Here is a 64,317-nt window from a genome sequence, read left to right as displayed (position 1 = left end):
TATGGACTGTCATAGAATGTCAATTTTGTAAGAAGACAAGGCCCCTAATTTTTAAGGAAAATTTAAATATAACTAATTAAAATAATAACAAGAATGAAATACTTCATGGGACTTTCAATATCCCTAACTCACTCTATTAAAGTACCTTATTAATTTTAATTACTAAATTTTATAATTTTAATTTTAGTAATTTAAATTTAGTAATTTTAATTACTAAAGTTTATACTAAAAAGTATAAAATTATTCAAATTACAGTCCTGATGTTTATAGCGACATTATGGACAATAGCGAAATTATGGAAAGACCCCAAATGTCCACCGACTGATGAATGGATAAAGAATATTACTCAGTCATCAAAAAGAATGAAATATTGCCATTCACTATGATGTTGATAGAGCTAGAGTATATTATGCTAAGTGAAGTAGAAAAAGAAAAATAGCCATATGATTTCACTTTTATGTGGAATTTAAGAAACAAAACAGATGAACATGGGGAAGGGGGAAAGGAAAAGAAGGAAGCAAACCATAAGAGACTCTTAACTATAGTGAACACCCTGAGGGTTCACAGAGGGAGAGGTGTGGGGGATGGGCTAAGTGGGTGATGGGGTAGTAAGTAGGGCACTTGTGATGAGCACTGGATGTTATATGTAAGTGATGAATCACTTAATTCTATTCCTGAAACCAATATTACACTATATGCTAACTACTTAGAATTTAAATAAAAACTTGAAACCAAACAAAAGACAAACAAACAAAAAAACAAATTACCTTTCTAAAAAGTCAAAAGAATTTTGTATCAAGTGGGTGTATATAGTCAGTAAAGACAGGTGGTACTTAGAAGGTAGAAAACTGTTTCTTGGGTGCCTGGGTGGCTCAGTCGGTTATGTGTTTGCCTTCGGCTCCGATTGTGATCTTGCGGTCCTGGGATCAAGTCCCTCATCTGGCTCCCCACTCCCTCCCTCTCTCTACTCTACCCCACCTCTCATGCTCGAGATCTCTCTCTGTCTCTCTCTCTAAAATAAGAAAATAGAACTGTTTCTTTTTGTTGTTGTTTTATTTTTATTTTTTAAAGATTATATGTATTTATTTGACAGAGAGAGACACAGAGAAAGAGAGAGAGGGAACACAGCAGGGGTAGAGGGAGAAGCAAGCTTCCTGCCTGATATGGGCATCGATCCCAGGTGCCAGAGATCATGACCTGAGCCGAAGGCAGCTGCTTATCGACTGAGCCACCCAGCCACCCAATGAAACTGTTTCTTATCACTGAGACCTCGCCAACTCCTGACCTTTATCCAACAGGATCAGCTCAAGTTAGCCCTCTCAGGCTAATTATTGACAATTATAGTTGTAAAAATGTGGCATACTGTGCGCTTTCACCTATGGCTAACAGCAGTGAGTATTCAGATGGTCGCATTATGTACATAAACACAAAGGGCTTGGAGATGGTCCACTATAATCCACAGCAGTACTACAGGAGAGTAGTTTCCTGGGACAATATAGTTTCTTTTCAATTTCTTTCTTCGAGCAATTAGCCTTTATTGTCAAATTGGGTCTTTGAAATTATTACAATGAGACGTTACACTAGTCAGACTAATTAGGGGACAGGCCATTACAAGTAAAAGTGTTCGAACAATGCCTTGACCTCAAATTTTTAGGTTGGTCAATCAGAGATTTACAGTTGCAGGGTTAATTTGCATGATATTATAAATGTGCTGAAAGAACTTCCAAAAGTTAGTGTTCTAAAAAAGACTTAAGCAAGACCAATGTTTTAGCAAGAAATGGGCCTTGCTTTTTTAAATTTAGTATCTGTAATAATTAACATTTATTTAACATTTATTTTGTGCCAAGAACTGTTCTAAGTGGTTTCTGTATATTTACTAATTTATTACTATTTAAAAAAAATATTTTACTTCTATGGTGAGTGCTGTGAAGTGTGTAAACCTGGCGATTCACAGACCTGTACCCCTGGGGATAAAAATATATGTTTATAAAAAATAAAATTAAAAAAAATATTTTACTTATTTATTTGACAGAGAGATCACAAGTAGGCAGAGGGGCAGGCAGACAGAGGGGGGGAAGCAGGCTCCCCGCTGAGGAGAGAACCCCATGCGGGGCTCGATCCCAGGATCCCAAGATCACGAGATCATGACCCAAGCTGAAGGCAGAGGCTCAACCCACTGAGCCACCCAGGCACCCTAATTTGATACTTCTTCAAACTCTATCAGGGAGACAGGAAGTCTTTACCACTGCATTTTACAGATGAGAGAACTAAAACACAAAAGGAACTTGTCCACATTCACACAGTTAATAAGGGGTTATTATAATTCATATGGTTTCATAATAAGTTCATATGTTGAAATATTAATTCATAAATCCATATGTTGAAACTCCAACTGTCCAGTACCTTAGAATGTGAGTTTATTTGGAAATAGGTTCATTACAGCTGCAATTAGCTAAATTAAGATGAGGTCATATTAGAGTAGGGTGGGCCCCTGGTCCACTAATGACTAGTGTCCTTATAAAGAGGGGAAATTTGGGCACAGATGTGCACAGAGGGAGGATGCCATGTGAAGGTGAAGGCAGAGATGGGGTGATGCTTCTACAAGCCTAGGATGCCAGAGATTGCCAGTGTAGCCACTAGAAGCAAGGGGAGAGGCATGGGACAGATCCTCCTTCAGAGGCTTGATCTCAGACTTCTGGCCTCCAGACTGTGATCATAGATCTCTGTTGCGGATTTGTGATACTTTGTTAACCTAACCTCTGCAAATTAATACAGTGGTAGAGTCAGGATCAAACCCAGGCAGGAAGGCTGCAAGATGCGTGCGCTTATCACCTCATTCTCTGCCTTTCCCATAACAGAACTAATCAAAATAAAAACAGACACCAGTGCAAATCAATGGCACAGAAGTTACTGACTGGCTTTCCAAATCTAGGCAGAGGAGCAAAACACTGACTATCCTTTTCCTGTGTCTGTACCTTGTGCCCTGGAGCCTTTTCTCTACCCCCTTCAGTTAAGGGACTGTTTCAGCAGTGGCTCTAGCCAAACACTTTTCATATAGATCTACAGTCTAAATGCACTGAGCTTGCGGGACTCTGAGCCTGTGTCCCTATTCGGCTTCAAAATCCAAACCTAACAGATTTTTGAAAGTGGCACTATCATTCTGTTAGTAATAGCCACATTTGTGCAGTTTTCTTTGGGTTAAAATTAAAAGGATGTGTCCTATTGGTGACAGAAGGAACAATGCCCCCCCCCCCCAGTAGTCATACTAAGCTGATATTGCCAAGGAAAGGAAAAAGCCGTGCAGATGGCTGGGCGACCTGGCACCGGGCAATGGACAGGTATCTTTGCAGAGTAAGTTCTGAACTGTGAGCGAGCTCTGGGCCCGGGGTTCCAAGCCCTGAAGTCAGGGGCGCTTTGCGGCGGAAGGAGAACGGCAACCAGGGGGGTGCCACGTGAGAGCAGCGGCTGCGGGGAGGATCAGAGTCTGGGTGAGGCTGAGGGTTGGACCCGCCTGGAGGCCAGCGGGAAGACCACCATCCTTCTGGGAGGGGGAATGGCCTGGGTGCCGAGCTTGTCCTGAGCCTCTCTGGAGCTTCTCCTGCGCCTCTGGACGTGGGCGCCTCTCTCGGCCGGCACAGCACACTCTGGTACGAGCACCAGCCGCGGTGTTCTAGCGCCAGCGAGGCAAAACCGGGGCTGCGGGGCCGGAGGTGGGCGCGTAGGGTGGGCGTCTCAGCGGCGATTTCCCTGCAGGCCCTCGGCCCCAGGGGCGGCGCGTCCCTCCTTGCAGACAGCGGCAAAGGGAGCCTGGGCGCGGCGGCCAAGGCCGCCCACGGGAGTTGCCGCGCGCCGGTTTTTTCTTTAAGCGCCCGGGCCGACGCGGGGCTGGGGTACACAGTCCTCCCCGAGATGACCGCGGACCGCCGCAGGCACTTGGGAGAGGAGGAGGGCAGGAAGACACGACGGAGGGAGGGGCGACCCACTTCCTGAATCGCCTGCAAACCCGGAGCGTGAGATCCGTCTGTGCTGCGCCGCGATGTCGGGAGGGTCGGCCCGGAGCCTCGCGAAGGGTGAGGCCGGCCGGGCGCGAGAGGCGGGGGGAAGCTCGGCGACTCACAGTCGTGTGTCCTGGTGTGGCTGCTCCGGAGCCACGGGGGAGGGGGGGGGTCCCCCACCCACGGGGATCGGGCCGTAGCGCGCGCGACCTCTCGGCGGCCTGGTCCTGGGATGGCGGGAGGTTGGGGGTCCCCGTCGCTTTCCCGGCGGTGAGCGCCTCAGCGTCTCCCCCGCAGGAAGCGCGCCCCCGGGACCCGTCCCCGAGGGTCTGATCCGCGTGTACAGCATGAGGTTCTGCCCGTACGCCCAGAGGACACTCCTGGTTCTGAAGGCCAAGGGAATCAGGTGAGGACCCGGCAGCTGCTGCGGGGGCGGCCGGGTGGGTCTCTCCGGTAGGGCCCCAGGGGCTTCCTTTCCTGCAAAATAAACCATTCTCAGACGTTCGGGGTGTGTGTGGGGGGGGGGGGGGGAACAAAGCAAATTTTGAACCCACTTCCCGGGGTGAGGGGTGGGAGGAATGCCACAGATGACAACAGTTAAGAACACCCCATTTCGATCAGTCTGATCATTTTTATGGATTTGGAAAGCTGAGGCTCTTGTAAGGTTGGTGGTTAGCGGAGAGCACAGGTAATGACCAGCAGGGGCTCTTTCAACTCTGGTCGATCTCTGATTCCTGGTCCGCTGCCCTTTGGCTTTACCCGCACCTTCTACGTTCACGCCTGTTTTATGTGATCCTGTTTGCTGTTACTCTGATTATACAGCCCCTTCCCTAATGGTTGGTAGTTTATTTCAGTACCGAGTCCAGGCCTTACCCCTCCTGGCAGAGTCCTGAGTCAGCTGTACTGTGCATATTTCTGTAGGTTGGGTTGTTGAGTCAAAGTGTGCATGCCTAAAAATTCAGTCTTCTGCGAAGCCTCTTTGAAATTAAAAACCAAATGTTTTTTGGCGTATTGGTTATCCATGGGAATATGCAATAGTCACTTGGTTCCTGACACCAAATATCCATCTGCATTGGCTCCCTTCGAATGATCTTTGGACTCTGTTGAGCAGACATTAGATACTTGTGGTATGGAAGTTTAAAACATAGCTCCCATTCCTAAGAAATTTCCCATCCGTGTGCTTAGGGTTTATAAACTAACTTTAGTCTTCTAGGGGGAGAATTTGGCAGACAATTTTCCTCAAAAGAATGTGAGATGCATTCTAAAGGGGAAAAAAAAAAAATCTTCAGATTAGCCATCATTTCACTAAGATTTGCATCTTATTTGGATGAAATTGATTCTGAACACATAGCAAAATGCTCAGCATTTAGTACCATTTATCCAGAACATTGTATTTTATCCAAATACTGCAGTATCTGCAGTATTAGGATTCCTTTATTGCAAGTAAGAGTAATCTTACTCAAATTGGATTGAAAAAAGATGTATCCTTTGCAGGAGGAAGGCACAGCTGGATTGGGGGATATAGAGTCCTGGTTTCTGGGCCCTTCTGAAACTCCAATTGAAAACAACCCCACCTTATTTACTGGGATAGTTTTCCAAGAAAAACTGAACTGGTCTTACCAAAATAGTGTGTGTATGGGGATGAAGAATGGTAACAGCCCCAGGTCCTGCAAACAACAGAGATCTATGTTCCTGGATCCGGTTTTAGCTGGCCACCCAGAAGACTTTCATTAGAGAGGTGCTAGATTTTTGCTACATGTATCACCTAACAAAGCACGGTTTTCTCTAAAAAGTACATTTTCCAGCTTGTTGTGGCAGGTATATTGACTTGTTGGCTCCTATTGTCAGGTTACCACATGCATGTGTGTTCTAAGAACCTTCTTTATTACAAAAGCCCAGGATCTACCTTTTGTTTTCATGGTATAAAATTTCAGAAATGTTGATAATTCCTTGGCAGGGAGCCGGCCTTGTATTTCTTTTGATGGCTGGTACCCGAGTGTCCAATAATCTGTCAACACATGAACCACTTGATACAGAAATATCTTCTAGTGTTCAGTGTAGCCCTTCCTGTTTCCATCAGGGATTATACATTTAAATCCTCAAACTAAACACTGTTCTAACTATGGAGGTGGATGGGGGAATGGGTTTGCATATACTATTTTTGAGTAACTAACCTGTTCTATTGAACAATTTAACCAGCTTTACAATCATATGGACCTGGCTTTAACAATTCTGTGAAACTTCCTGTCTCTTATTTCTTCTACAATCTCTCAGGCAAGAAACAAGTTAGATCTAATTATAATTTGAATATAGCTTGGACTTCATCTGTTTTCTTCCTTTTGGGTTTGCTTAGTGTGATTTACCTATGTAACATTTTAAAAAATACCAGTGCATGGACATTTAATCTGCAACTTTATTTTATGGGTAGATTTTTTTGGATTCCTTAATAATCTTGTAAAAATGAGGAACTTTCTTTTCAATTTAGCAAAAGGAATTGAATTTTTTCATGTTAATTCTCATATACTAGGTAGTGAATACAATTGGTTACCTCAGATAATTTACAATTAGAATAAGCCCAAAATAGAGTATCTTTATCTTATTCACAATCATGAGGCATTTGCACTTATTTATTCATTCATTCAACAAATATTTACTGAGTGCCCTGAAACCATTTTTATTGTCTTCATAGCATTTATATCTGTTTTTAAAATTTCGCTCATTTACATTTATTAATATGAACAAGGCACACAGAATCCCTGCTTTCATGGAGCTTACAATCTAGAGAGGTGACATAATGAACATGTAAATAAACGAGCGGTGTAATTTCAGATACATATCATCAGGTCAATGAAGAAAGTAAAACAAGGTGATCATCTAGTAGAAGCTCTAAGCAACTTCAGAGAGCATAGTCAGGGAGGGCCTCTTGGAGGAGGTGACATTTGACCTGAGAAGACCGGCAGAGATCAGAGGAACAAAAAATGTAAATGCTTTAAGGTGAGAACCTGTTTGGCAAATTCAAGGAGTATAAAAACACCAGTGTGGCCAGCTTGTAATGACCAGAGGGTAAATCCTGGGAACAGGTGTGACAGGTAAGAAAGGTCCAGATCACATGCTATGGAGGGCTTGAAGTTTTATCCTCATTGCAATGAGGAGCAATCACAGGGTTGCAGGCAGGAGGATGGCCTGATCCAGTTCACTTCTGTTGTGCAACACACAGGTAGGGAGGGCAGAGTGGAAGCAGAGAGGCGGCTGGGAGACCACTGTGGAGGTCGAGCTTAAAAAGGCTGGTGTTTTGGACGAGGAGGCAGGGGTAAGGCTGAGAAAAGGCTCTGATCTGGAGATCTAGCTGACAGATCTTGTGATCCATTGGACTTGAGGAAGAGGGAGCAAGGGAAAAGGAACCAAGCTGAATCAAATCCTACATTTGGGGTCTGGTCAGCTGGGTAGATGGTAGGGCCAGTGAGGATTTGCTCAGAAGTACCCCCGCCCCCCCCCAAAAGTTCCACTGTCTTCATTGTCTTCTGTGTCTCTTTCAGGCATGAAATCATCAACATCAACCTGAAAAGTAAGCCTGAGTGGTTCTTTAAGAAGAATCCCTTTGGCCTGGTGCCAGTTCTGGAAAACAGTCAGGGTCAACTGATCTACGAATCTGCCATCACCTGTGAGTACCTGGATGATGTATATCCAGGAAAGAAGCTATTGCCAGACGACCCCTATGAGAAAGCTCGTCAGAAGATGGTGTTTGAGTTATTTTCTAAGGTGTGTGTATAAGAAATTTCAGCTCCTGTTTGAAAAAAAAACTTTGTTTTTTAAGCTAAATCAGTGCTGTCATTTATGATTCAATGAGGTGGGAAAGGAAAACACAGCTGTGTTCTTATCTGCAAGCCCTTCGCCATCTGGTGTCTGCTTCTTGGCTCTCCAAAGTCAGCCCTCTTCACTCTTCAGGCACTGTTCCTCCCACACTGAATGTTTTGTTTTCCCACGCTCACCGCCTACTCCTGAATGCTTGCTGGAAGGCTCTTCCCCTTTCTCACTTTGCCTGGTTATCTCTAAGTCCTCTTTCATTTATCTCCTTAGCTTCTGCTGCCTTCCAGAAGCTTGTCCAGGCGGGGTCAGTGCCCAGCTCTGTGTGGTCCCTCAGGTGCTAACTTCTCCTGGTCAGTGAGTGCCCACCTTCTTGCCTGTGTGTTATACCCAGTCTCTGAGCTCCTTTGGGGTGAGGCAGTGTTCCCATCACTGCTGGCTCACTGTCCAGGTCTGTGACCAGCTCTGCACGACCTAGTGGTGTGACTCTGAGGAAGTTACTCATTTACCTCTGTGCCTCAGCTTATCATTTGAGGAGTCAGAGGAGTATAATAATTTCTCTCTTCTTGTAGATAAAAACCAGTTTATATAAAACACCTAGAGCAGAGTCTGACTCATGGTAAATGCAATGTTGGCTCTCTGGCCAAGGAGTCTAGCAGCAGGCATCTACTTTGTGTTGGCCGTAGCTATTAGGTGACAATGTCAATGGCATTCCTGTAGAAGAACTCTTTGTATCTCAATCAGTGTCAGGGTTGTAGATAATCAAACAATTGCTACTAACAAAGAAATGCCCAACAGTGAACAACCAGAATGGCGTGTCTGGTTATCTCTGTAGCCCTGTTATTTGTCAGGATATGTATCAGCATATCTTGTCTTCTTTAAATGGTTAAAGAAATACCTAGAAGGTGAAGCTTACAGAGAGAGCACATTGTGTAAGGAGACATTGCAAAGGGAAACCAGTGGGGGAAGAAAGAGGGAGTTATCTAGCTTAGCACACAAGAGGGAAGAATAGCACAGATGCCATGGTTGAAGTGATGGAGAGGGAATGTGACAATTACAAGAAAGATTTTGGAGGATTTAAAAAAAAAAAAAAAGGAACAAAGATTCATTATGGGGAACATCTGGCTAGCCCAAGCGGTAGAGCATATTACTCTGGACCTCGGGGTTGTGAGTTCAAGCCCCACATTGGGTGTAGAGAGTACTTTAAATAAAAAAGAATGAGAGAGAGATTCATTGTAGTGTTTCAAAAGAAAATAAGCTAAAAGCTGGAGATGCCCACCATTACTTCCCAGCTCACATTCAGGGAAGAGGTAGCTTTGGGTACCGTATGACCCCACTCTCCTGGCTATAGCTCAGCAAACCAGAAATGCCCCCACCTGCGTCCCCAGCCCAATCATCTTCTGAGAAGCTGACACTGAGACACGTAGACTAACAGTAAAGGTCCTGAAGCTTTGGAGATGTGTGTGTGTGTATATATAGATGTGTGTGTGTATATACACATAACATTGGAGACTTAAAGCCATACAAAAAATAAGTTTTGTCTCTTGATTTTGTCAGCCTCTCAATAATTCTGTGAGTCTTTTTAAGACACATTTGGCCCAAACTCACCAAAGTGGGTTCTGTTAATCGCAACTTATCAAATTCTGACCAAAACAGCACCTTATGCCCCAAAACTGTTTCTAAGATCAGTACCCGACTTCTGTGAACACAGGAATTGGTGCACCTTTCAGGTTTCTTGAGCACCATGATCTGGGACTCTGAGGGCTCAATCATGCTTTTCTGTGAGGGGGCCGGTGTAGTTTGCCTCACTGGTAACTAAGAATTTTTTCTCTGTGTAGGTCCCATCTTTGGTAACAAGCGTTTTGAGAAAACAGAATGAGGAAGACTGCTCTGGCCAAAAAGAAGAATTGCGGAAAGAACTCAGCAAGCTAGAGGAGGTAATCTCTTCTCCAAGGTTCTGTCAGAGTAAATGATATACTATATCCCAGCCTCCTCTTCTTTCTACACTGTTCTTTATACTCCCCTTTCCCAAAGCAGTTTGTGGCCATTAGTAATAACACCAAATAAGGAATTTTAGGTTAGGACAGATTGCTGTAAGCTGTCATGTTTAGGATAGAAACCAAAACACCTAAAAATATTTTGTCATGGCTTGCTTTTAAAATATTTTGTCACATTGACAGTAAAATAACAAGGAAAAAAAATGCACTAACATTTCCACAGTTTGTCACCTGTTTTCATTTTTGTATGCCTGTGTCTAGTCCTTGTCCGTATATTAAAACAAAATGGGAGGGAGGGAGGAAGGAAGGAAAAAGTTAACATAACTGTAATCAGAGCATACATACCATGCTGTGTTCTTTTTTCTACATATTAAACATTTCTCACCAGAGTTTGTCATGACTCATAAAGACACTTGGAGAAGACTGGATGAGTTTTTACCTCCTTTGGGGCACAGCTACCCTTTGGGCCTATAGATCAAGTCTTTCTCTTGGTTTTGAGACATTACATGCACTCTCAGCCTTGGGTTTTTACTGAGGGAAGACATAGTTCCTGCCTTGTATGGGAATGCATCCTAATATTTTATCAGTATTTAGCTTGTTGTGGATTTTTTTGGAATTTTTTTTTCATTAAGAAAGTTAACTAGTTTGCTAATTTTTTTTTAAAAGATTATTTATTTGAAACACAGAGCTAGAGATCACAAGTAGGCAGAGAGGCAGGCAGAGAGAGAGAGGGAAGCAGGCTCCCTGCTGAACAGAGAGCCCAATGTGGGGCTCGATCCCAGGACCCTGAGACCACGACCTGAGTCAAAGGCAGAGGCTTAACCCACTGAGCCACCCAGGCGCCCCACTAGTTTTCTGATTTTAACAAAAATCATGAATGTGATTTTGTTGAATGTTTTATCTGTATCACATCTATTGAGATGTTCATGGAATTTTTTTCTCTTTAATCTGATGAATATGGTGTTGATTTTTCTAGTGTTGAACCATCCTAGCATTACGGAGATAAAAACTTGAGAACTAGTTAATATTTAAATAATTTGCATATTATTAATGAGGTTGTATTATTTTGTTTTCATAATGTTTTTGTTTTTTATATTAAGGATAGTCTAATTTGATAAAATGAGTTGGGTTACTTTCCCTGTTTTTTTTTTCTTAATTTTTTTATTCATTATTAACATGTAATGTATTATTTGCCCCAGGGGTACAGGTTTGTGAATCCTCCGGCTTACATGCTTCACAGCACTCACCATATCACATACCGTCCCCAGTGTCCATATTCCCTGCATTTCTAATCTCTGAAATCATTTGATAGGTTTGGCTGTTTCTTTTACTGACTAGTTGAGGAGTTCAGTAGGTAATGCACTTACTTTCAGTTTTTCTTGATTGTATAATGCATTAATGACCAATATATTACTTCTAAATAATATCTTAGTTATGCCCAATTAAGGTTGTTTCTTTTTTTTTTTTAAAGACAGATTTTTTTTTTTTTAAGATTTTATTTACTTATTTGACAGAGACACAGTGAGAGAGGGGACACAAGCAAGGGGAGTGGGAGAGGGAGAAGCAGTCTTCCTGCCGAGCAGAGAGCCCGATATGGGGCTCGATCCCAGGACCCTGGGATCATGACCTCAGCCGAAGGCAGAGACTTAGTGACTGGGCCACCCAGGCACCCCCCAATTAAGTTTTAATAGGCAAGTTTTCATTGTTCTGTTCTAAATTGGCTTTTTATGCTGTTTCCAGTGTGATTTTCTCATTGCCTAGCTATTATTTATCAGTGTACTTGTAAGTTTCCTAAACCTTTTGCTATTTTCTAATTTAATTACATTATAGTCAGAGAATACATGTGGGATACTGTTTCTTTGAAGATTAAGACTTCTTTTGTGTTTGGCAACCTACTAGAGCCTATGGACCCCTTCTCAGCATTTTTAAATGCTTAAGTTAAAATATATAAGATTAATTCTACTGTGGTTTATTTCATTATGGAAATACCTGCTAAATTTGGTGTTGGTAGGGAAGGAGGGCAGTATATTATACCTTTTCCCCATCTGCCTTCATAGACTCCAGATTAAGAACTCATGCCTTATAGTGAGTAGTGCCATTTCCATGTTTTAGCCTGTTGAGCAGATTATTTCGTCCTGACTGAAACTGCCATACTTAATTTTATTTATACACAATATAATAACCAGACATTACAGTTGAAGGACAGACCCAGTTAACATTGATTTGTTGTACAATTCTGAGTGCCTAATAATTGCAAGGCACTCTCCTGGATAGTGTGAGAGGTAGAAAATAAGATACGGTCTATACTCTTCGATGATTAGCTTGGTTGTGGACAAAAGACAAATATACCAGTAGGTATAAGCCATCAGTCTACAATGCAGAATGTTATATGGGCCCTGAGGAAAACTATGAAAGTTTTATAAAAAGTTAAGTTGGTTAGGTGTTAATTAGTTCCTCTACTTTGGCAAAACCATTAACACCAGTGCACATTCTTGAATTTCAGAAACATACTCTTTGTGTTTGGTTTTCAAATAATTTTATTTGACATTGGTCTAACGGTTAACCCAGTTATTTCCAGTGTATTTTGAGTCCGTTTTTTATTGAAGTGTTATATACAGAGAAGTACCCAAAGCATGAGTACACCTTGATGAATTTTTACCAAGTGAACATAGTCATGGAACTAGCACCCATATCAAGAAACATTAGTTTGGGCTGTTTTTATACTTTATACATATGGAATTCTATAATATGCACTCTTTTGGGTCTGGCTTCTTTCATACAGTATCAGCTTTGTCAGATTCATCTCTTTTGTATGCAGTTCTTTCCTATCCTTTCAATATATGACTGTAGCACAGTTTATCCATTTTACTCCTGATAGACAGTAAATGTTTCCACTTTGGGGCTATTACAAATTGTGCTGCAGTTGACATTCTTCCACCTATCTTTTGTTGAACATGTGTTCACATTTCCAAAGAGTAGAATTACTGGGTTAGAGAATGCATGCACTTGGCTCTAGTACATACTGTTAAAACACGGTTGTACCAGCTTAGACTCCGACCAGCAGTGGTTCCACACCCTTGTTAACTTTGTCTTGTTCATTTTAGTTATTACAATGGATGTGTAGTATGACATTTTGGCTCTGAGTTGCATTTCCCTGATGACTAATGTAGTTGAATACCTTTTCACATGGTTTTTGGCCATTAGAATATCCTTTTTTTCTGAAGATCAAGTCTGCCCCATTTTCTATTGAGTTGTTTGCCTTTTTTCTTATTGATTCCCAGGAGTTCTCTCTATATTCTGAATACCAGTCCTTTGTTGGATATATGTATCACAAAGATCTCATATTCTGTTGCTTGCTTTATTTTTCTCTACTTTCCAGTTTATTTTATTGGTTGTTGCCTTCATCCCAAACCAGGAGATGCTAAAGTTCAAACAAAATGCCAGCTTGAATATGTCAGAGTAAAAGCTGCTGCTCTCACTTGCTCTACTTAAACTTGCTTTCATCATTTCTGATGATGAGTCTTATTAAATGCACCAATAACAAGTACTCTTCTGCTGTTTAACGTTCAGGTTCTTACCAATAAGAAGACAACCTTCTTTGGTGGCAATTCTCTTTCTATGATTGATTACCTCATCTGGCCCTGGTTTGAACGAATGGAAATTCTGGAGTTAAATGAGTAAGACATTTGAATATTTTGTGCATAAGTTAGGATAATGCTAATTGGAAGAGGATATATTGACCTTTTTTCTGAACAAAAATTAGAATATTTTATATAACTGGTATGAATGGGAACAGGCAGACAGGAGGAGAGTCTTGGACTATCCAGGGCATGTACTCACCACCCTTCTTCACTCCTGGAGTGTGTGGGGGTGGGGTGGACAGAGAGTTCCAGAACATGTAGTAAAATCTTTTAAAAGTAACTTACTCCTTCCCTTCTGGTTAAAGATCCATAAGGAGGTATATTTTTTATAGCATGTCATGCAGGATTGTCTGACCAGTGTTACCTCCCATTTACCGGCAGGATTCCCACACTCTTTCAAACTCACGTTCTGAATTTTGGCAGCCAAATCAGCTTACTGTCAATTCTTAGAGCTTGGAGTTATTCAGGGTTATTTTTAGTCACAGTCTGGCTATAGAATAAATATGTAACATTCATGGCTGTCTTTCATGTTCTCCCTTTAAAAAGTTACTAGTCTGCCTGGACAAATTCTCATGCTAACTGAGCAAGTCACTTCACTCTCTAAGATTCCTTGTCCATAAAACAAAGACCTTTACAATATCTTCCAAATCTAATATCCTAATTATGTGCATTTTAAAGAAGTATTTAAAAGATTAGAGGAAAACAAAAACTGCAGAGTGCTAATGATAATAGGAGCCTTTGTAATGCCTTCTACCTTTTCCCTTCCCACAGTTGTATAGACCACACTCCAAAACTTAAGCTCTGGGTGGCAGCCATGAGGAAAGATCCCGCGGTATCAGCCCTTCTCATCGAGCCTAAGGCCCTTCAAGGTTTCCTCAAACTCTACTTGCAGAACAGCCCCGAGGCCTGTGACTTTGGGCTCTGATGGGGGCAAGAATTGGCAGGGAAGAAATGTCTGACATTTTCCTTCATTAATATGAATAAAATAAGCTTTAATTTTATCAAGGGCTCTCACGTCTCACTGGATCACCTTCTCTGATTTGACATCATGGCTAAACTGTGGGGTTTCCTTAAGGCCCTCCTGCGGAAGTGTAAGCACATTTCCTGTCTCAGGATACTTCTGTGATTCTAAGGGTTTTATCGTAGTCTATGCTAAAAACCTCTAAGTCATCATCTCTGGTGAGAACTGGACTTCAACCTAGATTTCTTATTGCCTATAGGACACTCCACTTAGATAACTTGTTTCAAGAGCTACCCGCTCCAGTTTTCAGTTCCTCATTCTTTCCTTTCCATCAGCATCACCGTCTTTTATATTCCCATTGTCACTAGTGAGGACCAGACTCGTATCACCTCAAAGTCAGGTGACTAGGTGGCCTCCTATTTGGTCTCCCAGTCTCCAATCTCAATCCCCTTCAGACTTTTCCTACCAACTCCAGTGCTGGGTACCTAGCAGGCGGACCCCATCGATGTAATTAAATACTGTGAAAACCCCATCCATCAGTTCAGCACAAGTCTGGATGAGTAATTCAGAAATACTCATCCCATCTTCCCGACGCGTCCGTGGCCCACTGGGCTTCTATTTAATTTTGATCATCACCTCACCTCCATGAGAAGAAGGTAGGTCGGAGAGCATCATTTCATTCTACAGATGATTTCACCCAGATCCCGAGGTTGTGAGTCCTTAAGAGGCGGTAAGATCTGGAGAACACAGCCAGCCCACGGCTCTTACTGTCAAAATCAGGGAGCCGTCGACCCGCCCCATCGCGCTCTCCTGTACTTATTCTTAAACGTAAGAGCGCATAACAATCACCTCCCGGCTCGCCGCGGGATTTCCGACACAGTGGGTCCAGGGTGAGCTGCGAAGTCCGTCTTTGAAATGAGTTCCTCCCCCCCGGCCCCGGCCCCCGCCCCCACCCCCACCCCACAGTGATGCGGGCGGTCTAGGGGCCGCACCCTGAGAGGCAGTGAGAACCGGTTGACTTCACAAACGGCTTCCCGCAGGCTACCCTCGGCCGCCACCAACGCCCAGGCTCCCGGCGGCCCCATCTTTGCCGCCGTCCGCCTGCCCCACCCTCCAGGCCCGGGTCGGCTGCGGGCGGATTTCAGTCGGATGTAGACCCGGGCGCAGAGGTACCACGACCAGCCACTACCTGGCTTCCACTTTGGCCAGCCACAGACACCGGGAGGACTCGCGACTTTGGTGTCCAGCAGCGTGTAACGCGGCCGCCCATTGGCTCAGCTTCATACGGCTTGGCCGTAGGGCATCCAAAGGCTTTCAGAATTGGCCGGAGCTGCAAGCGCCGGGGCCGGTTTACGGGTAGGATCGCGTTCTAAGGGGCGGGATCCGCCTGGGCCCCGCCTCCCTCGGCTGCCACCGCCCTCTGCTGCGGCCTCGACTCCGCGTCCGGTTCTGTCCGCTGGGCGCGCGGAGGCCCCTCCGGGGCGACTGTCTTTATCACCTCCCCCGCGTGGGTCTGTCCGGTCTGAGAGGCTCCGAAAGGGAGAAGGGCTTTGAGGTCAATTCTGGATTTGGGGATTATTTTTAGGAATTTCGGGTTTGCCAACACTTCTAAAAGAAAAATACAATGACTTATCTTCATCAAAGTTTCATCAAAGAGTTTAACACCAAGAAAATCACACAGTCTATCATTTAAACACCAGGTCTTTAATGAGAATCCCTTTAGCTTAAAAAAAAAAAAAAAAAAAAAACCACACACCTCACTAAATTGTTCTTATTTTTCTGCTTTGGCTGGAGACAGGTAAAGATGACCTCAAATCAGGAATTCTCAGCCTTGCATTGGGCACCGCTAGGTTAGCTACATTGCGGGTCACTGGCAGGCAGGGGAATTCGGTCCACGGGAAAGTCCTCACTTTGTGAGTACGCATGGGACTTTCCTGCTACATTCAAATACTAATAAAAATAATGGCTAAGGTTACATGCTTACTAGATAGAAAATGCCTCTCAACCAGCATCTGAAGTAATCCTCCCCAAACCGCAGAATGTATTGGTACTATTAGCTCTAAATTGTGGACGGAACATCAGGGCATAGAAAATGGTGTATTTCCCAAGGTCACCAAGCTAATAAATACTGAAAAGATCATTCACATCCAGCCTGAACTCTTACAGTCATTTAGAGATGAGTTTACACTTGCTTCCGCCAGGGTCTGTCTGTCTTTACTAGCATTTAGAGGTTGAGTCAGGAGAGGATAGTACCCACCTTTATGACACACCACTATTATGGCTGAGATTTAACAGGAAGTGTTGGTGTTCCTTTTACAAACTTAGTGTGTTTTGTTTAGACTTTACAAACATTTGACTTGGGCTGATTTCAGGGTCTTGAAAATCTGCCTTTTGCTCATTCAAATGTTACCATATTAAAATGTTTTAATTTTTTTTCTTTGATCCCCAAGCTGTAAAGAGAAATCAGAATAGGAATAGGAAAGCAGAATCCAGTACTTAAAAACAGAGTCTCCTTTGACTCAGTTTTCCCTCATGGGAAGATGAAGTTCCGCTTCTGATAACTTTAGTAATCTTATTTGATATATTGCAGATGTTGGGGGGGGCATGAGGGGTGGGATAAAGGTGGCCAGAAGGTACACACTTTCAGTTAATAAGTCCTGGCGATGTAATGTACAACAAGATGGCTATATTAAATGCTCCTGTATGGTATATTTTGAAAGTTGCTAAGAAGTATCTTAAAAGATCTCATGGGGAGAATTTTTTTTTTATATCTTTATGAGGAGATGGATATTAACTAAACTTATTGTGGTAATCATTAAACATTTTCGGTAAATCAAGTCATTATGCTATGTAACTTAAACTCATCCAGAGTTGTATGTCAATTATATCTCAATAAAAATGGAGCAAAAAAGTCCCAAAGGCATTAGAACACAAGATTCCCTATGATCCTAACTTCCTGGAAACAATCCTGAGTTTGGGCCTGTTTGAAAACAGAGCCTTTTCCCTTACATATCTCACTCTTTAAACTTGGTGAACAATTTTTGAACACGCGGTAACATAATTTTTCATGTAAATTAGCTTCTGAAATATTAAGAGGAATGTCCTCCAGTTTCTGCTACCGCCAGAGATTGGTGTGGCAAAAAAAATTTTTTTAAAAACTGCAAAATGTAAATTCCACTTTCTCTCCTTTTCTCAAAGCAGAGACTTGTGTAATTAAAGAAATTATTTCTGCAGTAACGTTCTTTTCCTGGAAGGCTCGAGTCATTGTCACCCATGACTGAAGTTTCCCATATTTTCAAAACAGATCTGATTATATCTCAGGTAGCTAGAAATAGATTTAGAGTAGGTTTCATATGGTGCTATTACTATTTGTTGTGTGTGGTGGTTTTTCTTTTCTTTTTTTTTTTTTTTTTTGCTTGAGTGAATCAGTATAATAGAGGTATCAACATGATATAATAACATGAAAGAAAGTTTGCTTATAGGATTTCAAAAAGGTACATATTGGTTCCTAAAAAGGAAGTAGGGATAAGTTTAAAGGTTGTAATTAAAATCTTTCCAGGGAAACCCTAGCATTCAGTGGTAAGATTAAAAACCACATTACTGAAATGTAGCCTGCAGCATTCAACCCATTCAACTGGCATTAAATTGGTAACTGGCGAAATAAGTATTCTGAGTTGAATTTCAATTCCAATGTGCTTGGCAAAGCAGAATTGCAGTGTATTTGATCTTTATAGATACAAAATTGGAGTGCATTATGCTATTAAACATGTTCTTATTCACTAATATTAGTCATTAATTTTCAAGTACACTGAGCTTTTACTATACTGAGGATGTGCACAATTTCATTCAATATTCAAAACCTATCCGGTAGGTACTATTCGTGTTCTCTTTTTTACAGATGAGGAAGATGAAGGTCCAAGAGAGAGCTTGCCTAAGTGCCAAAGCCAGAGTTTAGATATAGTGCCAAGTAAGAATCTTGACACTGTATTGCTTTCCTTCAGAGGAAGGAATATTTCCATTGTTCTATCTATTCTTTTCTAACTACACCAGATATTTTAGAATGTGACTTCCCATACACAGATATACTTTTAATACAAATCTTCCAAATCTTAGAGTTGGTTTCCCTTAGCGGAAGAAAGTTGGAAATATGTTCTCTTCTGGCATAGTAAAAAGGTGATCCAGTAACCTTCTACTTTACAAATGGAATTCCCAGTTTGTCCATAGCTAATTCAGTCATTGTCACTGTAGACCCGGGGTGGGCAAACTAAGGCCATCAGGCCAATGCCAGTCCCCGGCTGGTTTTTGTACAGCCCAAGAGTGAAGAATGGTTTTTACATTTTTAAATGGTTTTTAAAAAATCAAGAGAAGAATCATAATTTGTGCCACATGAAAATTATATGAAATTTACCACGAGTGAGCCCTCATGAAAATTATGGACTTTGGGCAATATTGTATCAGTGCAAGGTTGTCAGTTGTAAAAATGTACCTCTCTGATGGGGGATGTTGATGGTGCAGGAGGCTGTGTTTGTGTAGGGGTAGTGAGTAAGTATATGGGATAACTCCATATATTCTCGGTTTTGTGGTGAACCTGAAACTACTCTAAAAAAAAAGGCCTTTTAAAAATATATATAAAATTTAAATTCAGCATCCACAAATAATGTTTTATTGGAACACAGCCACCCCTGTTCATTAATATATTATCTATGGCTGTTTTCACTCTAAAATGTAGAGGTAAGCAGTTGAGACAAGATGGCTGGGAAAAGCTTCACGTATTTACTATCTCGACTTTTACAGAAAAGTTTGGCTATCTCTGGTAATAGATAAGATTCTGGTTGCAGTCCTCCCCTAGGAGTTGAACTTCCAGGCTTCACAGTCCTCCCTCTTTTTCTTAAACTCGTTATAAGGTTTTTGACAGGTGACTTGACCTTGCCAACGTCAGCTTAGTCATCTGTTAAAAATGAAATTATAGGGGCACCTGGGTGGCTCCGTGGGTTAAAGCCTATGCCTTTGGCTCAGGTCATGATCTCAGGGTCCTGGGATGGAGCCCCCACATCGGGCTCTCTGCTCAGCAGGGAGCCTGCTTCTCCCTCTCTCTCTGCCTGCCTCTCTGCCTACTTGTGATCTCTGTCTGTCAAATAAATAAATAAAGTCTTTTTAAAAAAATGAAATTATAGAATTCTAATAAGACTATTTTAAGGATTAAATGAGTGAATACACATAAAGCACCAAATACATGTAAGTAATCATTTATTTTTATTTTAACAATTTCACAATCCTCTTATGGCCGTCCGCTTTAGAATCTGGATATATTTTCTCAACTCTTTGAAATCTGCTTTCTTTCTTTTTTAAAAAAGATTTTTATTTATTTATTTGACAGAGACATCACAAGTAGGCAGAGAGGCAGGCAGAGAGAGAGGGGAAGCAGGCTCCCTGGTGAGCAGAGAGCCCAATGCGGGGGGCTTGATCCCAGGACCCTGAGATCATGACCTGAGCCCAAGGCAGAAGCTTTAACCCACTGAGCCACCCAGGCATCCCTGAAATCTGCTTTCTTTATGTGGGGATACATTTGTCTGCCTGGGAGTCATCTGCTTGTCTACCAGAAAATCTCCCATGACATGGTTATGTTTATTGCTTTAATTTTACCACCCAGTTTGTTCCTCTTGATCAAAATTAGCTCCAGAACAGTAATCATCCTATTACTTTATCTGTCTCCCAAAGCACAAAATTGTTAGCATAGCAAGTCAGTTTGTCTTTTCCAATACCAGATGTCTTGCTGACATACATGCATTTTATTTTCAGAGAACACTTATTCAAACATTTTTGCCATTCTCCTATTCTTACAAGGTGACAGCTCCTCAAAATCACATGAAGTCACTCTGACTTAGCAAAAAATGTAACCGAGTCACTATCCTGAAGATTTTAAAAGATTCTTATTCAGTAGAAAAAAAAAATGTTAACCTATTAACCAAGAATTTCTAATTATATTGGAATTCCAAAGGCCAACAGTGACCCATTCATAATTACATAATTAGGTTCTGTTGTTTTAACAAAGCTATTTGGATTTGGCTAACATTTGAGCAGCTATTATGGGCTACCACTTTTCCAGGACTTACATTCTTTCCTATTCATACTGTTACCACCTTTAGAGGTCAAGACGGTAAGTCAGGCTTTAGGCTTTTAAAGTTCTTTGACCCCACTAGCTGATCACGTTGGAGAAATAATTTCATTTTTTCTGAGGCTGTTTTCTATTTTGTAAAATAGGAATAATACTACCTGCCTAACTGAGTAGTCATGGGAATCAAAGAAGGTAGTCAGTGGAAATCGATTAGTGTGAGTGGGACATAATCATAATTTTCTTTCCTTCTTTACCTGTCAATCTCATACAGTCCATCAACAAGCAATTCCCATTTCCACTAAGTTGTGTAAAATTAAAGGAACTATTTTATCACCTGATGAATTCAAGATCTCAGCCTATCAGGGTCTGAGCAAAGGCCAGCTACCTCTTTTATCCAAGGTGGATGGAAGAGCTCTCCAAGTGGCACATGGCTGGGCTGTTGGTCATGTTTTCCCTAGCAATCAGAAAGAGTTTTCTCTGAAATGTATGCTGCAGGTGGAAAGAGTTCACAAATTTGTTTCTGCCTCTAGGTGAAGAATGTTTACATTCATCACCTGTTTTCCATAGCTGGGGCAAAGTCTCACAAATAGGGCCAGAACTAAAGGTGAAGCAAGTGTGGGGTCTAGGGCACCAAATTTAAGGAGGCACTCACTGCCAAGGTTATGCAAGATCGCAACGCTAACAAGGTTTTTTCCTTATCTGCTATATCCGGAGGAAATTTGGTTTTATATAAAGCAAACAAACAAATCTTACTCATTATAGAGAGGTTGTGTCCAGTTGTCTTAGAGAGGCAGGAGGGAGGGCTTAGGATGGGAACGAAAACATATTACCCTGGTCAAGTTTTATTAAACTCCCTTGAAAGATATGCTGGAGTTCAAATGCCCATTCTTCAGGGATTTTTTGATGTGGAGGAGAGACCCCACTGAATGCGCTGCCCACGTGTTCAAGGCAAGGGGTACTTTTCAGGGGTTTCTTGCCCACTCTCAACTCTGGGGCCTCTAGATCGGGGGAAGTGTCTCTTGGTTAAGTTATCCTAGCTCCTATCCCAGATCACTTTCCCCTCTGTCCCCTTACCCTCACCCCCATCCCCACCCCTGAGCTCAGTCACTCAAAAATTGAATTTGGGGCAGGAGGGGCGCGCTGGAGCGCGGCTGTTCTCGGAACCTGCGGCCTCGGCGAGCGTTCTACGTCTCGCTCACGCTCGGAGATCATGGAGGATGCGACTAGGTCCTTTGGGAAAGGTGAGCCCCCTCGACCGCGGTCCCCGGACTGGGGTCGCCGCGTAGCTGGGAAAGTTGGCTCTGGAGAGGGGGTTGCTCGGCCTTGGCCCCCAGGCCAGCGCGGCGGGGAGGGATTTGAAGGGATCCTTTGCGCAAAAGACACATACAAATGTGTCTTCTCGGTCGCACGAGGTGGGGCGGGAGCACTTCTCCTGGGGTCCCGGGGGGAAGCGAGAGAGCCCCTCTCCCCGTGGGCTTACGGGCCCCTGCCTCCTCGTCTCCCCCCACAGGAAGCCTCCCCCCCGGGCCGGTCCCAGACGGCCTGATCCGCGTCTACAGCATGAGGTTCTGCCCCTACGCGCACAGGACGCGCCTCGTCCTCCGGGCCAAAGGCATCAGGTGAGAAGCCGGAGGCCTGAGCCGCGCAAGCGCGCGGGGTGTTCAAAATCTGGGGCGCCCTGCTCAGACTTCAGAGGGGCTCCTAAAAGGTTAGTCCTGGGCGGGTTCTGTAGCGGGCGGTCCGCAACGGCCCAGCTTGCTTCCGAGCGGAGCCGAGTCTGTGCGTGAAACTTTCAGGAGAGCTCAGTGCAGACCTAACGGGGCCTCTGGTGAGAAGGATCCCTCCCGTCTCGAGGCTGAAGGCAGGGCACTGCGGGGGCTCCCCAGGCCTTCCGGGACAGCTCCAGCCAGCCAGCCAGCCCCCCGCTTCCATTCACACCCCCACCCCCGCCCCTCCCCGCCTCACCCCGCCCCCGCGCCTTCTGTGCGCTCGCTTTCCTTTTAGCGCTTCCCGCTTCCGACAGTTTTGTTTGTCCTTTCTTCCACTCTGCCCAGCCCCACTTCCACCGCTACCTCCCCTCCCCCGCCATCCCCCTAAGGCTAAACATCAGTTCTTGAGGGTAGGGCTTTTGTCTCTCTTATTCATGAGCTAGCAGAGAGCCTGGTGCAAGGTAGGTGTTCAAAAATATTTTTTTGAATGAATGGACAAATAGTTCCAAACAGTGACATAGAAAAAACTTCAGTCAAGAGGCCTCTTTAAGGTTCTGGCATACTTGAAAAATAGATCCATTTTCTTCCAGAAGGGATTCTGTAAAACCAGCACCTGCCTGGGAGGTCTGGATGTGGGAGGCAGAGCCACTTTGCTGGAGTAGGGACTGGGTTGGGGGGAGGCAGCTGGCCTCAAAGCCAAAGTGAGGCTTTTGACTCTCGAAGAGTCCATCCTTTTAAGGAATGACTTCAGAGTTTCAGATTCATGTCAGAGAAATACTAGTATAGAGACAGTTTAAACAAAATTACATAATTCTGCTTTGTTGAGTGTATATGGAATGTATTTCCAGATTCTTCCTTATTATTCAAGTCTCCTTGGCCCCAAGGTTACCTATTTAAAATAAGTTACCTATTTCAAATAAAATTTAGAGAACAGTAGCCCGATGTTTTGCCCTTAGTGACAAAATGGTAGCTTAGGAACCAATGTAAATATTTCTTTAGGGCAGGGTTTCTCGGCCTTGGCACTGTTGACATTTTGGGGCAGGTAGTTTAGTTTTGTATGTACATGTGTTTGGGTTGGGATGGGGTGCTATCCTGTGCACTGCTGGACTTTTAGGAGCACCCTGGCCTCTCTGCATTAGCTGTGACAGCCAAAAAATGTCTCCAGACATTGACTTGTGTCCCTGCAGAATGGGCCAAGATCACTCCCTGTTGAAAACCACTGCTTTACGATTTAAGACCATCTCCTTGATGGAGCAAAGAATATACTCATTTGTTTCCTTTAATCTTTTAAACATAAGTGAGCGCATTCTGGTAGGCTTGAGCCTCTAATGATAATAATGAGAATAAGAAGAAGGTTATTGATGCTTATGTACCTAGGCACTGTCCTGACATTCTGGTAGGCTTGAGCCTCTAATGATAATAATGAGAATAAGAAGAAGGTTATTGATGCTTATGTACCTAGGCACTGTCCTGAGCATTTCAGACATACTCACTTACTCAGTCCTCACAGCAGTGCCAAGAGATGGGTACCATTATTACCCCCATTTTCCAATTAAGGACATTGAGCACAGAGAGGCTAAGGAATTTGGCCCGCATCACAAGCTAGACTGTCCAGACCCCAGGCGGTCTGATGCCAGAATTCAAGCTCTTAACTGCGGACATATACCATATTCTGTTGTGACCTGTTAATATCAGATGTGCATTTGCAAGTGTTAAGATGTTGGAAACTCTGGAATGCTGTGGTTAAGTGCGTGCTCTCTGAGTCAGACTCCCTGGCTCTCAGCACGGTTCTGATGTTTCCTCACAGTGATAATGGGCAGGAGGTTGAAACTCCTGGAGCCAGGAGTCACAAGGAGCACGTGAGACAAGGCAGAGAAAACATTTAGCACATCTTAACTACAGGCATGAAGACAACGACCTTGCTATGTATTTTTCTCTGGAAAAACCCAAACTTTGGAAAACTTATGGCAAACTTAAATTTTATAAATTGATTGCTTCTGCTTTTGGGGATTAGTGTCAGCCTGCCTAAGCCTCTCTTTCTTTCTTTCTTTCTTTTTTTTTTTTTTTAAGATTTTATTTGTTTATTTGACAGACAGAGATCACAAGTAGGCAAAGAGGCAGGCAGAGAAAGAGGGAGAAGCAGGCTCCCCGCTGAGTGGGGAGCCTGATGTGGGGCTCTATCCCAGGACCCTGAGATCATGATGTGAGCTGAAGGCAGAGGCTTTAACCCACTGAGCCACTCAGGTGCCCCTAAGCCTCTCTTTCTAGTTCTGTCTTGTTTTCCCTTTGCTTTTTAAGACATGAAGTTGTCAACATTAACCTGAGAAACAAGCCTGAGTGGTACTATACAAAGCACCCTTTTGGCCAGATTCCTGTCCTAGAGAACAGCAAATGTCAGTTGATCTACGAATCTGTCATCGCTTGTGAGTACCTGGATGACGCTTACCCGGGAAGAAAGCTGTATCCATATGACCCTTATGAGCGGGCTCGCCAGAAGATGTTATTGGAGTTATTCTATAAGGTATACCCAGTTTTTAAAAAAAGTCACTTACATACAGTCCATTTTACTTTGTATGTGTTTCCCAAACTTGAGTTCATTTTTGAAGCTAAGCTTCATTTTGTTGCAACATTACCTGCCCCTTAGGAGGGTAACTAGTATGGAATAATAGTAAGGCTGTCCCCTCTGATATTAAAGATGGAAGGCTTAACTGATAGGCTCTTTTCTATTTTGACCAGCAGTCTCAAGAGGTATGGTTATAGCATGGTTAGGACCATGTGACTCCAGGTAAGAATGTTGGAAGAGCTGAAAACTGGTAGTGTGTTAAAGGAAATATTTCTAAAGTTTCAAGTAGAAAAATTGTTGGGGTGTGAAGAAGGGAATGCATGAAAGGGAATTGCCCTTTATTCGGAGCAGCAGTCCCAACTGTGCAGGAAATGTGAAAAAGAGAGAAAAGGGGGTACCTGTTGATAATCCAGGAAAAAATGATGGGGAAATTTTATGATAGTTCTCTTTGAAAAGAGGTAAAAGGAACTCAGGGACATCAATGGCTGACATAGCTTGAGCATTTATGCTGTACCAAGCACTGTCCTACCTGCTTTATAAAGGTTAACTCATTTAATGCTCACAAGTGCCCTTTAGGGTAGGTACTGTTACTGTATCCATTTTTCAGATGACAACACTGAGGCTTAGAGAGGTTAAATGCCCCGCCTAAGATTGTACAGCACGGAGTAGCTGAGCAAGTAAGGAGCACTGGAGAACCCCTTTTAAAGCACCCTGTTTTACCATGGTGCGGTGACCATGGATTTCTGGAACCACAGGGATGACCCTCCGAGGAGGTGGGGAGCCTGGATGTGGGCGTTGGCTTGTTAAGTTGGAGTGATAAAGCTCTGGCTACATTTTTAGAAAGAGCAGGAGCCCAGAGTTTCCTCAGACTGCTCTACTAAGAACCTGTGTTCTCTGATTAGGTCCCACACTTGACCAAGGAGTGTCTGGTAGCATTGAGATGCGGGAGAGAATGTGCTGATCTGAAGCTAGCCCTGCGTCAGGAATTCTGCAACCTTGAAGAGGTACGAAAAGGGGCCCCTCTCCTGCTTAGATACAGTGCAAGAAGCAATGCAGGGTCCCTAGCCTGGGCCCCCTGACACCCCCTGCTTTCACAGACTTATTCTTTCTGTCAGTCTTTGGTAAGTTCAGCTACTAGTCATCTAATTTTAACCTGTGGGTGCTTCCCCTCCACTCACCTGCTATAGAATTATTCTTGAAAATGTGGCAAGAATACAATAGCCACAGTAGGGAAAGAGCCCAGATGTCCATCGACAGATGAATGGATAAAGAAGACGTGGTACATATATATAATGGAATACTACTCAGCCATCAGAAAAATGAAATCTTGCCATTTGCAACAATGTGGATGGACCTAGAGGGTATTATGCTAAGTGAAATAACCCAATCAGAGAAAGACAGCTATCATTTGATTTCACTTATATGTGGAATTTAAGAAAAAACAGAGGGGCTTAGGGGAAAGGAGGGGAAAATAAAACAAGATGAAATCAGAGAGGGAGATAAACCATAAGATACCCTTAATCATAGGAAACAAACCAAGGGTTCCTGGAGGGGAAGGGGGTGAGAGGATAGAGTACTGGCTGATGCACATTAAGGAGGGCACATGATGTGATGAGCTCTGGGTTTTATAAGACTGATGAGTCACTGAACTCTACCTCTGAAACTAATAATACATGAAATGTTAAGTAATTGAAAAATTTTTTTAATTTAAATGAAAATTTAAAGTTATTTAATGTAAATGAAAAAAAACAGTGAAAAAAAACCATACATACCAAATTTTCTTCATCCATTCATCCATCACAGAACATTTAGGTTGTTCCAATATCTTGGCCATTGTGAATAATGATGCAATAAACATGAGTGTGCAGATGTCTCTTTGAGATAATGATTTCATTATCCAGAAGTGGAGTTGCAGGTTCATATGGTAGTTCAAGTCTTAATTTTTTGACAAATCTCCGTAATGTTTTCCGTTGTGGCTATACTAATTTATATTCCTGGCACAAATTCATTGTATAAATATATGTCTGGGCTCTCTATTCTGTTCCACTAACCTACGTGTCTGACTTTGTGCCATTCCCATACTGTTTTGGTTCCATTTATTTTTATCCTCTCTAGTTAAATTTTTTTAAAGATTTATTTATTTATTTATTTGACAGACAGAGATCCCAAATTAGCAGAGAGACAGGCAGAGAGAGAGAGGGGGAAACAGGCTCCCTGCTGAGCAGATAGCCCGATGTGGGGGCTCCATCCCAGGACCCTGGAATCATGACCTGAGCTGAAGGCAGAGGCTTTAACCCACTGAGCCACCCAAGCGCCCCCTCTCTAGTTAATTTTAAAACTGTATTTTCAGTGTAAAAATCTTGCATTTTTTATTAAATCATTCCTAGATATTTTTTTATATTATTGCACATGGAATTGATTTCTTAGTTTTTTTCAGATTTTTCATTGATAGGGTATGGACTGCAACTGGATTTCCACATATTGATTCTGTATCCTGCTCTGATATTTATTGTATATTCTTTGAGGGTTTTTTTTCCCCCCCAATATATAAAATCGTGTCATTTCCAGGAAAAAAAAGAAAAAAGAAAGAAAGAAAGAAAATCTCGCAAGGAAGGGGGAAGAGCATGTGATGAGTTTCTCCCTTTCCCTGAATCACCACATTCCTTAGGTGGTAGCTCTGTATGGCTTCTGTCTGTACCTCCTGCCAATGAAGCTAAGATTTAGATTTGTTAGGGATTTTGTTTAGCTGCTAGTAAAAGGGACCTACCTGCTGTGAACTTATTTTATAAGGGTTTATTCTCTTACACAAAAAAGCCAGAGGTAGTGCAGTTCAGGGCTGTTTTGATGGCTTTCTTATAGTTACTAGGGACTGAGGATCTTTCTCTCGATCTGTTCTGTCATCCTGAGTACAAGTCTTTCATTCTCAAAATGACAAAATGGCTGCTGAAACTGCAGCCATTACATCCATGCTCCAGGTTGCAGAAAGGAGGACAGAGGGGGAAAATGGCAAAGGGCCATGCCCCTTTATTCACAGGCTTTTGGGGTGCCTGGGTGGCTCAGTTGGTTAAGCATCTGCCTTCGACTGGGGTCATGATTTGGGGTGCGAGGATGGAGCCCCACATTGGGCTCCCTGCTCAGTGGGGAGTCTGCTTCTCCCTCTGCCCCTCCCCCACTCATGCTCCTGCGCCCACTCTCTCTCTCTCTCTCAAGTAAATTAAAAAAAAAAAAGGCTTTCCCAGAATTCCTACTCAAGGACTACTTAAATCTCATTGGCCAGAACTTAGTTGTAGCATAACTATGTTCAGGAGAGGCTGGAAAATGTAGTTTTTTCGAGGGGGACACCCTGGATAAAATCAGGGTCCTGTAAGAAAGAGGGGAAAGTGACTATGGGTAGGTTAGTCAAGGAGCAATCTGGCAGTAATATGGCTCCTTACCCCTTACCTCTAGAATAATCTGGAAGGTGGTTCTATGACTTCCTTTATTTTTGTTCTAGAAACTGATAATTTCCCTTTATGGGTGGGTTGTAACTCTGTTGGCAGCCATCAGAATGCTATTTTTATCCTCTTAAGGGAAAACTGGTTATTAATATTCTTCCATTTGACCTTTGTCAAGTGGAAGCAGATTAAATTTATTTACACTTCCAGCTGCCTATCTTAGATTTGTACAGTTGCAGTATTTATGGATGATAAATAATCGTCTATAAGAAATGACTTTCATGGGGTGCCTGGGTGGCTCGGTGGGTTGAAGCCTCTGCCTTCCGCTTGGGTCGTGATCCCAGGGTCCTGGGATCAAGCCCCGCTTCGGGCTCTCTGCTCGGCGGGGAGGCTGCTCCTCCCCACCCCGCCCACCTGCCTCTTTGCCTACTTGTGATCTCTGTCTGTCAGGTGAATAAATAAAATCTTAAAAAGAAATAAAAAGAAATGACTCTCAGAAGAAAAAGACGCTCTGATTTATAGTGTTTTCTGTTTCAGGGATGTAAATACTCCCACCAGAGGCTGATTTTGACCTACCAATGTTGTGTCTCCAAGGTCAGGGTTGAGAAGAGATGTCATCGGTGGTTGGTCAGCTCTGGCACATCCCTGAAGAACACATTTCCACTTTATCTTCAGTAGCTGAGTTCTAGAAATAACCCGTTAACTAGCCCAAGTGTAGGTAGCTTTCATGGATGGTACTTAAGGACCTTTGAGCGAGTATTCAGCATTGTTCTAGCAGATTTGAATGTGGTTTTGTCCCATCATTACCAAGAATTATAAATACTATGCAGGCAATATCAGAATCTGAACCCTGCCCAGTTAGCTGAATTATTTGATCCAATCCTCTAAATACAGTATATCAATTCGAGGAGATTCTAGTGAAATAGAAACTTGTCAGAATAATTTTGGTAGAGAATGTTCCCTGACTTATGCAGCTCTTTTGCATGGTTGTGTGTAATCAGGATTTTATTAGAGCTGAAAGTGTGTTACATATATATGGTCTTTCTGAGGGATAAGCAAGTTGAGATACCACTATATGTGATCTTCTGCCATGTTATTCCCAAGCAAAAGGCTCAGTTTACCTTTACAGCCTTAAACTCTGACAGTTTGTTTTGCCGTAAATGCCCCTGACTTTAGAAATTTTTCTTAAAAAATAGTTTCATCGAAATGAAAGGTCAATTGTGCTTCTTCTATAATGGCATTTTTCTGTAATAGGTTCACAGTTGTTTGAGATGCACGACTGCTGTTTTCATGATCAAACCGGCATCCTCCCTGCTCGCTTTCCCGTTTTGAACATTTTCGGGAGTTTTTTAAAATGGCAGGGAGGCCATTCTGTAACCATGCTTTCTGTTTTTAAGCCAAGTTTCTCGTCTTTACTGAATCAGTGTCAGCGGTACTCATCTTTTTAGTTTAATTCTTTTTTTTTTTAATGTTTGTGATTGATTTCACCATATCAGAATAGCACTTTGAGCCCACTTCCATTTTATCCTTGTGGGTTGGAATGTGCCAGACCTTCCAGCCCTGCTGCTGCTGTTCTTCATCCTCTTTCTCCTCCTCCTCTTTGCCAGTGTCCTCATTCTGAATGTTTGCCTTGTGGAAGCACTAGGCTCAAGTACAAGGGCAGTGAAAGACAGGATTCGGCCCGATTTCTTTGATGCTTCAGAATTTTGCTCTAGTTCAGGGTTTCTGTGCATAATGGATTCTGTCTTCTGGCTGGCTATTCCTTGATCTCCTGCTAGTCATCAGCGGAAGTCCATCCAAGGAGAAGAGAAGGGCGGTGACATAGAGCATTCTGGAAAAACACTGAGGGAATGACAACCTGCCTGAGGCCTTTGGCTCCTGGGGGCCACGGGACACTTGATGTTGTTAATTCTTGGCATTCCCCAAACTGCCTTGTGGTATCTCCATGCCAGGTTTCCCACGTCTCCAAATTTGATTCTGTGCCTTGTGTACGCAGCTGTTTGCCTGAGGTCAGTTTGTAGAAGTTGTCTTTACAACATCCAGGAGTGTCTCTAGTGAAATATTTTCTTGATTTAAAATTTCTCCTTAATTAAACCTTAATTAAAAATTAAGGTTATAGCCTTAATTTTTAATCTGTCCTTTCTCCTCTCCAGAAAGAACACATTTGTACGCAGTTAGATCATATTGTCTTGGTTAAGTTTTGCTATTTTTCTTTCTTAATTCTTACTAACTTCAATGATGAAATTACTTATGCATTGCTTAATTGTTTCTCTTTGGATGTCACTAGGACAGGAGGGAAAGAAAGTTTATATCTGGCTAATTGTTCACTGAAAATAATTTTCTATAGCCTTTTGTGTATGGCAGACTATTTATAAGCTAAGTTTATCTTGTTATCAACTAACTTACCATGTCTACAAACTAAATTCATTGTTGCTACCTATTTTTTATAACAGCTTTATTGACATAATTCACAGACCACAAATTCACCCTTTTCAAGCGTACAGTTCAGTGGTTTAATATTTACATAGCTATGCAACCATCACCTCTAGTTAATTCTAGAACATTTCTAGAACATTTATTTGTCTTAAAAAGAAATCCCTTAGTCATTAGCATTGGCTTCCCATTTCTTCAGAACCTTCCCAGCTGCAGGCAACCCCTAATTTACTTTTTGTCTTTATGAATTTACCTGTTCTGGACATTTCATATAAACGGGAACATACAATGTTAGCCTTGCATGAGCTTCTTTTATTTAACATCATGGTTTCAAGGTCCATCTTTTATTCCTTTTTATGGCTGAATGATACTGTGCTGTATGGATATGTCATATTTTGTTTATCCCTCAGTTGATGGATACTGGGGTTGTTTCCACTTTTTGACTGCTACAGGTAATGCTGCTGTGAGCATTTATGTACATGTTCTTGTGTTGGACATATGTGGCCAATTCTCTTGGGTTTGCTAACTGATTTAGCATGTCTACTAATATGCCATTTTTTAAAAAAGATTTTATTTATTTGACAGAGAGAGAGATCACAGTAGGCAGAGAGGCAGGCAGTGAGACAGGAAGGGAAGCAGGCTCCCTGCTGAGCAGAGAGCCCGATGTGGGGCTCCATCCGAGGACCCTGGAATCATGACCTGAGCTGAAGGCAGAGGCTTTAACCCACTGAGCCACCCAGGCACCCCTAATACGCCATTTTTAGTGGTAACTACCATCCTTCTACACCGAGGAACTGATGACCCTTTATAGACAGTGGCTAATTGAGTGGTTTTAGTGCTGTTGTGACTTTGACAACTTCATCCATTGTCCAATTCTGACAGCTGCTTTCTAGGTAAACTAATATTTGCTATATTTGTTAAGAGCCTTCTGCTAAACCATGTGCCACCATGTAAATAATAGACTAATAATTATTCCTATTATTTAGAGATTAGTTTTACTCTTCTCCAATTGTGAAGAAATACTTGTTCATTAGAGAGAATTTGGAAAGTACAGAAAAATATAGAAACTCAGACCAAAAAAAATCATAATCCCATTACCCAGAAACAGCTACGGGTATCATTTTGGACTTTTTATTTCCTGTACTTTTCTGCTATGTATATTTTTATGTAGTAAAAATTGTAGAGTATAGATCGGGAGGGAGACAAACCATAAGAGACTCTTAATCTCACAAAACAAACTGAGGGTTTCGGGGGGATGTGGAGGTAGGGAGAGGGTGGTTGGGTTATGGACATTGGGGAACGTATGTGCTATGGTGAGTGCTATGGAGTGTAAACCTGGCGATTCACAGACCTGTACCCCTGGAGCTAATAATACATTATATGTTAATAAAAAATTTTAAAAATTAAAAAAAAATTGTAGTGTATATAGAACTGGGCAACCATGATATAAAGATCGTCCCATATTTTTATAAACCCTGTAAATGCTTATTCATATGTATTAAGAGCATTGATTAAAGAAGCATTATTTATGAGGTTGGAAAATGATAAACCTTAATGTACATTAGACAGGGAATGGTTAGATAAATTATGTTTCTCTTGATGAAGTTTTAGAATATAAGTGAGGTTCGGTGGGATGAGGCCCGGAGCCCGGAGCCAATGACCAAGAAAGAATTCTTGAGACATCTTTGGTGCAAAATGGTGGTTTATGAAAGCACGGGGACAGGACCTGTGGGCAGAAAGAGCTGCTGCCCCGGGGTTGTGAGGAGTGACCCATTACATACTTGCAAGTTGGGAGGGGATCAGGGATAGCTGTCAGTCTCTAAGGAATTTTGGAAGCAAGGTTTCCGGGACCTTGAGGGGCTAGCTCTTGTTGGGAAAAGTCATTTATTACTGTCTAATTAAACCCTCGTCTTGAGACCCATCAGATATGTATTGGTGGGCCGTATGCTTGGGGATGATTGCCAACACGTTATCTTGGAGGGTTTAGAGATAAAGGAAGTTTCCAAAGGAATTTTTATATGTTAAAGTAGACCCACAGGATCCTAGTGTATGTGGGGTGGTCAGGCTAGGATTGCCTTTTGCCCTTAGCAAAGTGTTAAGGTGGAAGCAGTTGAGTCCGTAGGGGAATGTCACTCTGCCTGTTTCAGGGGCTTGGCAGTGGGTAAGGAAATTTAATAACTTTTCTTTTGCCTCTTTCCCATATCACTCTTGTAGAATTTTATACAGCAGTTAAAAATGAAAGAGGTAGAGCCGTGTGCACTGACATGAAAAGATTGCCTAGAAATATTTCAGTGAATTACACAGTAATACAGATGGCGCGATCCCACTTTTGTAGAAGAAAACAAATGTACATATGTGTATATATACATGTAAATAAATGTCCAGAGAAATGCCTAGAGAGGTACACATCATACTCCTAACAGAGACTGCTACTGAGATAGGAAAGAAAAGTGGGCAAAAGCAGGGATGGGAAAGAGCAGGTCTTTGCCATTTAAACTACTTTCTAGTAGTCTGGGTGGCTCAGTGGGTTAAGCCTCTGCCTTCGGCTCGGGTCATGATCTCAGGGTCCTGGGATCGAGCCCCGCATCGGGTTCTCTGCTTAGCGGGGAGCCTGCTTCCCCCTCTCTCTCTGCCTGCCTCTCTGCCTACTTGTGATCTCTCTCTCTGTCCAATAAATAAATAAAATATTTTAAAAAAAACTACTTTCTATCATTTGAGCTTTTTTAAATAATGAGAATGTATTTCTGTATTATGGGGGCAATCTTTAAAAATAGAAAAAATCACTTTCATTCTATGTAATTCGCATGTGTATAAACTGGAGTTATTTATCCTGCACCCCCCCCCCACCAGGAATATTTAGGTTGTTTCTAGTCGTTTGCCATTGTGAATGGTGCTGCAAAAAACAGCAGTCTGTTTCTCTATTTGAGAATGTTTTGGGGTCAGTCTTCTAGGAGTGGGTCAGACTTCTAGGACTTCTAGTCAGACTTCCAGATCAAAGGGTATGAACATTTAGAGGCTTGAGCTGTGTGTTGCTAAATTGCTTCCCCAAAGACTTGTGCAGTTTGCCCCCCACCAGCAGTGTATAAAAATTCTCTTTGCACTTCCCCTTTTCACTGTGGGGAGATTTCATTAAAGAAGATATTTGCCTGCTTTGGAGAGAAGCAGTAGTTATTTTTATTGTGGACTTTATTTGTATTTTTTTTATTATTAGTGAAGTAGAAGCTTTTCCCCCCAAAGTATGCCATTCCTTTTGTGTGTGTGTGTGTGTGTGTGTGTGTGTTTTTAAAGATTTTATTTGTTTATTTGACAGAGAGAGAGAGATCAGTAGGCAGAGAGGCAGGCAGAGAGAAAGGGGGAAGCAGGCTCCCTGTTGAGCAGAGAGCCCGATTCGGGGCTCGATCCCAGGACCCTGAGATCATGACCTGAGCTGAAGGCAGAGGCTTAACCCACTGAGCCACCCAGGCGCCTCCCCTTTGTGTTTTGTTTGTGAAAATGGGCTGTTACCCATCTCTGTCTATTAAGATCTTCCTAATTTCCCTTGTTGATTTGTAAAAGTTCCCCTTAAAGAGCTCCTTATATATAAAGGATATTTGGCTATTTTTCAAAAATGAGCATTTTTGGTTTTCTTTTGTTTTTACCTTTTAGTCTGGCTTATCTTTCTTGTACATAATAGAAATACAACGTTTAACAATATTGTGCTATGTAGTTCTTTCCTGTTGTGATTTCTTCCACAGCTTTTTTCAGGTAAGAAGTCATCTTCCCCTGTAGGGGAAATTGAAGACATTCCTTTATATTTTCCTCCACCATCCGTCACTTTATAGGTATTTGACCCGTCAAGCATTGGCCTCCTGGCTTCTCCTGCTACTGTTGTACACATACATGTTGACAAAAGGAGTAGGTCCATTAAAAGGATTCCAGCATAGAACTTTCAGGAAGGTCCTTGAATCCCCAAATGTGGACAAATTGCATTCTGAATCTTCATAAGGGACTCCAGGTCATACCTGAAGAGCAGCAGGAGGGGCGTGTTCTGTCCTAAACCCTATGTCGGAGGCTTCTTTCCAGAGGAAAAATGGTTTTATATGTCCTCCAAGTTTGTTTCTGTACCATTAGTTCATTTTACAGGTAATCACTTCATTCTCATTAGCTCAACCTCAGCCTCATCAGTGTAACAGGCACCTGAAATATGAAATGTGGAGAGCCTTCTCTTATCTTTCATGGACTCGGGGTTTCTGCCCTGGAGTTGGGTACTTTTCTGCTGCTTCTGGAGAAGGGCCTGCCTTGCTCATGTGTTGGCAGATGGTTTTGTGTCCTGTGCGGGTTGGGGGGTGGATTCTGCTTCTTAGGAACCGTTTCCAACAAGAAAAAAAAAACACTTTTTTGTTCTCTCCCAGCAAGGACAGCAGCGCCTCTGCAAGCCACCGGGCTGTCTGTCCTCCTTGGGAGGCAATGGCAAGGGGCGTGCTTGGGACAGCAGCCTCTCAAGGTTAAGCAGTTAGTGAACTGATCCCGAGCTTCACTACCCAAGACTGTAGAAGAAAGCTTTTTAGAATGCCTCATGTGAGAAAGTCTGGGTTTGGCTTCTCTTTATGATGTTGCTGCTTCTCTCTCCAAAATCTTACAGATTTCTCTTACCTTCTTCCTTGGTGAACTTCCTGGGGGAGCCAGCCAGGGCGCCTCACCATCGATGGCCACAAGGGGGAGCCCGACGCGCTTCTTCCTTCCATCTGCTCTCTCTCTCGAACCTCTTTTAGGTCCTCCTGGGGGAGCCCGAGAGGCCCTCCAAGAAGACTAGGGGTTCTTCCATCCGGGCTTTTTCACGCTTAGAGGAAGGCGCGGGTGGGGGGAGGGTGAAATCTTACTGTCTTATTTTACTATTTATCCTAAAATCTGTCAGAGGAGCTAATGGACTGTAAGCAAGCGACTGAGTTTAAACTGAGAACGCAGGAGAACTATTTCATTAAAGTTGCCTGAAGACGTTCTTATCAATGGAATAGAACAGGAAGGAAGGAGAGAATTTTGTAAAAATTTGAGTTTTTGTAGAGCACAAAGTGGGGCTTGAACTCACAACCGCCGAGATGGAGAGTTGCATGCTCTACAGACTGAGCTGGCCAGGCATCTCCCAGGAGAGAATTTGGTAAGGGTTCTTTTCTCTTCTCTTCTCTTCTCTTCTCTTCTCTTCTCTTCTCTTCTCTTTTTTCTTTCTTCTTCTTCCTCTCCCCCTCCCCTTTTTTTTAATCGTGATTGTGTCTTGTCTCCCAGTGGGGCAGGTGCTCTGGCAAAGCCAGAGAGAGAGAAAACAAGGGACTGGGGAAGGAGTTCTCACAGAGGAGCCAGAGGCTTTCAGAGTTTGCTGATTCTAAGCTTTTTGCTGATACTTAAATGGAAAGAACAAACAAAGAATTCACAAGAGACTTGGCGAAGCTGCTGTGATTTGTGTTCTGTACTTAACCTATTTGAAGTTCAGTGACACAGAGCTGGCTGTGGTCTGGGAATGGGGAGAATGCTGATTTTGTCTTCACTCTGGGCTACTGGAGAGCTCCTTTAACTCCCTGGGACTGTTTCCTCTCCTGAAAAGTGAGAGTCCTTTTGTGCTTCCATGGGAGAGGCAAGAATCAGTCTCAGCTGACCAGTGCAGTTTCCTCTCCCCCTTGGCTCAGGAAACTCAAGTCAAACTCGAAGCTTTATTTAAGGAACTCTGCAGGACCCCAGGTTTGATATCTTGATGTTGTTTTCCTTCCTTGTTTTGACCTTCTGTTCTAACTTTTGTTTTCTCTGATCTTAGTGTTTTATTATTTTCCATGTTTTATATATTATGGTATACATTTTTTTTTTAAACACTGCGTCTCTTAATTCCTTGGTACTGAGCGTGGTGTAAATACACGGTAAAATGGGAGGGGAGTCCCACTAGAAGAGGTCCAGTGACCCCTCCCATACTGATGTTATGTGATTCTCAATGGAAAGGCCACTGCCTATGTCTGGAAGATACCAGGTTTGCATGGAAGGGAGCGATCCCACTGAGGGTCTTAAAGATTTTAAGAGGGGCGCTTGGGTGGCTCAGTGGGTTAAGCATCTGCCTTTGGCGCAGGTCATGATCCTGGGGTCCTGGAATCAAGCACCGCATCGGGCTCCCTGCTCAGTGGGGGAGTCTGCTTGTCCCTCTCCTTTTGCCTCTCCCCCTCTGCTCCCGCTCTGTCTCTCACTTTTTGTCTCTCAAATAAATAATTAAATCTTTGAAAAAAGATGACAGTCCGAGGGCATGTGAATATGTATTTTGGGGGTGGGAAAGGCTGGAAGAGGATAAGTGATGCCTCATCTATTCCATCCATGTGCTCATCTTGACTCTTTTTTTTAAGATTTTTTGTTTATTTGACAGAAGACACAGTGAGAGAGGAACACAAGCAGGGGGAGTGGGAGAGGGAAAAGCAGGCCTCCCACTGAGTAGGGAGCCCGACGCAGGGCTCGATCCCAGGACCCTGGGATCATGACCTGAGCCGAAGGCAAATGCTTAACAACTGAGCCACCTAGGCACCCCTCATCCTGACTTTTTATTGTACCGTGTACTTTGATGGGCTTGAATTCCTTTGAGTGTTTATGTAAGAACTAATTGTATCTGTAACATGTATATTAAAGACATACTCCTACTTTGAGTAAATTAAAAGCTTTAAACATATATACTAATACATACCAATTACTAAGCAGTTATTCATTTTCAAAATATCTCTTAACCAAAGGACCTAGCATGGGTTCCAGTAAACGTCTATGTGTAATATGTTTTGACAAGGACTTTCCCAAGAGCACCGCTCATCTGTAAACAGAAGAGCTATACTTGTTCCAGGGTCAGTCGATTTAGATTTCGTTCTGATTTGTGCCATGAAGGCCAATAATAAGCTGGAGGTATATGTTTTGAAGCCAGTGGTAAAAGTTTGCATAATTATTATCCATTTGTGAACATAAAGATTTGATGCTCTCTGGAATCCATAAATACTGAACGATTTGTTCCTTTCTGCTGTAAGTCAGATCTATTTTCCTTATGCCTTAAAATAGCCTGTTTTGAGTTTTCATTGGCCAGATTCCACTGGTTTAGTCCATCCTGTTAGTTTTCTTGAACAAAGTGATGCTACCTAACATTTTTTCAGACTTCCAGGACGTTCATCACGGGAACTCTTCCATGCTATGTCAGGGGATAATGAAAACTTGGACTTGAGGGCAGCAAGATTTGGTTTCTCCTCTGAGAAGGGTGGCAGGTGGGGGATCCCATTGATTTTTTTCTGTCAGAGATGCATCTGCTATCTGTAGATGTAAGGTTTGGATGTCTCTGTGTTTTCTCATCATAAGAGCTTTTGTTTATTCGTGCATGATTATGTCACTCCCCACCATAACATCTGAGGTGGGCACTAACTTACCACCATTTTACAGATGAGAAAACTGAGGCTTGGAGGAGGTGGTACATAGGTAAGTTGCCTAGGATTCCATATTGAATAGGAGGCCTAAGCCTAGCCTAAGATCAGGTCTGCCTGCTCCTGAGCTGATGTTCTTTTTTTTTTTTTTTTTTAATTTTATTTATTTGTTTGACAGAGATCACAAGTAGGCAGGGAGGCAGGCAGAGAGAGAGGGGGAAGCAGGCTCCCCACTGATCAGAGAGCCCCATGCAGGGTTCGATCCCAGGACCCTGAGATCATGACCTGAGCTGAAGGCAGAGGCTTTAACCCACTGAGCCACCCTGGCACCCCTGAGCTAAGGTTCTTAACTACAGCTGTAGACTACATCAGAGCCCATAAGCTGGAGAAGGAGCAGTCAAGCCTGGTGATAGAGATAGGAATAGAGAAATCCAGATAAAGGATATAGAAATCTGGTTCTGTAACTATAGGGAAGTATGTAGTAGATGAGTTCTGTGGGTCCAAGAGTTTGCTTGACTGAATTGGGGGGTTGGCACCATACTTTTCTCTTTGGAAAGACCTGGCTTGACAATGACCTCTACTAAGCATTTTTGCTTTTAAAATTTTCCACTACTTTTTTTTTTTTAACTGTATTTTGGCTATGAAGAGTTTATCTGTTTGCTTTACGGTCTATCTGTGTAAATTTGTCCCATTTGGAAATGAGAAATTCTGTTTTAATGCAAAGAGTTGACAGTGTTAAATGGCCCAAAAGTGTGAAGTTCGAAGAGCTCAAATAAAACAAGAAAATAGGATATACAGTGTTGAAATTTGAGGGAATCCACTAAATAGCACTTGCTCTTTCCTGCGTTCGTTTTGAATCAAGAAATAAGTCTACAAAGAGGAAGACATATGGAAACCATGGTATCCCCTTACTTAGGGATAAAGTGGATCTTGGAGAATGGGGATCACGACTGCAGCAGGCAGGGTTTCTAATGAGGTCCCCTCCCTGTCTCCTGAGCTCCTCCACGGAAAGCTTAGGACTCTGAGGAAACTGTTCCAGGCCAAGAGGTCGGGGCTTCGCTCCCTGTCTGGGTTTTCCTCCAGATTCCCCAGTCAGATGAGCCACCTCGTTGTTCCAGTGTTGAAAGGGGGGAAGGGCTGAGCGTGGCTGGGAGTTTGGCCCTGAAGGAAATGGAAGAAACCTCAGGAAAAGGGCAGATGCATTGTGTAACAGATTGGAAGGAGAAGCAGAGCCTTGGTTCTCCCTCTTCGGGAAGCAATTCGATAATTGTATTCAGCATCTATAAATATGTCAGCAGGTAAGTAAATTAATTTGCTTTTGTTCTGTTTAAACTTTTAGATTCTTGGCTATCAGAATACCATCTTCTTTGGTGGAGACTGTATATCCATGATTGATTACCTCTTTTGGCCCTGGTTTGAGCGGCTGGATGTGTATGGAATTGCCGAGTAAGACCTTTGACTATGGGGTTGCATTGGGTAGCAAACAGAATGGCCAGCCATTCACCATGGAAACGTAGGGATGTTTAAAATAGAAGAAATTCCCTGGTGGACTCGGGGAGACCATGTAGGGTCCCCAGGCAGAACACGTGCTTTGTTCCCATGATGCTCTGAGACATTGAACTTGGGTGGGCACCTGCTGGGCTCCCAGACAGTCACAGGGTGGGTGCCGGACAATTCTGGCATTGGGGAACTGGTTGGGGAACTGGGTCCGGCTGAGGCAGAACTACATCTGTACCCTCACAATGCGTGGGCTCGAACCCACCCACCTTCCACTTTAACTATCTCCGATGAAAGGTCAGATAGAACATATTTATTTGTTTATTTTTAAGATTTTATTTATTTATTTGTCAGCGAGAGAGAGCACACAAGCAGAGGGAGAAGCAGGCTCCCTTCTGAACGAGGAGCCCGACCTGGGACTCAGTCCCCAGATCCCAGGATTATGACCTGAGCTGAAGGCAGACACATAACCGACTGAGCCACCCAGGTGTTCCCAGATAGAAAGTATTTAGATCTTTTAAACTATGTGTCAACATAAACATGACCAAAACCTGTCTCCTCTGGGGACAGAGTACCGAGCCATGGCCCGGGAACCTTCCCCTCCTGGATTTTCCACTAACCAGTTGTACTATCTTGTGCGAGTCACATGTATATCCTAGACCTCCACTTCCTGGTCCATCTTGGAAAGGACTCAGTCAGCTCCAGTACTTCAAGGTTTGATGATGGTTTTGCTGACTTTTAAAAAAGTGTTTTTGGAAACTACTTGTCTTTACTTTTTTCAAACTCCCTGCAGTAAAATCTAAGAATGACAGGGGGTTGTCTTTTTTTGGGGATAAACAGGGAAGCCCACACACTTAATTTCCCCAGAACAGTCAGCCCACATGTATTTTAGCGGCATTGTTAAAAGCAACAACAACTTCCATGATTCAAAACACACAGAGCTGTTCCCCAAATAAGATTTTCCTCCAGGACATGATCATGATCCGTTGATGATAAGGTAACTAAGATAACTTTATAAACCAGCCTTTTGTGTCTTGTAAATCTAAAAAGCCACTCATGCCACGTTTCCCGATGGCCTCCCTTGCAGACGAGCTAACGGTTCTTTCCTGTCCTGCAGCTGTTTGAACCACACGCCAGCACTACGGCTCTGGACAGCAGCCATGAAGCAGGACCCCACGGTGTGCGCTCTTCTCATAGATAAGAACATTTTCTTGGGCTTCTTGAATCTTTATTTTCAGAACAACCCTGATGCCTTTGACTATGGGCTAACTTGCTGAGCCTCAGTCCATCCCTTCACCATCCAGAATTCCCAAGCATGTCGTGACTCTGCATCAGGAATTGTTTTGGTGGGTCAGTCAATCTGTTCGTTTTCTTTGAGGTTCCCAATAAACGTGGAGACAGAAAATGGATTCTTTCTGATAATCCGTTGGTGTGACTCTTCTGGCCCATACCTTCTAAAGATCCCCTAGAAATCTCTAGTGCCCAGTGCTAATGCCCAAGCACATTTGGGAGACTGGGAGCCTGTGTGCCTTCTGGTTCCTTGGCCTTTGGCTCAGTGTAACCTCCAGATTATTGGGGTTGATGCTAATGTGGAGGTTCAAGGCCTGTCCATCGGTAATGTTCATCACCACAGATCAGCACTGTCCACAACCTCCCTGGTGAGCGGAAAGCTAGAGAAGAGGAGGAAGAAGAAAACACTCCAGGTCCCAATCCTCTCCATTTGGCACACAAGAGCTGCCATCCACATGGGCACATGTGAGTGTCATTCACGTTCCCACTTTGGTGTGGGCCTGTGAGACTCCGAGGGTCTTATGACTCAAAGAATTCCAAAGCAGGAAATGAAACACCCGTTGTCCACCCAGACTAACGACGTCAGGATTTCACTGGTGCTGTCCGGGCTCAGGATGGCTCACAAAATGTTCCACAGCCAACATCCTGCCTTGAAAAAAGAGACACGCCCCAAACCCAGTCCAGGCAAAGGTCACTTTGTTGGATTTGCGTCACACACACTTTCAATTTGTCCCAACAAATGCCTCTGGTTGCCTGCTGTATACCAAGCCCCGGACCCATGATGGGTAAAGGCAACAAAAATACAGGAGCCTCCCGGTCATTCTACTCCTCTTGGTTGAGGTACTTTGGAGCCGCTTGTCTTGGCCCCATGTGGTGTCTCCACTGGCTCTGCCCAGCGTTGCTCACCACGGACGGTGACAAAGCTCCCAGGAGGGTGGCCGGGGGTGCTGGCAGGTACCCAAGCCTGGAAGCTTCTGTCCTTTACCCCACAGGAGTGGAACAGGCCTGTCCGGTGCTATTTTATCTCAGGGTCTGGGGATCAGCCTGTGATCATTTCAGCTGTGTTCACGCCTCATTGTTTCTCAGCCTCTCGGCCATGCAGGCAGTAGAGGATGTGATGTTCTGCTTGTCAGTGCCCACTGAGGCGCTGTCTCCAGCCCCTGCCTCTGACTCAGCCCAACCAGCCCAGTTTCTCCCCACATCTCAGCCTGGCCTGGCCATCTGCTGCCTCTGGGTGGATTTTGACTCATGTAAATAGTTACCAGTGTGACTTGGAGCCAGTTGGACGGACGCAAGCCTGCGGTGAGGTGGCCTGGTGGGCCAGAAGAGGCTTCACATGACGTGGGCATCTCAGGAGGGGGCGCCCCCATTGCCATGGCACTGGAGCCAGTGCAGAGTAAAGTATGTGAGTCACATTTTCCTGGGATCTTTGCTGGGCCCCTGTCACCTCTCCTAGGACATGGGGACTGACGGGTCTGTGGGTGTAAATCCTGTGTGCTGGCCGGCATTTGGCGTGAGACCGAGATTGTTGTTGACACCACAGATAATGGCATGTCTCTGGACGACCAAAACCAAAGATGTTCGTTTTGGGGCTGTACATACTAATTTTGAAGCTTGAAGAACCAGGCTGCATGGGATGAGAAACGTGCTCGCGGGGAGAGATGGCAGGCTGGTGGCACACAGCCCGGTTTGGGGTGTGGAAGCCTTTCGTCCAGGCGGGCTGTCTGCCAGCTTGCCTCCGTCACCTGCGCCGCCTTCCACGTCTCCCTTCTTTATGTCACCCTCCTGCCTCGCCGACGACTCGGTTGTCAACCTCTGGATAAAACTACAAGGGTTTAGCCTGGAGACAAGAGGCAATTAAATCATGCTCCGTGAGGAGCGTTTCAAATCCTGTGCCTTATATTGCAGGAGACGGCAGAAATAATATATCAGGCTTTTAAAAGAAATGCAACAATGAAAAAAAAATAGGGATTGTTCCACCATCTCGTGTCGCAGAGATAACCACTTTTAACAGTTGGTGTATATCTTACGAAAGCATGTTAAACCTACAGGTTTAAGGTGAAAGCTGTTCTCTGTCCTGCAGAGTGGAAAAAGAGAAAAATAGTTGGAATCACAGCATTTGGAAGAGCCTCGTTGTCATACATGAAGTTGACATCGGAATCTGTGACCAGAGGAGGTTCTGGGAAGCTCGCTTCCTTCAAGGTTCTGAGCTGGAGCCCATCTGCACCGAGTCCAGTGACATCCTGATGCGGTTGTGGGTGGGGTGGGGTGGCTGGGACAGCTGGCAGTGGTTGGGGTGGGTGGTGACTCAGTGTTACTTGAAGTTCCTTTTAGCTCTAAATTTCTCCAATCTCAAGACAACGCAGTTGTCGACTGTTCATGTGCATGAAGTCTGAATTATAGTATCCGAGCTAGAGTGTGTTGCTCCTGTGTGTGCCTCCACGTCGCTCTCTGGAGCTTTGGTGGCAGGTGGAAGTGGTGGTGGTGGGGTGTCTCTCTCCCTGATTCCTCACTTTCATGTCTTGCCTGGTCCACGTTTTGTCAAAGTCAGTGGCCTTCTAGATGCAGGGGTTCTGTGCTGCTCGGCCTTCAGAACCAAGCTTATACCTCCTGTGGTTTATGTGGGCCTGGTTCCATTTTTTTAGCTAAAATCTTCACAAATAACCAAATACCCAGCTCAAGGAGGGGGCTGGTTCTTATAGATCAGCCTCCAGCCCCTTTCTCCCTTTCCCCCACATACCAAACACTCTGCCCACCCAGGAGACTCATTTCCTATTCATCTTCCTCTGCGAGTCCCTGGAAGCCTGGACATTTTTTTTTTTTTCCAAACATTTTGCTCACCTCTGGCTCCTGAGAGTTCTTGAACCTCTGCTCATGCTGTTGTCCTTACTCTGCAGCCTTTCTCAGAACAGACTCTGGTTTTGTTTTCAACCAGCCTTTTCTCTTGCAAGTTCAGATACAAAATTCTTTTTTGTGCCAAGAGATACTGCACCAGCATGCGTAAGAATAGGGCTGTTCGATCAGACATACTGAGTTCCAGTCCTAGCTCATTAAATTCTGTTGTGTAACCTCTCTGAGCATCAGTTTCTTATCTGTAAAATGGGACAGTGAGTTTTATTTCGTAGGGCTGTTGAAGAAAGATGAGACCCTCCGTGAAAGGGCTCAGCACCTGCCAAGTAAATGCTCAGTGGGTGGCCGGCAACCCTGTTATCATGGCGAGACTCCTGCAAAAGATCAAACCTGACCTCTGTGTTCATTTTCCCATCACTTTGTGGGACAAGATGTCCTACGCTGCACATGGCTTGATTCATGGTTTGGAGTGTTTTCTGGTTCCGTGCGTGTGGGCGTAATCTCAAATGACCTGTGAGCCCTTGGAAACTGGGACTTTTGTCTCTCTTCCTCCCCTTCCTAGCACCCCAAGCCTAGCTGGTGACTGAGTCCCCAAATCTTGCCACATTGTCGATGACGGGAACATACAGACCCTTTCCCCTGTTGTGAAGTGCTCCGAATCCTGCTTCTCTGCCCTCCTGGAGTGTGTTTAAGTAGAAGCGTCTGAAATGACCAAAGTCCTGCACGGTGATGAGTCAGCTTGAGGGCTGTGCTGCGTGGAACACACAGGCACCCCTGGGGGCATGCTGCTCGGGGAAAGGACAGGTGCTCCAGGCAAGCATCATGGAATACTCTGTCTTGTCACTGCCTCCCAAGGATTCAGCACTTCAAGAATCCCTTTGCAGACAGTGGGGTCCCGGCAGGGACCTTGTCGGTAGCAGACGGTACGGCTGAAGATCAAGGGTCTGTTTCCTGGCATCGGGGCAGGCTGGCAAGTGGGTTTGCAAGCCTGTCGGGCCCATGACAAAGCAGCCGAGGCAGGTTCCGACCTGCAGCTCGCCCAGGGGAGCCAGAGCAGTCCCTGTCCTGGGAGTTTCCGAACTAGGGTTTCCGACTGGGGTTTCCGAACCTAGCATGGCGATCTGTCATGATTTATCAAAGGAGCAGCCTTTGATAAATCTGGGTTTATGCTTCCAAAGCCGGGGAATATTGGGTTATGCTCAGGGATTTAGGAAGTCTCTCAAAAGGGGTGTGTGTGTGTGTGTGTGTGTGTGTGTGTTTCTGTGCATTTCTGCCATAGGAGGAAGGTACCAGGATAAATAATTAGAAACTGTATAGATAGTAAGGGCAGGAATCATTTTTTTTAAAAGATTTTATTTATTTATTTGACACAGAGAGATCACAAGTAGTCAGAGAGGCAGGCAGAGAGAGAGACGAGGAAGCAGGCTCCCTGCCGAGCAGAGAGCCCGATGTGTGGCTCGATGCGGGGCTCAATCCCAGAACCCTGAGATCATGACCTGAGCCCAAGGCAGAGGCTTAACCCACTGAGCCACCCAGGCGCCCGGCAGGAATCATTTTTTAAAATTCCGTCCTAAAATAAAATGATAATTGGCTATTCATTTGCTCTAGAAAGGCCCTCTTTGGGGACTTTATCTGGGACAACCTGATGGCAGCAGGGGTGGGGTAGGGACGACGGACATCCCAGTTGCAGTAGAGCAAGAGCTGCCTAACCTGGAAGGCAGAGGAAGGGCTGCGTGGGGCTCTGCTCAGGCTTCTGGTGTTCCGTGGAGGAAGGAACCCAAGGTAGAGTCAACAGAAAACTTCTGTTTATGGTTTTTGTCTGTTCTATTTGTTGTCTTTGAGTTTATTGTACAAGTCCTAAGCTAAGTGCTTCCCATGTGACCTTTTTACTTAGTCTTCTCAGTGGCTCTGTGCGGTGGATAGTATCATCCCCATTTTACAGAAGAGACTGAGACAAAACCAGGGCTCATAGACATTACAAAGACTTGCTGAGCTAGGTCATGGCACAGCTGGGATTTGAACACAGAGCCCAAGTTCTCAGTCCCTGTGTCACTTGTACGGTTTGGAATCTCAGACTCCTTGGTCTTTGCATGGCTTTGTCATAGGAGATGCTGGGTGTCTAGTGGGCGGTACCTCACATGCAGGTCTCTATTTTGGGTGGGTGCGTGCAGTTAAGGGCAGGGGTCCCTACTTCCTTGTCTCTCTCTGGATCTTGAAACATTCAGGTTGAGCGATCTTGCTGCTTGAAGTCTGGTTCTGGATGGGTGGACTTTCAGTAGTTTCCCTGCCTGGTCAGATTATAAAATGTTGCAAGGAGGACACAAATGTGTGGAGAGGGCTTCTAGGAATTGGTCTGGACAAAGTGAGGGATAGCGAGAGGGCAGAATGCCACCCACCTCCTGGGCCCTGGATCTGGCTCTACTCGAGGTCTCTGCGGTCTCTTGGTTGGCCCAGATTCCTGGGGTAGGAGGTATGTATGGGCTGACTCATTTTCTTTGGCTGGGATATCTTGGGGCTGATTCAGCACTAGCATTGCTTTTTGGAGGAGACCCAAGACAACTGTCAGCCACTGGAGGTCTAACCACTGTCCTAAGAGACATTTGGTCCAACATAGTCCAGTCTACCCTCCAGAAGTAAGTGAACGGTGAGGCCTGGGGGGCTGTGTGCGTCATCTCTGGCCAGGTGGGAAGACAGGCCCAAGGGCGGCTTGTGAGAAGTGGTGGGAAGTGGGTCTTTGCTTTATTTCCATTTTAAATAAAGTTACCTTAAGAGAGACCTGAAAGATCATTGGTAAGTGGGTTTTAAAGAAACAGATGGGATCAAATTCTCCCCAACCTCCTAGCCCACCCCTGTCCTGCAAATCACACCTGGCACTTTTAAGACCTACCTTTTCCCAGCAAGAAAAGATGGCTTTGAACATCTCTGAGGTTTGTGTGGTTCCATATTGCTAGATGAGTCTGTTGCTGACGGCTTTATTTCCTGGTTTCTTTGTGGGGCTGCAGAGGAACATCAAAGGAATAGAAAATGCTGCTAACGCCAGGAAAGCAGGGGCCCGCACTGTGCAGGAGGAAATAAACCAGGCCCAGGCCCAAATGAACAGAACACATGCATTTGGGAACGGGAAGACAATCATGCTGAGTAAATTTTCTTTGGGGAGACCCTTCACATTTTCCTGCGTGTAAGGGAGCTGAAACGGTTACAGCCCAAACCCAAAGCTGATCTGGGAGTTCTCGAATCCCCTCTTGCCGTGCAGGCCTGAGAGCCACAGCATTTCACTTTCAATTACTTAATGCTCTTTACTGTTCTCGGGCTTACTTTTTGGCCATCAGTTTTGTCTTCCTAATAGACCCACGTCCATGGGACAGAGCCCTCATCTTGTACTTCTGTTCCCCACATAGCGTCTGATCCAGGGCAGAACACAAGCTCTTTGCTCAATACTTGGTTAAAAATGCCTTTTTCTCACTCGGGAGTCATGATGATGGAATAAAATCCAGGCTATTGTTAACTTTCATGGTAAGATACTTGGTGGTGAATCTGTATGTACCAAGTTGGTGAGTACATATCACAGCAATTAACTGTGGTTAATATCACAGCAATTAACCAGAAGGGAGGATCACTTGGAAGCAGACTTTACGCACTGAGATGTTCACTGCAGTGTTGTTTATAACAGCAAAAGAAGTGGAGGCACTTAAGTGTCCCTTGTAGCGGAGGCTGGGTAAATTAGGGTACATCCATACATACAGGGAGTTAGTAAGGAAGCAGCTCTTTTGAAATATAGGGTAGAACCAAATGTTCAAAAATGATATCCAAGAGAAGTTAGATGGTATGATGCAATTCGTGTAAAAAGGAAAAGGGATGCATGCACATGTGTGGTACATACATAGAAAAAATTTGGAAGAATACGCAAGAAACTTCGTATTGGTTATGGCTGGGGAATGGCAAGTAAGGGATGGGTGCTTTTATCTTAATTTTTCTGTCAGTGGTTGAATTTTTTTTATCATGACTCTAATGCTTTTATAAATTTTTTTTTTTTAAAGCAACTAGTTAGAAAAACAAGCTATTTTTGGATGGCAAGGAGAAAAGTTAACTCTAAAAGATGCCCTTCCCAGGGTGGGGATCTGGGGGCGAGGCAGAGGAGGGTGAAGTGGGGTGGGGACAAGTCAAGTGGTTATTGGCTCAATCTGCTCCCGTTGTGCTGGCCTTCTCTGTCCCATGAGGTGGAGACCGCTTTGAGCATGAGAATTTTCTGAATCACAGCCTATGCAGTGACTGAAGTTAGAACTTCCAGGACATTCACTGACCCCCCCCCGCCCCCACCCCATGGCATCTGACACAGTGCCGACCACATAGTTAGGGACTTCACGGTTGGGGGGCAAATCAAGGTACTTTCTCACAAATCAGCAATGGCTCACCACTGCTTATCGTATGAAGTTCACATTTACCACGGCTCAGCCTTGAAGGCTTTTCTGTGATCAGCCCCAACGTTTCAAACTCACAGGCTACAACTTCTCAGTATCTATCAGCATATATACCAGCCCTGTGTGGCTTCAGATCCTGGGTTTGCAACTTACCCTTTTGTGCTCAGCGTCCTCCTCTGGGAAATGGGGAGGATGTTGACAGCACCCACATCATAGTGTGGACATGGGAGTTGAATGAGTAAATGTACATAAATGCATGTAGAAGGGTGATGGGCACCAAGTAGGCACTACTTCAATGTTGCCCCGTCTATCAGGCCCCCCTCCCCTCACTCCATGGGTTCTGGCTGGGACACTTTTCTGGCTCAGTCCTACCCATCTTCCAGTGTCAGGCAGTGTCTAATCCCTAAACCCCCCGGGAGCAGTGGTTCTTGGACTTTCAGAATCACGTGGGGACCTTGGCAAAATGCAGATTCTTGGGCTGGACTCCTAAAGACTCCTTGGAAGTCTGCAGTGTGGCCCAGAAACCCAAATCCGGGTGACACCCATACGTGTAGTGTGGGGCCACCACAGGTGAAGCAGATGCTAATGAGGCTTCTCCTTCAGACCAGCCAGTGGTGTGTTCCCATCTTTCTTGTGGCCCTTCCCAACCTAACAGACGTCTTGGCCTTGGGCCAACTGTTCAGACATGTGGCAAAATGGAGCATTTTCCCCAAGCATCAGGCAGATGCTGGTGGGGTCAAGCATGCTTGGGAAAGGAGAGCCCCCTCGGAGAAAGGGGCCTGGGTGTCCTCACTGGAAAGGCATATAAAATGCCCTGATGGACTAAAGCCTCCATTGAAAAAGACATTTTCTTTCCTCAAAACCCAAAAGCTTCATGTTCCTAGCAGCTCCCACATTTGTTTGCACATCGAGCTCTGTGAAAGAAGGTTTGTGCTGACATCCCCCACGTTCCCCTTCTGGAACTCCGTAGGCTACTTCAAAGATGGGCTAGAAAGGTTCTATTTTGTTATTTTTTAAAGTTTCTTGAAAGTGTAAGAATCAAAAGGGAGTGAAAGCTTCTGGGGGTAAACAGGAAACCCTACCTGCTCCCTAACTCTGCCCAGGGAACCTCACAGACTTCCTGAAGTGAACACAAACACCGTGACCAGTTCCTACTCCTTGCAAGAATTTAATTCTTCCTTCAATATAAATAAGGCAGCACGAAACACCGAGAATTCTACTGCTTTCTGCTTCAGAAGCAGCTTTGGTGCATAGAAGATCCAGCAGGAAGGAGGCGATCTGTAGGCAACTGTCCTGCTGAGTTGTCATCTCTGGACAAACAAGAGGCCAGGAGGTCATTTTTCAGTGAACTTTCTCCTGGAAGCCAAGGGGAGGCCGAGGGAGGTTCACTCTTGGTCTCAGCTTCTGGAGTCTGGTGTCCGCCTGTGGGGTCCCCTCCAAGCACAACAACATAAGGATAAGGGGGTGGGGGCAGGCAAGGCATGGGCAGTAATAAATACGGACATTCACCCCGATTCTGGAAACAAATCACAACTGAACGGGGGGCTTGGGGCTATTGCTGGGGGCCATACGGGTATGATCCTTCCCAGCGCTGGGGAGACAAAGACCCAAGTCTGCGCGGTCTGACTCCAGCTCCACCGAAGGGTTCCTATGGCCTCAGTGCCCCATCACAGCTGAGCCTCCTGCTGCAAGTGAACCTTGTCAGGCAAATCGTCCATCTTCCAAAACCCCTGGGGCCAGGTGAGAGCACCCCTGGATAAGGGACAGGGTCCTCTGCAGCTCCTGGTGAGCCCGACACCCCCATGGAACAGGGTATGCTGCTCGAAGGCCTGGCCAGCTTAAACCCTGGAGGGGAACCCAGGTGCACTCATTCTTGCCTCTCCCTTGGCTTGCCGGAAGGGTCAGTGAGGCAGTACCATGGGAGGAATTCCCGAAGGGACAGCGAAGCCACAAGTGGAGAAGTGGCTTCCCAACCCCCCTACCCAGGCCCGGAGATGGGCTAGGTCCCACCGCAGGCTCTGGCGCCTGTCCCGTGACCGCAGCCCCCAGCAATGCCGAGGTGATCTCTTTGGGGCTTGGGGGCTGGGTCGGCACTGTTGTCCCTGTGTGTCCCCTGGTGGCTGAGCCTCTTTGGGTCTTGCTCATCTGTGTGGCTGGCAAGACCCATCCAGAAACAGGAGGTTCTGTGCCACGAGGGTGCCCCACTGGAGCAAACAGGTCTTGGGAGCAACAGATAGAGCTAGGTCTCCTCTTGCCTCCAGGCATGCTTGGTTCTAGGACTGTGATGCCGCTGAGGAGCACTCCGGGCTATGGCATCCCTCCCTCACTCCTCAGCTCTGCCGTCTTCTCTGAACTGGGCATCAGAGGCAGACCCCAGCACCCTGGGGACACGTTCTACCCTGCGCCCCAGTCACCCTGTGTCTCTTGCATCTTCCGCCTTCAGTACCTACCCTCCCTCAGCACAGGCATGGCCAGAGACCAGCTGTGGAGCTTGTCCCCACTACGGTGCTCAGGGCACGGCACACTGTGGGAAGGGGTCGGGGAAGGGAGTCTACCCTGAGTGAGACATGTAGCTGGAAAAGTGGCCGACGGAAACTTCTCTCTGCCACCAAGTATCCACTTCTGGGCAACAGACATTGGCCCCTTGGGGCCTTGAATCTCTTCTAGGTCTTTTCTCCAAATAGTTTAAAAAACGGCAGCCGCATTTGGATCCTAGTAGTGCAGGCTGCGGATGGAAGGTGGCAAATTCCCACAACTGTCCCTGTTGGTGCCTTGGCTTCGATGCCTGGGGTCAAGCATTAGTGGGGACAGGCTGCAGGGTCTTAACATGCACCCCCGCCGGCATCCCTGCAGATCCCCTGTTGATATTTAAGTCAAGCCTGGACCTGGGATGTCAAAAATGACGCCTGAATCGATGTTTGCGTTGTCTTCAGCTTGGCGTCCAGAGAGGATTTAGTCATGCTCTTGGCCGTTTGTGGTGATCCAAAAGTAAGACGCAAAGGATCAACCCAGTCCAGACACAACCTCACCAGCAGGCCCCAGTGGCATGAAAGCAAACCAGCTCGGCCAGCTTGGAATCCTGTCTCCTCCATGCCGTGGGGCCTGGCTTCCCCGGTGGGCTGAGCCGTGGCGCCCTACAAAGCCCGCCGTTCTCCCGGGACGGGGCCTGCAGGTGCCCCCAGAGGTGTGGGCCCACGGGGTGCCCTGCATCCTGGCCCCCCGGGTCCTGTCTGCCCTACAAGACAAGAGCTTTGTGGGGCAGGCTGGCATGGTCTGTGGGGATATGGAAGGAGTACTCGCTAATGAGCACCGGGGCATTCTTGAGCATCTCGTAGAAGGAGTCCACCGTCTTCCGGTAGAGACTCCGCTGCAGGACAAAGGGCCGGAAGAGGTTGAGAGGCTCGGCCCTGCGAATGGCCTCAGGGAGTCCCATGCCCTCGGGCGCCTTGCGGTTGCCGATGAAGAAGTGATAGAGTTTCTTCTCCAGCAGGCTCTTCTCCAGGAAGCGGAGCAGCTCGTGCAGGCGAGCGTCCAGCTGGCTGGCCTTCCAGTGGGCCGGCCGCCGCGACAGCAGGAGGTGCAGCAAGGCGGTCTTCAGGTGGTAGCTGCTCAGGCCGCTGGGGCCAGTCAGGCGGCTCTGCTTGGACAGCAGGAAGGAGGCGATCTGCAAGCAGCTGAGGTGGCAGGCCCCCTCGGGCAGTGCCTTCGAGGTCATGCGGAGGAAGTGTCGCTCGTAGACGGCAAAGGACAGGAGCCAGTCGGTGCTGGACGCCGGGGTGTCCCCGGACGGCTCCCTGGGAAGGTGGGAGACGAAGTACAGGTCCGAGTCGTCGCACTGGATCACAGGAATCAGGTGGAAGGGCATGAACTTCCCCGAGCGGAACCTGATCTTGAGGGAGCCCGGGGAGTCCAGCTGACTGAAGGCCAGGTCGAACTCGTACTTGTGGGCAATGCGGTGCCAGGCTCTGGTGAGCGCCGTCTGGAACCACGTCATGACCCGCAGCGTGTCCAGGTACGGGGAGCCTCCAGCGCACAGCAGGGTCTCCAGCTCGCTGCCGGGCCGCGCTGGGCCGTTCCTGCCGTGGAGGAGACACAGCATGTCCTCCCCCAGCGTGGTCTTGCCGCAGACGCAGCCCCGCGCATCCTCGGTGGCCCGCACCACCTCGATCCGGCCGTAGCCCTGGCGGCCCAAGGGCACGGGGCGGCGGGCGCAGCAGAGCTCTGGGCAGAAGTGGTAGGGCTCCGGCGGCAGGAAGGGCACGAAGAGGTGGCAGAGCAGCGGCTTGTCCACCTGCCAGTTCTCGTACATGCTGTCCACGCCGATGAAGTCCTCCACCTCCATGTCCGTGTCCCGGTTGCAGAGGCTGCGCAGGGCCTCCAGCAGGTCATCCACGAAGCCTTCCACGAACTCTCGCGTGCGGGCCGCGTCGGCCGTGGCGCCCCGAATGCAGCGCTCGGAGAAGCGCTCGAGCGCGGCCTCGCTGGGCAGGGTGAGGCCCCGCAGCGGGGCGCCCTCCAGGCCGGGCAGCTCGTCCTCGTCCCCGACCGGGCACTCCGGGGAAGGCCCGTCCTGGTGGTCCTGCCGCCACACCTCAATCACCAGGAAGAGGATCATGCAGAGGGTGCTCCACAGGTCCCAGGCCGTGCGGGCCTCGTTCTGCTGCTGGCCCTCCTCCGCCAGCCGCTCCAGGGCCTCCTCCTCCGCTGCCAGCCGGGCCGCCTCCTCCTCCAGGCGGAGCTGCTCCAGCTGCAGCTTCTCCTGGTGCGCCTGCATCTTGAGGATGATCTCCTCCTCGCTCTCAGGGACCGTGGCATTCTCCCGTGGGAACAGCAGCGGATGGTTGACGATGGCTGTCACCACTACCAGACACACCCGGAAGAGCCCCAGGGCCATGGCTGGAACTTTCCTGCTATACAGAGACATGGATCAGGATCAATGGTCACATCCAGCTTCCGTGCACACCGCTTCCTCCCCGGACCCTCACACCAACCTCTGTCCTACCGGTCAATCTGTCCCACCCAGTGGATAAAGGTCTCGCGGTCCTCCTGCCTGGCCCACAGTCCCCAACCCCTGTGCTGCAGCATAGCCTTGGAAGAAAGAACTGCAAAGTCCTTGCACACCAGCAATCCTGGCTGAGTGACTCAAAGAGGCTGTCCTGTTTCTGTCTGCCCAGTCCTTCCCCCTTCCGGAAGCAGCGATGCACTTTCCCCAGGAGCCAACCCTTCTCTGGCCACCTCCTATGGCTTGGGTGGGGATAACCCCACCCCCAGATCCAGGGGTGAACATATAACCCAGGCCCATGCCACTCCACACCCCTGCCTCCACAGTGTGGATTCAGCCAGAAGCACAGGACCTCCCTCCGGCCAATGGGAGGGACACAGAAGTGGGATTTCCTGGGACTGATGGGGAGAAAGACTTGGTTTGCCAGGGAACAGGATCACAGCTTGGGTGGAGGGAGACGACTCTCTATACTTCAAAGGGGGGTTTGCTTGAGAAAGATGCCAACATAGACAAAAGCAGTTTCCCTGGACCCAACTATGCCTAAAGCCATTGCTTCTGGAGTTTTAAAGATTTATCTATTTGACAGAGATCACAAGAGGCAGGCAGAGGGGAAGGTGGGTGGGGGGAAGCAGGCCCCCTGCTGAACAGAGAGCCCGATGTGGGGCTCCATCCCAGGACTCAGATCATGACCTGAGCCGAAGGCAGAGGCTTAACCCACTGAGCCGCCCAGGTGCCCCTGCTTCTGGAGTTTTAAAGTCATATAAATCAATAATGTTTTCGCTTTAAGTCAGTTTGAGTTGTTTTCTCTACTTCACCCCACCTCTCCCCAGTGAAGTCCTTGTGGTTAAGAACAAGAAGGTGGAGTTCCAAGGCCAGCCTTGTCACTGGTCAGCTGTGCGCCCTGGGGCACGTAAGCACACCTCTCTGAGACCCAGTTTCCTCACGGGATGAGAGGAAAGCCATCGTACCCCCAAGGGTCACAGTACTGAGGGACGTGGTGACCCACGCAGAATGTGTTGCGGCACAGTCAATGGTACAAAACATAGGTTCACTGAACAGCAAATGTTTCCGAAGCAGTTTTGGGCCCTTGTCTTCTCATACTGTAAACCTCTCCTTTTGATTTGTAAGATCTCAGTCCAAATTCAGACACTGACCTCCTGGCCTTCTCCTGGGTCTCTCTCCCCAGGGCAATCTTGGAGAAAACCAGAGTGACCGAGTCACTGGATTTCCTTTCCTGAGTTGTCTAAACATTAAATCTGACTTCTTAATTGTGAAGGGAGACACTCCATTCCTCCAGGACAAATGGATTTTTTAGCTCTCAAATGATCTCAAGGGAAGGGCTAATCCCTTACAATCATTTTGATACCATCCACATTAACGTCTGACAGCCACAGTCTTACAGGGTAGGCCTTACATTATACCCTCTCCTCTCCCAGGCGGGAACCTTGGGGAATAGCAGGGGCCTTTCCCATACTTGCCCAACCCCCTTTCTGCCTAGGACTTCAGCGAGGACAGCAGACGGCCAAATGACACAGTGGGACAGCAGAGAACACAGAAGGCCCCCGACCCCCTATAAGCCAAAGCATGCTGATACGAGCTTCTCCACTCTGCTTGAGCCCCATTCCCTAACCTTGATCTTACACCCTTAAAACCATTTGTTCTGGTTCTTACCCTAATGGTGCCAAGGAACAGGGACGTGGCATCAGGTAAAACACATCTGCAGGTTCTAGCCAGCGAGGCCAGGATGTACATGACCTGAGTTGCCACCCGTGGGTAGAGCCTGCCGCTTAGATGTGATTCCATCCCGTGCACAGCTGGACTCATACGCAGGAACCAAAAGCGGGTCCACCGGCAGCAGAATTCAGCATACACACACATTCAGGGCTCAGAGGTGAACTTGAGGAGGAGACAGAGGGCAGGAGAAAGTGTAGGAAGTCAGGCCGGAAGGGGTGTGGGGTGAGGAAAAAGTCCAGGGGGAAGCTAGCCAGCTTTTCTTCCCCATGACGAGAAGCGGCTTGCTAGATAATTGCAGAAACAGGTCAGCCCTAGTTTCCACACGAGGGAAACCTCAATGCAAAGTTTTGCCAGGGTGGTCCGAGCCAAAGCCGCGAGGCTGGCTTCTCAATGTGGATCAGGGTTTTAAGATTAAGGCACACGGGGCTTAGCACAGCACCAGACAGAAGCCAGTTGGGAGAGAATTTGGAGGTTCTGAGGCCCTTGAGGGCCCCTGTACTATAGACAGCCCCCTTTGGGCCCAGTAGACCCCGACAAGTCACAGTCCCAGGCCTGGGCAGCCCCTGACCAGCCTCCATGCCAGCTCAGGGTAGGAGGCCAGCCAGTGAGGAGTGGAGCTATCATCAAGCCTTAAGACCAGGAAGTCTTCCTCCTCTCTCCCTACCAGCTTCCACAGGGCTACCTGTGGGCACCCTCATGCCTTGTTCAAGGGCTCTAATGGCCTCCTTATACTGGGAGAGGTGACGTTCAAATCCCCAAACCAAGTGGGGCCATTGGCTCTGTATGCTAGGGGTTAAAAGGATGGATTCTGGAGTAGACAAGACAGGGCTAGAAGTCAGCACGGGCACGTACTAGCCATGTGACCTTGGACAAATCACTCAACTTCTCAGGCCCTCAGTCTCTTCATCTGTGAAATGGGCATAATCATCCCTGAGGTTGTAAAGCTTGAACAAGATCATGAATATAAAGCCCTTGGCAAAATGCCTACCCCTGTGTGAGTTTTCTCGTGAAAGGGTGTCTGTGATGGGACAGGGAAACGCAGTGACCCTGCTGGTAGGGGTTCTTGAGGGGGCATGCAGATGCCCCCACAAGGGACTCTGGCAGGATGCAAGCAGTAACACCGACAGGAGTAGGGTTATGTATACACGCACCAGAGCACAGAGCATGAGGGAGATGGGCTGGGCTGATAAAGCTCGAGGAGCCTGGGCTCTAGAAACAGACAGGCCTGGGTTTGAAACCTGACTCTGCTCCTTGCCAAGGGGTCTTGCTTCTCCAGGGCTCCAGGGCTTCCCCTCAGAGACAGAGCTATCAGCAGACCCTCCTTCCTAGGAAGGCAAGAGAAACGGGAGAGAAATCCATTTCAGGTGCTGGGAGCAGATGCCCTTCCATATTCGCTCCTTCCCCCTAGGCCTCCCCAGGCCTCTATCTTCTCACCTGCTAAGCACACCAGCCCTGCCAAGGCCCAGGGGTGCGGAGGAAAGCACGCTCAAAAGTGCTTTGAAAGCACAAAATGCTCCTCTAGTGTCGCTGTCCCTTGACACACCACTCTACCCACCCTGCCCCCCAGCAAAGGGGAGAGGCCTTTGGAGCCTTGGATCCTCCTGGAGGTGGAGCTCTGACTCACTCCTTCCTCAAACCAACAACTCCCTCCCAGGGATCAGATGAACTCCCAGGTGTCTTTCAGCTCCTTTAAAATCTGGATGGGCAGGCTCTGCCTGTGGATGGGGAATGGGATGAGGCCACTCATTGATCACTAGATGGGACCAAGTTGGAACCTCTACTTCCCCTTCCCAAACCAAGCCACAGGGAACACTGCCCTGGGGGCCACAGGGCCAGAAGAATGAGAAGGAACCAGAGTGGTGTGACTTTTATTGGAGATCATGGGGACAGACTGGTACCTGGGAGCCTCTCCTCAAACCAGGGATACAGATGCATGTACACACACACACACACCCCTTCCCCAAGGACCCTGTTCCCCAATTTCAAAACTGCCCACCTCTGCCTTGGCCCAAGGCTCTTACCCCTACTGAAGCTGCCTCATACGTGTAGCCCAAAACACCCAGTTGGGTTCAGCTTAAAAATGAACTTGGGTCACTCGGAAGGCTTTGTCTGTCTGCTTGCCAGGAAGCCGGCAGGAAACCTGCTGAGTTCCTCTCCACCCCCGCCCCTGTCCACAGAGCGTGGTGGCCCATGCAGGTCACAGCTAAACTTAGCCTGGCAAAGAGCCAGGGTCACGAGGCAGCAGGGGCTGGGCCAGAGGGCTGCAGGTGGTCAGGCCAGCCAGTGGTTTTCTCAGACCTTTATTCTGCGCCTGGCCAGAAGCCTCAGAGTCTGGGGAAGAAGCCCCAGATGGCCTCTCTGTTCCCTGGGCTCTGTCACTCTTGCATCCCCCACAGCCTCCCAGCACCCCAATCAGAGCTTGATCCAATGAATGCCACGCGGAGTTGTCTAATAGAGATATGCCTCCATTGATCAAGCCTTCACTAGGACGTCCTGGGTACACAGTGACCCCCTATAACCGAAGTGGGTGTTATCCCTGCTTCACAGGTGGGTAAACCAAGCCCAAGAAACAAAAAGCCATTTTCTAGCCACACGACTAGAAAAGGCACAGGTGGATTGAGATACAGTCTGTTCTGTTTCCAGCTGGAAAGCCCAAGTTCTTTCCACGGTGCTGTGTTTCCAGAGCACCTACTGTGTGCAAGGAACATGCTGGATGCCACAGGGCTCAGCAGCACAGGAGCCCAACATGATCCCAGGCAGAAAGAACAGCACCACCCACACGTGGAGGCAGAGAGCCACCAAGGATGTCACAGGACTGAACGGGCTGGGAATGTTAATGGCGTGTGAGCAGCAGGGGACAAGAATGCAGAGAGAGTCTCATTTCTGTTCTTTGGGGGCCCCTCTTTGTCTGTGGACCTTCCCTGTGTTCACTGGCTGGGGAGATGTGGCTGTGCGAGCCTTTGGCTCCAGTCCATGTAGCCCCCTCCTTCCAGACAGAATTCCTATAGCAAACCCGAAGAGGGGAGAGCCTGTGTTCATCCACACTCCCGACCCATCACCCACCTACCCCCACCCGGGGCTGGCTGGCTGTGGCCTCAGCAGCAGGGGCGCCCAGGACCCATTTTTCAGCAGCCAGCAGTCCCCTGGGACAGTGGTTCTCCAGATGTGGTCCCCACTCAGCAGCACCATGTGGGACCTCATGAGAGAAGCAAATGCTCAGGTGCAATCCCAGTCCTGCTGATCCGAAATTCCAGGGCTGGAGTCCAGCACCTATGTTGTCATGATCCCTTTGGGTGGTTCCAGCGCCCGCTCAAGTCTGAGAACCAGCCCTGCCCAAGCCTGGCAGGCCTCCAGGGAGGAGGAGGGCGCAGTTCCTGGTTCTTGCGGTGTCCCAGCAGCCCGAGCCTGCAGCTCTGTCATATGAAATTAGCTCTGCTAATTACAACTACCCAGGCACCCTGGCCCTGCCCTGGCCCTGCCCTGGCCCAGCCCTGGCTCCGCCCCGGCCCCAGCGTCATCTTCGGAGCTGAAAGGAACAGCTGAGGTTGTTTCCTTATAATTTTGGAATAAAGGACTTGGGTTGATGGCAGGGGAAGCCACCTGCAGCCCAGGCCCTGGGGGGTTCCTTGGGTCCCTTCCCACTGCTTAGGCTCTGCACCCTCTGAGGAAGAAGGGGCCAAAGGAGATGAGCAGTCAGTAAGTTTGGGCTGCACCCTACTGTGCGCCTGGTCTTGTGCTGGAGTCCCCAGTCCCTGGCGAGGTGGGGGCTGTTTGGGGGCAATAAAGCCACACATTGAAGGAAGTCAGAATTTAGTGTTGTACTCATCTAAGCCCCATTTTACAGATGAAACTAGAGAGACCTAATGAGGAGATGAGCAGGAGGGTGGGGTCGAAGTGGTTCAGGCAGGCGGGCCCTCCCAGGGATTTCTGGACAGACAGACAGCAGAGAGGGGAGGCAGGTGCTCGTGTGCCCGTGAACAGATGAATGTCAAAGCTAAGCCCTCGGCAAGTATTCTGTCGTTCGATTCTCAGAGCATGAGTTAGGCAGCTGCAACATCCTATCTTGTGAAGAGACTGACAGTCGGCAAGGTCCACTGCGTGGCTTCAAAGGTTTCCTGTCTGCAGTGGGCCTGTCCCTCTCCCTCTGCACTCCCTCCCCCTCCCAGGGCATAAGTGAGCCCTGCCACCTACCAGGCATCACAGTCAGGAGGGGCGACCACCCAGCTCATTGGGGTTGGCTGTGCCCCGAGGAAACAGGACTATAAGAAAGGACAGGTTGAACAGAGTTTGACCTTGAGCCTTGGGGGTGGAGTTTGGGCCCCATGAGCCAGCAGTCTGGCCGGACTGATCCCTGCTCCCATGCCTCTTCCTAGCGGAGCCCAAGCTGCACACCAGTGTCAGCCCCCCCCACCCCGAGCCCAGTGGCACCTTCATTCAGGGCTGGCTCAAGGGCCCATCCTCCGGGAGGCTGCCCCTTGGTGCAGGCCTCCCTTGCCCTTCTCAGAACCCTTACAGGTCAGGCCACCTTCCTGCTCTTTCTTTGTGTTTCTCTGCCCACCAGTCGCTGACTTCCTAGTTAGAGTTCCAGCAAGTTCCAAAAGCTGAATGTCCTCCTGTCTCCTCCCAGGCACCAGGCTGCCCAATTTGTCAGGCTCCCAGTACATCAGTGAGAGCGGACTTCTCACGTGTTAGGGAGGAGATGGTCGCTGTGGGAGTGACATGTCCCTACAGACTCCTTCCTCTTCACCTTACTCAGGGATGAGGGTGGGTAGGGGTGCAAACAGACTCAGCATAGATGGCCCCCACCCTTCCAGGACAGGAGTCCCCCACAGGAGAGGAGAATGGCCTCGCAGACTGGCCCAGGCCCTAGCAAGGGGATCTCTTGCTGAGGTTCCTCTCTGCCTGCAGCCCCATTGAGGGTGGGGACAGAAGAAGGGCTGAGCAGCACTGGGGAGGGTCTGGGTCCTGTGGCTTCAGGCCTGGGTAGGAGAGGGAGGGCAGGCAAAAAAAAAAAAAAGGAAGTGAGGAAAGAGGAAGGAAGAGGACCAGCAAAGCGTAATTGAGAAATGGGTTGAAGGGTGAGGTTCTGGGCCCCCAGTGTGTCTTCTCCTCGTGTCCTTACAGCCACCCCCATCACCTTCCACCCTACCTCACACCCCTACAGAACCTCCATCTCGGCCTCCAGCCAGGCGCCCCTCCTCCAACCTGCCACTTACACGACCACTGGGCTCCTTCCCTTCCCTCCTTTCAGTCATGCTTCCTGAAGGCAGAGTTGTGAGACCAAGTGTGGGGGAGGGGGTGGGCAAGGCTGCGCATGCTAGAGACCTGAGTGATGGGCCGGGATCAACTGGTCCCACACGCATTATCTGAAGGGACGAGCCATCACGTCGCATGCGTTGTGATTTTTTTCTTTTTCCAAGAGAAGCCAGAAATCTGAATTTTATCAACATCCCTCAATTTTACAAGGTCGGTGCTATTTCAAAAATTCTTTGAAAACCTTGGAAGCCAAATAAAATATGTCAGTAGGCCACTTAAGGCCTGCGGGCCTTGGTCCCCAGCCCCCTCTATGTGCTTCCCTTCCCCTGTCCACTGGCACTCCCCACCCCCTAGTAAGCATCCTTAAGGCCGCTCTTGACCCTGGTACTCTCCTCATTCTTCCCTCTCAGCAATACCACCTCCTACTATTTCCTTTGTGACAAGAACTCCCTGAAATAGCCCCGCCCCCGGCTCGACCCTTCTCCTCAAACCCAGCCCTGACAGAATTCCAGCATCTCCCAGTCATCCCAGCAGCCACCCCCAAAGTAATCATGACCCGGCATTTATGAGGGCTGGCCGTGGGCCAGGCCTGGACTAGGGATTTACATAAAGGCTTTCTCCCAGCCTCTCCAGGGAGTAGAAGAAAACAGAGACTGTAGCTTAATGGGTATGTATTAAGGAGCACCTGCTGTTACTGTCTAAGGTCTTTGGTCCCCACGACTGGACAACTGGACCCCAAATGCTCCTCCCTAGCCCAGGGGAGATCCCACACTGGCTCAGAAGCAGTGGTGAAGACTGGACCCTGTTCAGGGTGGGGGAGAAAGCAGAGACAACCCCCTACCCCACCCTGCCCACCATGTCCAGTGGAGGAGAACCCATGGCAAAGTTTATGCTGTGAGAGGAACGGCCTTATCGCCAAGGTGATCTCTGCGGTCATGGCTCCGTGGCCCCACTAGCCAGACTCAGAGGGTGCCCAGTCACACCGGCTAAAGTACTAAGTTTCCTCAAGGCCCACTTTCAGAAAGGGAGGGGTTTCCAAAAAGTCACCAGGATGCCAACCCATCCTCCGGTCTGGGGTCATGTAGCTGGTCAGCCCAAGTGCAGGAAGGTCAGGGGCCTGGACTCCGCTGATGTGGGTGGGAGAGCCCACATCCTTCCTGTTCCCACTCTTCCATCAACAGCTCATACACAGATGGGGAAGGCAGGGAAGCCATCAATCTCCCAGGAAGGACATGGTGTCCTCCTGTCCAGCCATGCAGCCTGATGTCCCCACCGCATGTCCTGGGAAATCAGTGTTCTGGGACAGACAGACGGAGGCCTGGTATCTCAAGCTAGGGAGCTTATTGGCCCCTGAGACAGGAAGGGGCTCTCCTGGCAGCCTTTTGTCTGGGTCCACATCCAGATTTTTCTCGCCTGTTCTCCCCAGTGCACTGGGAATCCAACAGCTGCTGTGATGGGTTGAACAGTGACCCTCAAAAAGCTAGGTCCACAGGCTAACACCCAGACCCTGTGAATGCGACCTTACTTGGAAGGAAGGGTCTTTTAAGTAATTAAATTAAGGACCTTGAGCTGAGCCCCGCCTGCATTCCCCAGGTGGAATCTAAGTCCAGTGACAAGCGTCCTTATAAAGAGAACAGAAAAGGAGCAAACAGAGAGAAGGTCATCGAGGTCAGAGGCAGAGGCTGAGGCGAAGCTGCCAGGGTCCAGAAGGCCTGGAGCCACTGGACGGGGCAAGAAGTATCCACCCTCGAAGCATTTGGAGGCTGCATGGCCCTGCGGGTAACTTGACCACAGACTTCAGGCCTCCAGAACCCTTTGAGAGGTTTGTTTTTCATTTCACCACCCAGTTAGTTTGTGGTATTTTGTTAAAGCAGCCTTCAGAGACGAACGCAGTCTCGAAGCACAGCCTCAAAGCACAGCCTCCTTCCCCACCCCCACGCCACATCTGAGGTTTGCTCTGCACCGGAGCTGGGGGCTCCCCAGCCTGGCTGGCATGGGCCTCTGGAATCACTTCCTCTGAGCCCTCCCTCACTCCCAGCCACGCCGGGTGGCCTCCTTGTCCCTGGAGGTCTCTCTTCATCTCTTTGGGTTCTAGTTTCCATGTGACACGGGTCAGAGCTTTAAGACTGAGGTTCAAGGCCTGGCCCCACCCAGCCTTGGGGGACCCCTCAGTTCCTTCCCATCTGCCCTGGCCACTTCCGATTATTGACTGTCCCCTGAATGTTTCCTATACTGCACCCAATTCCCTGCACTGTGTCCACACCGCATGACCCAAACCCCACCTGATGGTCCTCACGGCAAGCCTATCTTGGAAACTGCCTCCAAGAGCCTTCCTGACCCCTCTTCACCCCCTAACTCCTGTGATGAATCCTTCTTTCTTGAAAGGGCTTCATGAACAAGCAGGGAAGTGGGGGGGGGGGAGACAGCATGTATCAAGCCCTTCTGAGTGTGGGTAAGCCTGGTGCCCTGTGCAGAGGGCATTTCTGGAGATGTCCCAGAGCAGGGACCCCACAGTGCTTGCCCTCCCTGCCTCTCCCGTTAGGTAGCTCAGCTCACCAGAGCAGCCGCACTTTCACAGGCTGGGGCCTGTGAGCCAAGAGGTGGAGCATTCACTCAGAGTCTCACAGAAAAAGAGCAGAGAAGCGAGAGGCCATGCTAGGCCGGCAGCTCCAGATCCCGCCATCCTATCAGAGTGAGCCGCCTGAGCTCTGGTTGTAACCCCCGACTTCTGGAGTCGGGAAGGCTTGTCTTGACTTTCCCCAAAGCGCCTGGCAGAGACCCAAGGCAGGCCTGCCTGCTCAGGGCACCAAGGATGCGTGCCATCCTGGGGACCCACCAGGGTGCTCACATCCTGCACTCGGAGACACCCGCTCTCAAAAGAAGGCACCGCACATGTCCTCCATTCTCAGGAAGGATGTGTTTCTCACAGCCAGGGTGCACCCAATCATCCCCCTTGACCCCTGGATTCCCACCTCACATTTCCGGACCTGAAATCACAGGGGTGTGTTCACAATGGAAACCCAGAGGTAAGGAATTCCCACAGTGAAGCAGCCCTCACACACCATCAGATGTTGGCTTGGCTTCAGCTAGTGTTTCTCAGACTTTCCCTCCGCCTCTAGGCCCCATCTTGCCCACAGGAGTGCTGGCAAGGAGCGAACACTAACACCCACCTCAGGCAGGGATGCCACCCGTGCCCCTTCTCTCCCTCCACCCTGTGTTCTCTACACCCGCTGCGTCCCAGGAGGGCAGTGAGTGCTCGAGACGAGTTTAGGCTCGCAGGCTTCAGGGACAGAAAGCAGGCTCCAGACAACAGCAAGTACGCGGGGCTCAGCGGGGAGGGTCTTTGAGGGGGCTGTGCAGGAAGCAGGGAGAAAGTACAAAGGAAAACAAAGTGGAGACAAAGCCCTCCCTTGGCAGGCCTGCTTCCCCTCTCACAGACGAGCTGGGGATGGATGGAATGAAACAGGCTGCTGGGCGCCACCTTCCTTGTGATCCTTCGAAGAGAACAAAGACAGACCAGCTCACAAAGACAGCCCAGCCTCTCCGGGGAGGGCAAGGGCCCCCTAGGACTTTCCCACAGTTCCCCCACCCACCCTCCCCATCCTGCCCCGTCTTACTCATGCCAAGATTGAGGGATTCTGGCCTCCACAATCCCAGCTTGAAATCCCAGACTGTTTGCCCACCCTGGTCCCCTGGGACTTGGATGGTACAGGACACAATGCCTGTGCCCCAGCTGGGCAGGGGGGACAGAGAGAAGGGGGTGGGAAAGAGGAAGGGAAGAGCTCTCAGCCTCCTGTGTTTTACACACTTACACACACACACACACACACACACACACATGCTCTGCTCCTGCAAAGATCTAAAACCCCTTTCATCTTAATAAAGGAGAACAGCAAGAGACACAAAGGGAAGATGGAGGCCAAGCCAGCCGTGAACCGCTCAGAGCTTGTGGGGGCCTCTCTGCTGCAGGAACCTGGGGGGAGCAGCGGGACCGGAGTCGGCCTGCCTGGCCGCTCCAGGGCCGCCTCAGTCAGGGCGAACTGAGTCCTCCTGTCCAGGAAAGAGGGGGCCTCGACTCTAAGTCCAAGAGCGGCTGGCAAAGTTACCCCTCGAATCATCCAGGACTGCAGAGTCCTCTTCCCTGTGACTTGGACAAAATGACGACAATGACCACAGCCAGCCGCAGGGACGGGGTGATGCCCGTGCTCTGCCCTGGCTTCT

The 64,317-nt window shown here is 47.1% G+C and overlaps 3 protein-coding genes across 8 annotated transcripts in view; 2 read left to right on the top strand and 1 right to left on the bottom strand.

The window, feature by feature from the left end:
• Nucleotides 1–3,934: 3,934 nt before the first annotated feature.
• Nucleotides 3,935–14,438, top strand: GSTO1 (glutathione S-transferase omega 1). The gene is made up of 6 exons (XM_032880671.1): nucleotides 3,935–4,070; nucleotides 4,293–4,401; nucleotides 7,532–7,754; nucleotides 9,638–9,736; nucleotides 13,367–13,473; nucleotides 14,209–14,438. The coding sequence occupies exons 1-6, from the start codon at nucleotides 4,037–4,039 to the stop codon at nucleotides 14,360–14,362; spliced, it is 726 nt and encodes a 241-aa protein (XP_032736562.1). The 5' UTR covers nucleotides 3,935–4,036; the 3' UTR covers nucleotides 14,363–14,438.
• A 919-nt stretch (nucleotides 14,439–15,357) lies between these two features.
• LOC116881110 (glutathione S-transferase omega-2) lies at nucleotides 15,358–40,949 on the top strand. The gene is made up of 7 exons (XM_032880658.1): nucleotides 15,358–15,754; nucleotides 21,644–21,754; nucleotides 22,024–22,132; nucleotides 24,521–24,743; nucleotides 25,688–25,789; nucleotides 39,389–39,495; nucleotides 40,664–40,949. The coding sequence occupies exons 2-7, from the start codon at nucleotides 21,724–21,726 to the stop codon at nucleotides 40,821–40,823; spliced, it is 732 nt and encodes a 243-aa protein (XP_032736549.1). The 5' UTR covers nucleotides 15,358–15,754; nucleotides 21,644–21,723; the 3' UTR covers nucleotides 40,824–40,949.
• Nucleotides 40,950–49,255: 8,306 nt separating this feature from the next.
• The window catches only part of ITPRIP (inositol 1,4,5-trisphosphate receptor interacting protein), a 24,563-nt gene continuing 9,501 nt past the window's right edge, over nucleotides 49,256–64,317 (bottom strand). For 3 of the 6 annotated variants that reach the window (XM_032880638.1, XM_032880621.1, XM_032880603.1), the window contains exon 2: nucleotides 49,256–53,011. In XM_032880638.1, the coding sequence (XP_032736529.1) occupies nucleotides 51,340–52,998 (1,659 nt within the window). In that variant the 5' untranslated portion in view covers nucleotides 52,999–53,011 and the 3' untranslated portion in view covers nucleotides 49,256–51,339. Of the gene's footprint in view, nucleotides 53,015–64,317 lie in introns of all 6 variants that reach the window. The other 3 variants (XM_032880647.1, XM_032880612.1, XM_032880629.1) reach the window with 1 other exon arrangement.

The sequence above is a fragment of the Lontra canadensis genome, unplaced genomic scaffold, assembly GCF_010015895.1.
Source record: "Lontra canadensis isolate GAN:19392208 unplaced genomic scaffold, GSC_riverotter_1.0 scaffold3, whole genome shotgun sequence".
Classification (NCBI taxonomy): domain Eukaryota; kingdom Metazoa; phylum Chordata; class Mammalia; order Carnivora; family Mustelidae; genus Lontra; species Lontra canadensis.
The sequence above is the reverse complement of the archived record's forward strand: the minus strand, read 5'-3'. Positions and strand labels throughout refer to the sequence as shown.

Coding starts and splice junctions, on each gene's coding strand:
- GSTO1 (XM_032880671.1), top strand. CDS start 4,037: ATGTCGGGAGGGTCGGCCCGGAGCCTCGCGAAGG. Junction 7,755..9,637: donor TGTTTGAGTTATTTTCTAAG/GTGTGTGTATAA, acceptor TTCTCTGTGTAG/GTCCCATCTTTGGTAACAAG. Junction 13,474..14,208: donor GAAATTCTGGAGTTAAATGA/GTAAGACATTTG, acceptor CCCTTCCCACAG/TTGTATAGACCACACTCCAA.
- LOC116881110 (XM_032880658.1), top strand. CDS start 21,724: ATGGAGGATGCGACTAGGTCCTTTGGGAAAG. Junction 24,744..25,687: donor TATTGGAGTTATTCTATAAG/GTATACCCAGTT, acceptor TTCTCTGATTAG/GTCCCACACTTGACCAAGGA. Junction 39,496..40,663: donor GATGTGTATGGAATTGCCGA/GTAAGACCTTTG, acceptor CCTGTCCTGCAG/CTGTTTGAACCACACGCCAG.